Source organism: Zeus faber (assembly GCF_960531495.2).
Source record: "Zeus faber genome assembly, contig: SCAFFOLD_37, whole genome shotgun sequence".
NCBI classification, from domain to species: Eukaryota; Metazoa; Chordata; class Actinopteri; order Zeiformes; family Zeidae; genus Zeus; species Zeus faber.
In genome coordinates, this window is record NW_028293110.1 from 46957 (window position 1) to 119045 (window position 72089).

The 72089-nt window shown below is 42.5% G+C and overlaps 1 pseudogene across 1 annotated transcript; it reads left to right on the forward strand.

Annotated features, from left to right (window-relative positions):
- The first annotated feature begins 20834 nt into the window (after positions 1 to 20834).
- On the forward strand, positions 20835 to 52381 carry LOC307247647 (bcl-2-like protein 1; annotated as a pseudogene). Its single transcript has 2 exons — positions 20835 to 21238; positions 52259 to 52381. The product of its transcript is annotated as a bcl-2-like protein 1 (transcript).
- Positions 52382 to 72089: the final 19708 nt, after the last annotated feature.

Sequence of the window (72089 nt, forward strand, 5' to 3'; positions counted from 1 at the left end):
CCCGCCACCAACGGCCACCGTATCGCCAGACAAGAACTGACGTCAGGCACCGCAAAATACTTATCCGGAGACCTCCCTTGGTGGGGTGCAGTCAATAACGCCCACAACATCGACGCTCTTGACATGAGTTGAGAGAACCTCACTGCACTTGTCACTGACGGCTTCTCCACCCTCACTCCCTTTATGACAGCCACGCGTAATATGTTACAACAACACCAAGCCGCCCTCGACATCATCCTAGCTTTCAATGGCGGCCTCTGTAATGTTATCATGTTATCTCTGCCAAGGAGACATCATACTCGTGCTGCACCTACATTCTAGATGCAGCCGCAATATCTCCCATACGATTACACAGCTTAACTCCCTTCTCGCAGATATGAAGGCTGACGACGTCCCTCCCCCCTCGGGATGGGACTGGCGGTCCTGGCTCACAGACCTGTGGCTCCTTCGTGCCTGCGCCATCGTTGTGGTCGGCTTTGGCCTCCATTTGGCTTTATCATGGTGTATTGTTCCCCACGCTCATTCAGCCGCCACTAAACTCGTTTCTTCCGCTTTCGTCCGTTACTTTGCCATTCCCCAGATGGACGCCCCCTCCCTCGACGATCCCTTTTCCCTATCCCTCCCCGACTTCGACTCAGACGACGACTTTTCCACAGTTTGCTAGGGACCTCCGTCCCTCTTCCCTTTATGATGGGTTCTCTTAAACCTTGGGGTGTGAGTCCCTAGATGTACTCGGGTTTGCCGACGGAGGTTTTCTATATATCTGTCAATTATCTGCTTATTTTTTGAGTGTTAATACTTTGCTGTTTTCGCTTATTTTGAGTGCGTTCATATTTTGCTGTTTTTGAGATGATTTTATTTCGTACTGATGTTTTAAATATAAACAAAAGGAGGAATATGTACAGGCAAAATCCTCCTTTTCCCCTTCTACAATAACATGTTTGCCAAACACTATCTGATCAGCATGCACTCTAGGCAAGGGCACGTTATTCCTGCAACAAGGAAAACCTGCGACCCACTTCTAGACTAAAACAACACACTCAAACACATAGTCGAATAGAATCCATACGAGGACTTCAAGGTCATCACCAGACAGGGCAGTGCATCAACCCACCCCAACGGTCTCACACATCTCACCACATATAGACACACCTACTTCCTGTATCCGGCAGGACGGGTGAGCTCGACTACAGGCTGCGTCCTGCGATTCGCTCTCTCCCTCTCCTCTCATTGCAATGACTAACTCTTTTCCTCTAAAATAAATATACACGCAAAACATTTAATTTGTTCACGATCCTTTATTACAGAAATTACCACGACAACAGGTTTGTAATGTTCAAACAACAACAGTAACATTTCTCTTGTAAAATACAAGGATCGCCCAATATAACTATAATTGGGTTAAAGGAAATTAAGAGGAGAGACAGGCAGAACATAGGTTCAGTGTAGGAATAAAAATTAAGTGGAATTTGTATGAGACACAACCATTGTTGATCTTCAGAACTTGTAATTTCCAACCATGGCAGTGGAGGGATTTGAACCCACGCCCCCGAAGAGACTGGAGCCTTAATCGAGCGCCTTCGACCACTCGGCACCTCTACCACAACTTGTTTGTTTTGGATCACAGATGAGAGATGGGATTGGAGAGCAGCGTTCAATATATCATGCATAATTATATATCGTTCATTCCAATCTAAAAAGGCTTTAGCAAAATCTTTCTTGGCTCACAAGTACACATTTAAGGCTTCCACTGTTCGTTTGTCCAGCGGAATAATTCTTACTTTGGGTTCGAGAGGTCCCGGGTCCAAATCCGGATGAGCCCAAAGACTAAAATTGTGAAGCTTTTGAAGCTGTTATTTAAATTCCATGATACTTCTAATAACAGAGGAGACTTGTCATCATTGTTAGCTACACTTGCCTCTTAACAATCGCATGAATGATATTTGAGGCTTGTTGGTCTCTGCATGTGATTCACGCTTTGCGCTGGAACGGTCCCAGGTTCAAATCACAGATGAGCTCTCAGAGTAAATTTGTATCCTTCCTGGGCAGTGTTCATTGTCCAGATGGAAGTCACAGAATTTGTTCATGGCCATATACCATAACCTGATAGACACAAATGTAACACCAACTTTCTTGCGTTTATGGTAGGTTACAATGAACCTTGATTTAACCAAAGGCATCTTTGGTAGCATTCTGATCTTAACCGAGGCATCCGTAGAGACTGGAGCAAAAATACAGCGCCTTATGCCACTCTACCTACATTTAAAGACTTAATATGACAAATGTGAAGCTGGTGCTTGCCATGCATGGTTCTTCTAATAACAGAGGAGACAGACAAGGTGACAGGTCATGGTTTGTTACCTGCACTGGCTGGCTTGCTAATCAGCATTGTTAAAGTAGGGGTTTAGGGCTTTGTTGGGCTAGACATATAATTCTCATTTTGGGTGTGAGAGGGCCTGGTTCAAGCGCTGGATAGACCCACAAGCTTTGATCAGAGTTCTTCTGGACCGGTTTGTAATGTTTAAACAACAACAGTAACATTTCTCTTGTGAAATATATGGACTGCCAATATAGCTATAATTCTTCGAATGGAAATCAACACCACTTTATTGCTGTTTGAGTAAGATGTCTCCTTGGCAGAGATAACATGACAGAGGCCGCCACTGAAAGCTCGGATGATGTCGAGGGCAGCTTGGTGTTGTAACATATTACGCGTGGCTGTCATCAAGGGAGTGAGAGTGGAGAAGACGTTAGTGACAAGTACAGTGAGGTTCTCTCAACGCATGTCAAGAGCGTCGATGTTGTGGCCGTTATTGACTGCACCCCACCAAGGGAGGACTCCGGATAAGTATTTTGCGGTGCCTGACGTCAGTTCTCGTCTGGCGATACGGTGGCCGATGTCTCCTTGGCAGAGCACCAGTACAACTTAAGTGGAAATTGTATGAGAGACCATGACCACCACCGCCGCCGCTGCTGCTGATCTTCTGACATTGACAAACTCATATTCTAGGTTAGAAGCAGCAGTTGTATGTAAGCTTACAAACAGCATTATCAACCTTTGCAGTGGTGGGATTTGAACCCATACCCATGAAGAGGCTGGAGCTTAAATCTAGCGCCTTGGGCCACTCGGCCACACTACCACATTTTGCTGACCTTGAACGACAGATGAGGAGTTAAATAAGCAAGATGACAAGTCAAAATTTGTAAACTGTCACTGGAAAGCAGAGTTCAATATAACATGTATAATTATAGATCCTTCATAAAAATCAAATGAGTTGTTGCACTTAACTTTGACGTCACTCTCACCCTACTGGCTCCCTGGACTAACCGCCACATTGTACTTTAGCGTTAGACGTTTTTACATGTCACAAAGTTGAATGACTGTCATTGTTCGCTACAACTATAGTCCATTGTAACCTAGCATAGCTTGAATTAGACTGAGGAGTCAAGAAGAGCAATGTAGGCATACTTGAGAACCTGCAGATTATTTAAAGTGTTTAAGAAATCCATCAGCAAGGAGAAATTTTAGTCTTTGGGCTCATCCGGATTTGGACCTAGGACTTCTCGCACCCAAAGCAAAAATCATTCCGCTGGACGGACATGAAATATATATAGATATATGTATGTATATAACGATAACAATAAAGATATATTTACATCTTTATTGTTATTATAACGGTTTTCATAAGATGTTTGTTTCCCAGTCTAATTCTATTTGAGATATAATTCTTAGGAGATCTTTGTCCTACAAATTGTATTGCATTGAGGTAATTTTGTGATCCCTTTGCCTCAATTATATGATATATTTTTATTAGTGTATTTTTCTTTTGTATTGTTCCACTGGGAACAAAAGGAGGGTGTGGTAGAAAAATGCTCATGAATGATATTACTTCACAACCAATTGATGTCTAAATGCTGAGTCGCATGTGTTTTGTTTGGTGATTACCTCAGGTCTTTATTGGGAAATCTCACATCACACAACTGGCACAACTGTTTTAATCCTTATCTGTGTTTTTCTAGCTCATAAAAGGACCGTTTGTGTAAAAACTCAATTTTTTTTAACTCAATTTAACCACATGTGTTTCATGTTTCTGTGTTAAAACAGTCCTCAGGTGTAACTGAAGGCAACAGCAAATCAAATGGCTGGTCTCAAGATCAACTTTTTCTTTGCAAAAAAAGCTAGCTTCTTCAAATCTACAACTACGATATTCACTGTTTTTAAAGTGCATCTGAATCTTTCTCTTTATTCTGCGGAATAAATATCTTTTATACCCTCAGATATGGAGCTCAGATATATATATAGTCCCTTCTGCGCTCGTGCTGTGTGCTGGTTTGTCCATGGCAGTTGTCACGTGACCATGATTCATGAAAGTTTCGCCAAAACATTTTGAATGGTTGACGTTTTTTATTAGTTTATGGAGTTATTTTCAATAAACACTGATGATAAATTTACATGTTAAATATGTGTCATGGAGTAGAGAACAATATGCATTATAATATAATGTCATTTTAAAAATATATATATGAAGTGAAATATTATACTATCACATCAACTTAAATAGCTGAAATGAATAATTAAATGAATGAACATTTAATTTTTATTTTACAGTTTATAAATATATTTTATATAAAAACGTTTTTTTTATTTTATATATATATATATATATATATATAAGAATATAATTGATATTATTGTTATGTATTAGCAGTGGAATATGATTATTATGAATAATAACTGTCAAGTATTATTATATTATAATTATTTAGATGATTCTCTGTACCGGCTCCACGTCACTGTTGAGCCAACAATGAGTGTTATTTTCTTTTGAATATGGATTTATTATGATTATTGTTTCTAAAATGCCAATTTTTCCATCGATAGTTGTCGAAGAAGTGCTCTCTATGAGGGTGTGGGAGCCTCTACAAAAAGAGCCTTTGTGGGTTCAACGCAGGGGTGGGCAAACTTTTTGGCTCAGGGGCCACATTGACTTTTAAAATTTGACAGACGGGCCGGGTCAGCACAAGATGCAAACATATCAAACATAAACAGAAAAAAAGCATGACAGTGTTAATACACTTACCTTTTAATGGGAATGGTGTTGTTATTCACCCATTTTTGCCAGTGCATCCAAGTCTGGTGTTAATTTTGTTGTGGCAATTCTCAGAACAGATCTGAGGTGTTCATCACTCAACTGGGATCTGTGGGGTGCTTTGTTTGTGTTAATCACACTAAAAGTCTGTTCACGCACATACGTAGAGCCAAACAACACCAGCATCCTCTGTGCCATCTTCTGGATGTTTGGAAATTTGGCTGCGCTTAATGAAGCATAAAACTCATCCAGTTTAAGAGAGTTGAACTTCTCCTTTAAGACGGTGTCACATTGGAGATCAATCAGTTCCAACTGCAACTCCTGTGTCGCTGTTTCAGGGTCTTGTGAGAAGGGACATGACACCAGCTGAAGTGACTTGTCAATTTTTCCAAAATCAGAGAACCGACGGCAGAATTCTTCATGCAGGTCATCCAGTGATTTCCTGTATTTTTTCACATGTTGAGGGGCCTCTTTCAACGTAGCCAGTGTGGGGAAATGAGCCAATGACTTGTTTGACATTTGATTTTGAGAATAAAGCTTGCTTGGTTTTGAAGGCTCTGACATTTGTATGCATTTCATGCACAAACTGGTCTTTCCCTTGTAGCCTCACGTTCAGCTCATTCATGTGTGTCAGTATGTCCACAACAGTATGTCCAGCGGATATCAGAATGGTAAAGCAAGTCCCTGTGATCAGCGTCAGTTTCTTCAAGAAACGTAATAAACTGACGATGGGGAAGTGCCCTTGCTCGAATAAAGTTAACAAGTTTTACAACTGGCTTCACCACGTGGTCAAGCTGCAATACGGATTTACACAGTGCTTCCTGGTGAATTATGCAGTGTAGGAAAATGACCTCCTGCTCAGGGTTGTCCTCTTTCACCCTCTCCTGGATTCTTTTGAACAGTCCGACTTTTTTTCCCGTCAGATTTGGCGATCCATCTGTGGTAACGTTGGCGAGCGTACTCCAAGGTAGCTTGTGCCTCTTAATGACCGCCGACACAATGTCATACAAGTCCTCTCCCCGTGTTTTCCCTTTTAGGGATTCCATGGCCAAAAACTCCTCAGTTTTCTAGAAATTGTTATTAATCCCTCTGATAAAAATTAAAAGCTGAGCGGTATCCTTTATGTCTGTACTTTCGTCCAGTGCCAAAGAATATAATGTAAATTACTCCGCTTTTTTGTTTATCTTGCTAGCTAGGTCTTCGTCAATTAGTTCAACAGGGCGAGTCACTGTCCTGCGTGGTAAGCACATTTTTTCAAACTTGTTCTTGCTCCCAGGACACAAGATACCTGCTGTCTCTACCATGCACTCTTTGAGAAACTCCCTTTCAGAGAAAGGCTTGCTGGCTTTTGCCAATTTGAATGCCAGCAAATAACTTGCCTTCGTCCTTGGTTCTTGGATGGGAGTTTGTCGGATAAAGGTTTTTTGTTGAGCCTGCAAGCCAGCTGCCAACCTCTGAGCGGTAGCCGTCCGATATGCGTTGATCGGTTGTTAGCATTATTAGCATGCCTGGTAGAAAAGTGAGGGCTGATGTATTCCTTTAAAACCGCAATCGTTTCTTGGCAATTAAGACATGCAGCCTTTGACCAGACCTAGGTAAAAAAGTATTTAGTTGTCCATTACTTATTAAACACTCGGCACTCACTGTGGACTTTTCTTTTCTTTGGCCCACTCGTTGTTGCAGATGGGTTCAGAGTAGTAGCAGAGTAATAACAGAGAGTAGCTCGGGCTCCACAAAATCAAGTCACCGCGCCTAATGCGGCACCTGGTGAAACGCCAGGCATTACAGGTCAAGGTGAAATGAATGCAGTCATAATTATGAATTCTGTACCAATCTTTGGCGGGCCGCATAAAAAAGACCAACGGGCCGGATGTGGCCCGAGGGCCGTAGTTTTCCCACCCCTGGTCCAACGGGATGGAATTAATTTATTTCTTCTTTGGAGCTGTCTTCTTGGCTGCTTTGGGCTTTGGTCTTTGGACTTTGGTTTTTGGGCTTCGGGCTTTGGGCTGCTTTGGGCTTAGCGGCCTTAGCGGAACTTGGGATGGGATAAGGGGCCTGGCAGAGCAATTGGATAAAACTAGTTTGATGACGTGGCAAAATCGAATGGCATTGGATATTTTGCTGGCTAAAGATGGTGGTGTTTGTAAGATGTTTGGCGACGTATGTTGTACTTTCATCCCAAACAACACCGCTCCTGACGGCAGCGTGACTAAAGCGTTGGTTGGACTGACAGCATTGTTTGAGGAGATGATGGAAAATGCAGGGATAGATAATCCATTCACCAAATGTCTAGAGAGCATGTTTGGTTAATGGAGTGGCATGTTATAATCAATCCTTATATCATTAGCAGTAATTATTGCAATTATAGCTATGTGTGGTTGTTGTTGTATTCCATGCATTTGAGGGTTGTCATAAAGACTCATAGAGAACTCCATGACTAAAACTATGCTGTACACACAAGTTCCTAATGATGACAACAATGACAGTACAAATGCAAATAATGAATTTATGATCGAACCCAATCAGGAGGATTTTAATGATCTAACCCCTGTTCAGGATATGCTCAAGATTGTAGGTTCAGATGTCGATCTCAACTTTGCCAGAGTCTGATGGCCAAAAACGAAAGTTGACGCAAACCACACCAACGGAAATTATAACAATGACACAAAAGTTTAATTAGATAACAAGTTTTGATGATGACGATGGCGTCCTCCGCTCCATCTGACGACTGGACAGTTGAAATCGGATGCTAAAGGCAATGCACGTGCCGTGGTACGTCGTCAGCAGCTCTCCATTCCCATATTACCCACTCCGTTATTAATGTAAAGGGTAAAGATACAAGAGATTTTGTGTCAATCAGTTCGCCTTCCTGACGGCGAACTGCTGAAATAAGGTGCAATCCATCCAAAACAAAACAAGTCGGATGTCGCATTCTACAATACTCATTCTAATTAACTGGACGAATACAGAAGAGAAATTGAAATTCCCTCAGTGCTTGGCATTCTTTCAAATTTGTGTTTCTTCATTTCCAGCTCTTTCAGCGACTGCCAATACTTCCAGGACAGCCAAGATCCACAAAAGTAAATGTTTTCTTGTTCATGGCACCTTCTTGCATTCACTTTCAATTTGTGAATACTTCAACCAAAAGAGACATAATGTACAAAAGAGTGCTGCTTTGAGAAGTGGATCAGAAAATACCCAAAAAGAAATGGGTTACGGTTATGGTTAGGTTAGGGTTAGGGTGAGGGCTAGTAAAAGTTATCTCGATGACGTCCTCCGCTTCATCCGATGACTGGACAGTTGAAATCGGATGCTAAAGGCAATGCACGGGCCGGGGCATGTCTTCAGCAGCTGTCCATTCCCATATTACCCACTCAGTTATTCATGTAAAGGGTAGAGATACAATAGATTTTGTGTCCATCAGTTTCCGATGAATGGGGCATTGAAGTTCTGACTTGAAGGTTTTTGACCCCATTTTTGTCAACGTAGCTATCTGGATTTTAAGTCTGATTTGAAAGAGAGGCTGTATTTCTGTGGTTGGATTGTCTCTGATGATTTTACAAATTATTTTCACAGCTGGATGCGTCTGAATGATGTATCAGGACTGTATCCGAACCTTATTATCAGGGTTAGGGTTAGGTTAGGTTTAGGGTTAGGGCTAGTAAAAGTTATCTCGATGGTGCCTCCGCTTCGTCCGACAACTGGAAAAGAATGAAAATAGTAGTCCGCAATTTTTGAAACTACGCACCCCAACAGATTTCTAGTCTTAAGCAGTTGGCCACAGCAACATAGTTTGCGGTTTTAAAGCGCAAGAATATTCCAATGAAATGAGGAAGAAGCTTTACTATGTAATTGACAGCTGGAGATATTTTAAGGAGAAACGACTGTAACAAATTCAAACATCAAGAAAAGGTCATTTTTGCCAAAGGTGGTGGACAGGATCTGATTCCGCATGGGGACAATTGGATGGAAATCTAGCCCTGCCATGACCACTCAACAACAATCACATTGTTTGTGGGGTTAAAATGCAAGGACATTTTGACCAAATCAGGAAGAAGCTGCAACAAGACAAAGTATTGCGTTGTTGTTTTTTTTTGGGAGACAACAGCGCAATAAATTAAGAGATCATGGAAGCAAGGATATATTTGTGAATTGTAGTCGGCCCTGTAGTTGAACCTGTTGGGGGACACCCCAATGGGTTTAGAGTCCATCGCCTTATCAACTCGGATGTTAAATACATGGATAGTCAATTTAAAACGCCAGGAAATTCCGATCAAATGAGGAAGAGGCTCAAAAAATGTATTTGTCTTCTGGAGATATTTTCAGGAGACACTCAGCGCAATGAATTCAAACATAAATAATTGCAGCGGCTGCAAAAACATACTTAACTTTGAAATGTTTCCATCAGAATCTGGCACACAGAATTTCAAGACATTTAGAGTTAGAACAACCTCATGAATCGTAATCTGCAGGATTTGAACCCCCTAGGTGCTGCTGCTGCCAGTCGAAAGAGAGCTGGTGCTGGGGCCGCCTGTTAGACCAGTGGTGGCTCCAGGGCACCTTTGGGCAGCCCTTCCCTGTCCCTTCCCTGTGCCGGAGCCCTACATTGGGCACCACTGTCACAGTTTCACCACCACGCGCCACCCAAGTGACGTGTTCAGGGACCTATGGCACAGATTACGTTTGGTTGATAGCACCAGTTTATTGTAGAGCTGAGGCTAGGCGGAACTAGCCAAGAGCAGATGAAACATGTCATGACACAGGGCTCCTATTGTGACTGAGTGTGTGGACGGGGTTTTTAAACCGGATGCTCGTTAGCCCAACCAATGAGCATCAGGTGTGGCTACTTAAACCATCCCATCCACAGAGATATTTCCAGGAGACACTTGCGCAAAAATTCAAACATCATGAAAGCAGTGACATCCCTGATCATCGTAGTCAGCAGGATTTTAATTTGCGCTGGGAAACCCCAATGGAGTTGTCCACCGCCTTAACCACTTGGCCACGACTACATATCGTGGTTTGAAAATGCAAGGAAATTCATATCAAATGAGGAAGAAGCTGCAAAATGATACTTGACTTTTGGACATATTTTGAGAAAAAACTGGCACATAGAATAAAAATAGGTTCAGAGATAGGACAACAGCACAAATCGTAGTTGGAAGGATTTGAAATGACTCGGGGACACCCCATTGGATTTCTAGACCATCGCTTTAATCACTCACTTTAAAATAAAAGGAAATAGACACTTTGTGTTGTTCACTCGTATTCCTGTATCTGAATTACTGCATGGAGGTGTGGGGTAACGTGTACAAAAGCACATTACATTCATTCTGCATACAACAAAAAAGAGCTATAAGGATCGTTAACAATGTAGGCTATTGTGACCATACTAACACGCTGTATTTAAAAGTCACAGACTTTGAAGTTCATAGATCTGGTAGAATTTATTACTGCACAAATGAAGCGAGAAATAATTTACTTCTTGGTAACACCCAAAAATGCTCTTTGATAGAGAGGGGGAAACTCAACAAATATGTCGTAAGCATAGCGAAGGAAGTGAACCACGTCATGTCAGGCAAATATGATTCTGAAGAGGCCTTCAGTTGCATGTTCCTTGGGGTGTGTATATTTTGTCCTCAAAATGTAAGTACTGTTATACTTTCATAATATCCCCTTTTGTGACGAAATGATCTTGAAAAATCTAGATCAGAGATGTATTCTGCGCTCTGGTGGATCATCCGTGCACTGCAGAGACAGTAGAGGCTTTCAATCCTTAAACCAATATTTCTTGACTTTATTTAACGATTTGTTTTGCAAGGAAGGCTTTGCTAAAATGTTATCGCCACAATAACAATTATATTGTGACTTATATTTCAAGATAAATATCTTCTGGTTTGGGGCAACTTATAATTGATTAACATCCAATAGCTTATTATTTTTAAGACTGTGTTGTGAAAATGTGTGTATCAAATGTGAAACACCACATATATAAGATAATGTATCTGTAAAACCCTCAATGGCGATTGTATTGCATTTCATGGTGCAATGTGCATTATGCCTACCAAAATGCTAAATACATTGTTTTGATTAATTCACAAATTAAAGCTCTGCACAGGCAATCATTTCTCACATTTTTTCTGAGAAGAAAAAGTCTATATTACCCTAAACAATAACAGAAACTATGTTTTTGTCTCCCAAAATGAGGAATAAAAAAGGTTGCTGTTGAAAATAACCAAAGCATTTATTTTAAAATTTTGCCTGAGTAAAAAGGATCTAAAATTGCATGACAACATGCATGTGATCAATACATTACCAAAAATGACTGATATATCAAATATCTTCCATTCAGGCTAACTCTGCATTAACAGGGTTACGACATCATTTTCAGAATCACTTTTCGGACATGGATTCTGCCAGCCAAATGTGATCAATTTAAATTGAATCCAGCATGGTTGGATAGACACTTATAATAGTGGATGATGAAGGGATTAATGATATATATATATCTATATATATATATATAAAATTATTAATATTATATATATTTCTAATATGAAGATGAATATATATATATATATATATATATATATATATATATATATATATATATATAGTAGTGCTTAAAAGGTTCTTCAAAGGCCTCAAATTTAATTTTCATGTGCAAATATGTGTATTTTACAGTCATTGTACATCACCTAACAGAGACTAAATAATGTAAATTACACAAAAAAAAAATTGATTCATTCTCTGACTAATAATGGCGGCGGCGAGGTGTAGCAGATCCAGTTCGTATGGTGATGTCCCCCACCAAAGGTAAAAACCCACGCGCCGCTCAACGCCTGTACGGTGCACCAACATGCCTGGTGTAGTTTGGGCGTGAGAGTTGTTGACTATATAGGAAGGTGATCACAACAATTTAAAATAGAACACTAAATGCAACAACTTCCCTGACTGAAAGAAATTGAATAAATATATTTTTAAACAGAGATGTGATGTTCTGTCCAGTTTTCAATTGTATTCCTATTTTTGATTGATTGGGAATTATTGATAGAGATTAATGTGTAAGGTTTATTATATACTCCAAAATATATTTATTTTTGTTGATTTTTTCAGTAATTATAAATTGCCGTTTTTCCTATCACTATAGGACTGATCATAAGTGCCAATGGTGTAACATAGGTGACAGGCAAATCTGAATCGATGAATTCAAGTTCTTTTAACACTAGAACCGCCACACCCAGACTTTTCCTAAAATTGTGTTATGTAGCATCCCCTATTGCTAAAAACAGTAAGGATAAAACCAGATTTAAAATATGGGCAATGGGCATGGGCAGCAGGTAAAATTCACCCGCTATAGAATATAGCTATTTTCGAGCAGTTAATTTTGCATGTTTAAAGTCAATATGGTCAAAAGAAAGAGATTCATGGATGCTACACAAGAATCATTAGAAATGATTACTGCCATGAATGACAAAAAGTCTGACGGTGGGGAGGTGTCAGGACTGAGCGACGTGTCATGGGTTGACTCATCTGACGTGCCATCTGACAGCGATTAACCCCCGAGAAAAGTGAGGGTGAAAAAAGAGCATGTACTTATTGTCGATTACAGTATATGACATACAGCTATTGCAACCACAGTCCGAAGAAAAACAAACACAAACTTGTTTTTTGATTTTTAAGATCACAAGACGCCACCACATTGGGGAGGGTCAAACTGGCCCTCACGGTCACAGAGTACAGAGCACTTTAATATTTCATCGCTGTAAAAGTCTTTGCTCACTCAACTGTGCCTATTTTGTTCTTTCTTTTAAAGATGGTGTCTCCGTGGCTGTCGAGGCGGCCCCCTGCACCTGCAGGCACCCAGGTATTACTCAACGCTATAACTTAAACGTACAGTATATATACTGTTTGCCTTACTGTTTATAGACTTCTTAGACACACTTTATATTTTGAATTTCAGAGAAGACTAAAGCAGAACGAACGATGATGAGTTCATCCAGGATGTCGTGGAGGCCTGCAGGGAGGCTTTGCTTGTTAGTGGAAATGATACTGATGCTAATAATAATAATTACAATAATAATAACAATAATAATAATAATAATAATAATAATAATAAAAATAATAATAATAGCTGCAGGCAGCAATACACCGGGTCCAGTTTAGTCATTTTGGTACGTATTACAGTTTTCCAGTTTCTGTGAAACGCGGCACAAGTTACAAAAGTTACAAACACAGTGGACTTGCGTCTGTTGCTCTTTGGCGTTCAAGAATCAAGATTCAAGATTCAAGATTCAAGATTTTTTATTTGTCACATACATATACATACTTTCATACATATATGCAGTGAAATGTAATGCAACGCACCCGGTGATAGCACACAATATGTCCTAGGAAAAAAAAGAAATAAAAGTAAAGAATTCCTTTCTAGTAGACCGACTAACTGACTCCTAAAACGTAATACAGTAAGTTGAATACTTATAGAATAGGATAAATATATATAGAATAAAATGCAATAAAAATAAAATGAAATAAAATGGAATAGATAGAGGTATTATGCCTATGTATATACAGATATGTGCAATTAAAGTGGCATGTGAATTAAAGTGGCATGTGAATGTGAATAGAGTGAGGTAGTGTTTGGGATAATACAGCACAGTATACAACAGTACGCCGCAGCAATACGGCATCACGAACAACCCTGAACAGTGACACAGTATGCGGTACAGTATGCTACATACAGTACAATAGGTAGTGGAGCCTAGTGCATGGCTCAGTTAGGACCCCTGGTGAGGTCAGCGTTGACAGTTGTAATGGCTTGCGCGAAAAAACTCAGTCTCAGTCTCTCTGTTCTCGCTGTGTGACTGCGGAGGCGCTTGCCTGACCGCAGCAGCTGAAACAGTCCGTTGTTGGGGTGATGAGGATCCTTCATGATCCTACGGGCTCTGCTACTACACCTCCTGGTGTATAGCTCCTGCAAGCGGGGGAGGGTAGTTCCAGTGGTACGTTCAGCTGAACGCACCACCCTCTGCAGGGCCCGCCTGTCCTGGGCAGTACAGTTCCCAAACCAGGCAGTGATGTTGCATGTCAGGATGCTCTCCACTGCTCCAGAGTGGAAGGACTTGAGGATCCTCACGGGCCCCGAAATTTCCTCAGCTACCTGAGGTGGTAGAGACGCTGCCTCGCCTTTCTCACCAGAGTGTCTGTGTGTACAGTCCATGTTAAGTCCTCTGTGATGTGGACTCCCAGATATCTGAAGCTGCTCACCCTATCGACAGAAGTCCCATTAATCCACAAGGGCGCGTGCGTCCTCGATTGTGATCCACGCCTAAAGTCCACAATCAGCTCCTTGGTTTTGCTGACGTTCAGGTGTAGGCTGTTGTCCTGGCACCAGAGTGACAGGTCAGCCACCTCCTCGCGGTAGGCCTTCTCATCGCAGTCGGTGATCAGGCCCACGACCACGGTGTCGTCAGCAAACTTGATGATGGTTTTGGAGCTGGACCTGGCCACGCAGTCATGTGTGTACAGGGAGTACAGTAGGGGGCTGAGGACGCAGCCCTGGGGGGATCCTGTATTCAGGGTGAGGGAGCTTGACATGTACTTCCCCACCTTGACCACCTGGGGGCGGCGTGTGAGGAAGTCCAGGATCCAGGTGCACAGCGGAGCATTCAATCCTAGCTCCAACAACTTGACAGCCAGTCTGGTGGGGACTATGGTGTTTAAAGCTGAACTATAATCAATGAACAGCATTCTCACATAGGCCCCCTTCTGGCCATCCAGGTGCGTGAGCGTGGTGTGCAGTACCTGGGAGACCGCGTCATCTGTGGATCTGTTCTGCCGGTACGCGAACTGCAACGGGTCCAAGGTGCGGGGGAGGGAGGCGCAGATGTAATCCTTAATCAGCCTCTCGAAACACTTCATGACCACTGAGGTGAGGGCCACCGGACGGTAGTCATTCAGGCAGGTTGGAGAGGTGATCATCGGGACAGGAACGACGGTGGACCTCTTGAAACAGGACGGGACCACTGATTAAGCCAGGGAGATGTTGAATATTGTGGTGAACACCGGAGCTAGCTGGTTAGCACAGGTCATCAGTACTTGCCCAGATATGCCATCTGGGCCCGCAGCTTTCCTGGTGTTCACCCGCATCAAAGCCCTCCTGACCTCGTGCACGGACACTGAGAGTGCGCGCTCATCCCCAGCGGTGTAACTCCAATTAGCCGGCGAGCTAGCGGTGCTGCTGCCAGACTCGAACCGCGCATAAAAGGAGTTCAGTTGGTTGGCCAGGGAGGCGTCCACACTCGTGGCTGGGGAGGAGCTGCTCTTGTAGTTTGTTATTGTTCGCAGCCCCTCCCACAAGCGTCTTGTGTCCCCCCGCTCCATCTGCAGCTCCACGGTGTCTCTGTACGTCCGTTTAGCGTCCCTCACCGCCCTCCGCAGATTGTACGACGCCGCTTTGTAATTGTCCATGTTACCAGATACAAGACCGTCGTTGTAAGCGGCCGTGCGCGCATTCAGAGCGCAGCGGATGGATTTATCAACCCATGGTTTCTGGTTTGGAAATATCCGAACTTTCACCGTGGGAACGATTTCATCCGCCAGCGTAGCCACCAAACTTACTACAACCTCCGTAAACTCGCTGACGTCACTTGAGTTTGTTTGGAACATGTCCCAGTCTACGTCAGTCAGAGCGTCCTGAAGCGCAGCCTCTGATTGGTCCGTCCACCGCTTCACTTCCCTCGTCATCACCAGATCCCGCGCGATCAGAGGCCTGTAAACAGGAAGCAGCGAGATCGCGGCGTGATCTGATTTCCCGAACGAGGGAGCGAGACGGGCTTGTATCCGTTCTTGTAAGGAGTGTAACAATGGTCCAGAGTTCTGTCTCCCCTGGTGGCACACGTGATGTGTTGGTGGAAATTCGGCAGAACTTTTTTCAGGTTGGCCCTGTTAAAGTCCCCAGTCACCACCACAGCCGCGTCGGGATGTCTGTTCTGAAATCCGCACAACATATCGTACAGAACCGACAGAGCTGCGTCGGTGTCCGCTTGCGGTGGGATATAAACGGCTGTAATGATGACCGTGCTGAATTCCCGGGGGAGATAAAATGGACGGCATAGTATGGTCAGCTGTTCCAGGTTCGGCGAGCAGGAGTGGGAGAGTAATTTGGTGTTGTCGGCGTTACACCAGCGGTTGTTTACCATTAGGCAGACGCCTCCACCTTTGGATTTCCCCGACTCTCGCGTTCTGTCGCCGTGGAACACGGAGAAGGCCTCGGCTGGACGTATGGCTTCATCCGGCACCAGTGGGGTCAGCCATGTTTCCGTCAGGCAGAGGACGCAACAGTTCCTTGTGTCTCGCTGGAATTGAATCCTCGCTCGAAGTTCATCCATCTTGTTCTCCAGGGACTGGACATTAGCAAGAAGGATGCTTGGCAGAGGTGGACGGTAAGGTTGCGTCCTCATTCTGACCCGAATGCCGCCTCGTTTACCTCGGTGCTTCCTCCGTGGGCCGGCTCGTGGAACAGCGACTCCATTTTTGTTGTTGTAGTTGTTGTTGCGAGTGTTCCCGCGTAGGAAATTTTTATTTATTTATTTATTTTTTTTTTTTTTGTTTTGTTTTATCTTTTTACTTATTTTTATTTTTGTTTTCATTATTTTTCAGCGCTTTCATTTATATTTTGTTAATTCAGGACCTGGGGGATGAGTTTAATACGTCCTTCCAAACGACGTCTTTCCGTGTCCCTGACTCCGGAGATTACCCTTTATATACTTGGTTCCCAGAACCAGACTCTTTACCCTTAATACTTGGTTCCCAGAACCGAGCCGCTCACCCTTTAACCTTTAAACCTCCGAGTTTTATTACCTTACTTTTCCTTTGGGAGGTAAGCACAGAGAAAAAGTATTGTATCTTCTTGACGCTGCGAGTCAGCAGTGATATCAAGGAGATGGTTAACCTACATATTCCCAATTTTGGAAGTCAAGGAGAAACTAATCCTGGAGTCAGTAGACGCACGCTTGTATCCTGATATTCCCTGTCTGTGTGAATCCTTGCTTTTCCTTTAGGTAATTCGTGGACTTTAGCTTCAGACGTTTTCCTACCCGTCTCTTTTCCTCCGTAGTCCTGTCTCCGTCACTGCTCCACTCTCCAGGGGAACCTGACCTCTAACCTTTAACGGTCCGCAGCTGAGGACTTTCTTTAGGAGTCCCAGACTCCCCCTTGCAAGGTTTCAGGTCCGATGCTCTGGAGAGAAGACGAAGATATTGGAGCCCCACGTTGGGCGCCAAATTAATGTAAAAGTTAAATTGTTATAAACTTTGTTCGTGGACGGACTGTTACAGTGGAAATCAGAGACATATGCTCTATGTTAATAAAGTATTTAATCTTGTACAAGAGTAGCAGTTTCAGTGTAGCAGCACAACAGAGTGCTAAAGAGGAAGTACTCAATTCTTACTGGAGATCTGAGTTTTTTATACAGTTTCCTAGGAGTGGCAAAACTGACGAGTCGTTGAGATGTCAGTCAGCAGACGTCGCGACCCCTCCGCATGGGTCCTGCTGATGAGACAGTTTCGCTGATGGGGCAATTTCGTTGAGACAGATCATCTGTTGAGGTTCCCTTATCTGATGGTCGAGACATGTTGCCTTTCTCCTTTTCACATTAAGGTACATAAAGTGACTAGTTCATGTATTTTTTAAGACATGAACTCTATTTACCCTTTATAAGAAAAGCAAAGTACACATACCTTGTACAAAAGTTAAAAAGTAAAAAGTACATCAAAACATAGACGTGTAAAATTTTTATAACACTAGTCCAGCTCACTCTGTTAAACATCATGTCCCCAGCAGGTGTAAGACCTCATCACTGATTACTACAACAACTTCCGGATGATGGTCTCTTCAGGAGCAACTACATCTAGTTGGCACAAGGAGATTGGCATCATCACAGGGTCCACTATCTCTGTGACACTGTTCTCCTTAGCCATGAATATGCTCACCAAGTCAGCTGAGCCAGAGTGCAGAGGGCCCCGGACAAATTCCGGACAATGACAGCCACCCATCAGGGTATTTATGGATGACCTTAGAGTCACGACAGAATCAGTCCCAAGCTGCCGATTGATTCTGAAAGGACTCGAAAAGCTGGCCGGATGCGTTCCAAACCTGCCAAATCAAGATCTATGGTGCTGAGGAAAGGAAAGGTGGAGGACAAGTTCCGGTCAACCTGTACTGAGTTGGCTGGCTGGCTGAAATCCGTGGATAAGTCCGGCCTACCTGGAAAATTCAAAGCCTGGGTCTATCAACATGGCATTCTTCCCAGGATCCTGTTGCCCCTCCTCGTCTATGCCGTCCCAATCTCTACAGTCGACACCTTAGAAAGGAAGGTGATCAACCACCTCCGGAGATGGCTTGGACTACCACGAGCCTGAGCTGCATTGCACTCTATGGGTTCAACAATAAGCTGCAGCTGCCATTCAAATCCTTGGAGGAGAAATGCAAGGTGATGAGAGCCAGAGAGGTGGTGCAGTAGAGGGACTGAAGTGATCTGAAGGTGGCCAAAGCTGGAATCCAAGTGAGAACTGGCAGGAAGTAGAGGATGCTGTGTCACAGGAGGAGACAAGATGAAACATGGGAGCATGTTGGGATGGGAGAACACAGTTGAGAGGAAGGTGACCTGGACTAAGATCTGGAGAGCCAAGCCTCACCGCACAGATTCCTCATCCAGGCAGTTTATGATGTGCTCCCAAGCCTGTCTAACATGCACACATAGGGCATAGCAGAGACACCAGAATGCTCATTGTTTTCCAAGCAAGGAACCCTTGAGCACATCCTCAGCTGCTGCATTACGGTACCAGTGGAGGCATGATAAACGTTTACATTTAGCAGACACTTTTATCCAAAGTGACTTACAGCTATTCAAACACAGACGGACGCGGCCATCAGGAGCAATTAGGGTTTGAGTGTCTTGCTCAAGGACACTACAGCATGCTAGCAGGAGGAGCCTGGGATTGAACCAGCAACCTTTAGATTCCTAGTGTGAAGGAAATTCTTCCGCAATGATCGGTGAGGTTAATCTGCCCGCTACAAGAAGACAAAACTGAGAATATCCAAGATTATATATTCTGCAGAATAAAGAGAAAGATTCAGTACTGCTCCAAAGCAGCGCTCGGATCAATCTGATATCACAGAGAAAGAGAGGAGGCTTTATACAGAAGAAACAGGGTGTGGTTTGGGTTAGAGGTCTCCGAGTCTGCCTCCCCCCCTTAACTGTATTCCTGGGTGCTTCCTCCCCTAACTGTCTTCCTGGGTGCCCCCTCTTCCTAGAATGTAAATAACAGGTACTTGCAACCTTGACCTGGCAGAATGGGGGTTGCATAACAATGTGGTTCCCCAGGAGTGTCCCTCATCTCCATAGAAGGTAAACAGGCCAAGTGTGATCGGATATTGGAATTGACATTGTAGGAGCAAAACATTTCTCTTTACATAAAAAATCTCTTTAAAACCCCCTTTTGGAGGTAGAAGCCTTTGTCCTCATTCAAAATAGTTGATCGTAATAATTTTTCCCTCACACTAGACAACCAGCTCTACCTCCTGAGCTACCACCCCCTGAAGGAAAAAGTCCTTAAGACCATCGCTGAAGCCGTCAGCACTGGACTTGAGTGGGCAAAGCAGTTCCGACACTCCAAGAAAACCATCGCCTTTGTCAGAGCTGGGGATCAGGCAACCCCTGCCAGAAGAACACCTGCAGGCATCCAGACCTACGCAAGAGGCAGGCAGCCGGCCACCTCATCCAGGTGGACGGCTGGGTCACCTGGATGAGGGTGTATTATTTTGAAAGGCCCGAAACACCCAATGATTCCAGGAACATCACTGATGATGTGTCCAGAGGCATCAGCAGATGTATTTACACAGCGATAGATATATATAAAGAAATGTATGATTAAGGCAATTATCATCATCTAACATGAAAGTATGTTAAATGTGACATCAAGGTTTCCACTTATTGTGCACAACATGGAATTTTGACGGTGGTAAGCTGAGCATTTCCCTCTCCAAATCCGGGTCATCCTCCATCACTGTAAGACAACATATTATAGATTTTTAATAATGGTCCATGGTGAAAATAATGTAATTCAAAGAGTAATGCACAACTTAATGAATATTATGAGAAAATGTCACAAATTACTTTGAATGACTAATGTAAGGGGTCAGCAGAGGTCAGACACTGGTGTAGAGAGAGACCTGTTTTCTCTCAACAGATACTCCTGCAGACGCTGCATCTTTGTACCTGAAGCACACCTTTTCCCCATGATGAATGCTGCATACCCATCAGCCCTCCTGTCCCACACTTCCTTCCTGGTGTCCTTCGCTCTGACACCAAAGCCAAAAAGGTTGTTTTCTTCTGACACAGGTGGTGGAGCACTGGACCTCTCATAAATCCAGACCTCATGCCCAGCAAAAAAGAGAAGTCATTCAGCTTTGTGACATGTAACAACGTCAGATGCGGTAGTTAGTACAGGGAGCCAAATGTCATGATGCCAAATGATGAATAATCCCCCATATAGCCCCTGCACCCCTAGGCCAGCAGCCCCATGGGATTTCTATGTGATGTCAAAGCTCTCCTCCAATGGGGATTCAGTGTTTGAACAATGCCATCAGTTTCCAACTGGCAAATTATTGCGCTACCCCACTGACTTACCAAAAATAACAGCAGAAAGAGGTCTACGCCCGAGCAGCTTGGCAGTTTTCAGCATGGAGCACAGCAACAGAGAGATTGTGGTCTCTTTCATCAGCTACAAATTGTCTCAGCAGAACTATCCAATACTGCAGCTGGGGCCAGAGAGCACCAGTGAAAAGGCACTTTGGGAGTTGGCGGACGAGTTTGAGCTGCGCTATATGAAAGCCTTCAGCGACACTTTGTCCCAGCTCCACATCACTCCCGCCACGGCCTACAACAGCTTTGAGAACGTGATGGACGAGGTGTTTCGGGACGGGATCAACTGGGGACGCATCGTGGGCCTGTTTGCCTTTGGAGGTGCCCTCTGCGTGATTGCGTGCAGAAGGAGATGAACAACATGATGCCCCGCATAGTAGACTGGATGACCATATACATGGGCCACCACCTTGATCCATGGATCCAGAGTCAGGGAGGATGGGTGAGTACCTCGGCTTAAACAAAGTAACCTTGTTGCCTTAACATTTTGAGTAGAGACTTTGTTATTTCAACTAATGCATTTAAATTGGGTTAGGCAAACAAAAAGAAAAAAGAAACCGACCTGGTGTCAGTTGGCCTGGTTTCAGTTGGGCCGGTACAGGCCCAACTGAAACCAGGCCAACTGACAAGCAGTCCACCAGGGGAATGCCTGGTACTCCCGGTGGCCAGTCTGCCCCTCCTTCTGACGCAAGTGGATGGATAAATGGTTATTTGTCAAAAATTGTTCCCAATGTAGCCGAAATTCAAACAACATTTGATTTCGTCATATAGACTAAAAGCTAATTTCCCGAATAAAATAGTGTGGTAGAAAGGCTGAGAACCAAACTCAACCCTAACAGCCTGTCAGTGGTGATGTGTGCAGACCAATAAACTATGAATTTATAATCACAAATAAAAAAATCATTTGTTATATTAGAAAGTTTCTTTGTTCTGTCCTTCTTGTCACTGTCCAAATTAAATAGACAAACACCCAAACAGGCAAACTAATGTTGTGCACGAGTTGAACCAAGATGTTTAGCAGGCGCAAGTAGCCTTGTTCTCTTTGACTCTTTGAGCGAAACATTTTGAGTTCCAAATTGAGTGCCAACGTTCCTTGACATTCAAAGTTGTTCAAGCGTTTTTGCTGAAGTTAGTTTAACCGACTCAACAACAACAACACATGAATAAATTGCTGTATGACACTCAAGACACAACCACTGTGGCGACTGCTGCTGGCTATGTAAAACTTTATTTCATTCTAATCTTCTTTTTTCTGTCCGTCTCGTGATCATCATGACAGCACCACTTTGCGGAGGTATTCAGCGAAGATGCTGTTGCCAGAGTCAGGAGGTCGAAGGAGTGTTTAAGGTGATGGATGCTGGTCGGGATCGTGCTACTCACAGGAGCGCTGTTCTACGTGGTCATTGTGAAGAATCGGCTTTAGAGCAGAGGACAATGGTTATTTGATTCTATTTTTCATATACAGTAGTTTGGAAAAAATATTAATTCATCATCATCATTATTTATTTTTCTATTTTGGAAAGGCTTGTTCTTTTTTTCTGTTGTACAGTTATTTCCATGCTTCAAACAAATGCATTTTAGAAATGTCATTTTTGATATCTATGATCTGTGATACTATTTTTAGAAGAGGAAGAACACAAGTACAGAAGGTTTTCATTTTGTGGTTAAGTGACATCTCTGAACTACCACAATTCAAGTTCAAGAGATTATTATACGGTCATACATATGTGCAGTGAAATGTCCCTTTGGGACTCTGCAATTTCTCTAGTTGTTAATGTGCCTTATTACTTAATGAAAGAATTTTTTTTTTTTCCTTAAAATTAACTTAACCACACCATTGCTCTGTTTAATTATTCTATTATATAATTATAGATCCAGAATTACGATTGGGGCGCTGCCCCTTGCAGCTACCTGCGCGAGCACCTTGTATCGATCGCGCACATTTTAGTATTTTTAGTATTTTTAGAGCTCATAGAGCTTATTGTGCATAGTAAATTCTGCAAAAGTGCAATAAATGTGTCAAGTGGAAATTTAAACACACAGTTCCAGTTCAGGTTTTATTTGTGTTGAGTTAATGCTGAAGTCTTCCCACCTGCCTAATTTTGAACATTGGGATGCTTTGAGCAATAATGGCCACATGAAGATGATTTCACACCATCTCTTACTGAAGAAGGTTAAAGGAGGTTTAATGCAATTAAGTAGTGTAAAGCAATAAATGCTTACACTCTATCAACAATATATCTCAATACAAATATAATTTTAAGGGCAGCGCCACTCACACACTTGGGCACCCACACATACAGTACGTACACAATTCACACTATGTACTGTAGAAGAAGTTCTCCTGCATTTTCTGTGAGGTTAATCTGCCGCTACAAGAAAACAAAACTGAGAATATTAAAGATATTTATTCTCCAGAATAAAGAGAAAGATTCAGTACTGCTCCAAAGCAGTCTCCTGACCAGTCTGCTCCTGCTTCGGACGAAGAAGGCTTTATACCGATGAGAGGTTGTGTACCTTTAGTCAGGTGTCATTTACAAGACAATGCCCCCCTCAATCATCCATTGATCAAATCAATTCAAGAGAGCTCATACAATGGGTTAACAGCCAAACTCAGGTCACAGGTATGCTCTGACATCATACACACAATGCTCTGTCAAGTTACCCTTATCTCCACACAAGGTTGAGTGAGGATGAAATGTGATCTCGTCTTTATACTACTTTGTCTTTTTTACTTTTTTTAACCTGTGCTGTCAGCATGCAATGGCATACAACACAGAGTATTTGTATTGCATTCAGGACAGAGTTAGTCTGCAAGTGGAGTTCAAGTTCTCAACCTGCAATGCGACTCTTTATTAATTCTTAAATCATCAAGAACTGCTGCAATAACTCTTTCCTGTGGATGACCTGTAGAATGACAAGAGCACAATTTTTGGCTATGGAGAGCCACCACCAACCCCCCTCTTTGGAGAACTATTTATCATCTTTGGGTATGTAAACAACTGATCGCTACTCCAAGAGTGGGAGAATCATCACGGTGAGACAAATAACCATGGAAACAAACAACATTTACACAAAAACATGAACATTGGACGACAACATGTATTGAAAAACTGAATTAGGTCCAGGAAAACTGGAACTACAACTGGTCACGTGGCCTCTTCCTGTCATAGTTATGGAAGCAAATGAGGGAGGAAAGGAGAGGAATGCAACCAGGAGGGTGCTGGGGTGCACTCCAAGCAGGCGTGCGTGCGTGCGTTCGTGCATGCGTGCGTGCGTGTGTGTGTAAGATGTCCACCGGTAAGTGTACATGACTTATCCCCATTGGTACTGGTGCAGAAGGTCGGTAATATGTTGCGGCACCTCCAAGCAGCGCAAGGGGCCATGAAGCCCCCCGAACCCCTCAGCCCTGAGGACAACCCTCGGCTATAGGAGATCCCCGGGTACCCTGCCCTGCAGCCACGGAAGACCCCCAGGCCCCCAGAGAAGTCAGAGGGCTGTGGCGCCTCCAACGCCCAGCCCCGAGGAGCATGACCCAGTCCCAGGGAGTACGAGGAGACCCCACACCCCAGGGGCGCACACATACAACCAACCCCCGGGCGCAGGCACAAGATGCAGCCGCCGGCACAGAACCCGGGCCACGGGCGCAGGGCACGGACCGCAGGCCCAGATCACGGTCCCACGGTGACAGACCGACACTCCTCGAGCCACCCGCCCCACGGGCGGGCCGGCAGGACCCCCACACCCACCCACGCCCCGCACAAGGGGGGAGGCCCGCCCCACTGCAGTTGACCAGACGCCCACACACCGCAGCTAAGCGCCCACACACGCAGCGAGCGCCCAGCGTGGGGCACCTCGATGCCACACCCCCCTCCCCCCCGGCAACGCCTGCAGGCCACCCGGCACACAGGCCCAACGCCACCCCCAGCACCCGGGGCCCTGCAGCAGAGAAGCCGCGCCGCAGAAGCAAAAGGCCAACAGCCGCCCCCTACACCCCAACCCACACCCACAATGACAAGCAGTCCCCCCAGGGGCCCCGGAAGGGCCCGGCGGCGCTCTCCGCAGCCCCACCAGGTCGCAGCACATCCCAAGCCACCAGGCGCAAGGCCAGCGACCAGCCACCCCTGAGAAAAAAACCCCCCAGTGCAGTTAAAATTGCGGGGTTGGGGGTGCGAGTCCATCAGGCATAAGTGTTCATCGGATCACTCGCACCCCTTTTGTCCCGCAGGCCCTGGTCTGATGGAGTGTTGTTTGGAGTAGGATTGGTGTGCCAGTGTATGTGTTCTAAGCTAATGTGAGTGGGATTAAAATTTTGAGACGGACGAGAAGCTGCTTGGGCAGGAGTGTGACAGGCAAGATGGTAGCTGCCCGCCGCATCCCCAACCACATAGCCTGCACCCCGCCCATCTCGCAAGCCCTCGGCCTATTGTGTGGTGTATGTGCTGAGTATGAGTTTTGGCACTGAGAGAGATAGGGGAGTCTCGACCCGATCGATCCAGGGGCACAGCAGGCCGGGGAGCAACCACGCAGACCCCCTCCCCCCGGACCCGACCGCACCCCAGTCTGCCCACCTCCCATACCTGGTGGCAGCCAACCCACAGCGATCAGCCAAGGGCGCAGAGCGTCCACCATGCACCTCCGCCATGTCAGGCAGCTCCGCGTCCCCATCAGGGCCCTGGTCAGCCCCCAGCCGCCGAGCATGCAGACTACAGAATAGAGGGCGGCAGATGGCACCCCCACCCACAGCCCGACCCCCCAGTGACCAGCATCCCGCGCGTCGAGAGCGTCAGAGGGCAGGTACCTCGGCAGCCCTTTGTGATGACAGGAGACCGCCACCCATGATGGAGGCCACATGGTGAGTCCCGCGCCTAGCACAGCCAGTCAGGTGCAGGATTCAGATTGACAGGACCAGACGGAACGCCTAACCAGCCCATGCATGGCGGGCCACCACCCCCCAAGGGAGGCAGAGGGACACACAGGCCCAGCCACCCCACCCACAGGGCCGGTAACCCCAGCGGCGCGCCGACCCGCCAACCATGGGGCTCAAGACCCGAACCAGCCACCCACACCCCCCGCCCCCAACCCGAGCCCCAGAACCCACAACCACGCCCGGAACCCACACACAGACGCCAGCCGCAGGTACTCCCTGGTAGCACGTCCCGCCCCCCCCCGCCCCGCCACCCCTGGAGACAGGCCAGCTCAACTCAGGAAAAGGAGCGGGCGCCACCACCCAGACCACCCACCTCCCCCATGGGGCCCCGGGATCCCCTAAGAACACTGGCCCATGCACCACGGATGTCCCCAGAGCCGCCTGGGCAGCCACCCAACCGCGGAGTCCCGGCAGACCAGGAGGACCCCCACATGCCGCGAAGCGCAACAACATTGCGCCAACTTAGGAAGACTCAAGTATTAAATAATGGAGTTATGTCAGTGATAAAAGTAGCCCATATTTCATTCAATGAATTAACATGGTTTTGAGATATTGCCAATAGTTTTTCCATTGAGATGTAATCTATTAATAACCGCAACCATTGGAATGTGGTGAGATTATCTCTCTTTTCCAATTGAGTAATGTTGTTTTCTTGGCGATTGTTAAGGCGATCAAAATGGGTTGGATGTGTTTCAGTGGTGGGTCGACTAAGGAGAGGTCACCGAGAAGACATATAGACGGGGAGAAGGGAATGCTGAGACCCAGAAGAGTTGATAGCTTCTTGGTGATGTTAGTCCAGAATGCTAGGTTAGGTGGGCAGAGCCAGAAGGCATGAAAGTAGTCATCTCTGGTATCAAGGGAACAGTGGGAGCAAATGTCTTCATCCACAAAACCCATTTTGAACATTTTGTGTTCCGTGATATGGGCTCTGTTCAAAATTTTATATTGGATGAGTTGAATTTTGGAGTTGCGGGTCATAGAACAGGTGTTGTTGCAAATAAGTTTCCCCAGGTTTATATTGGTGGGACCAGCAAGGTCTCAAGCAATGTAAAGATAAGGTGTCGTCTATTTTTAATAAAAGTTTGTATATTCTGGAAAAGGGATTTTTGAAGTGACCGATATGAGTGAGATGTTCAATCATTTCAGGTGGTTGTAGGATGTTGTGGGTCAATTTGATTTAAACTTTTAGAGACTGCTGTAATTGAAGGAATTGAAGGAAGCCGTGGCCACCGATATTATACCTTTGGGTTAAGGTTGGGAAGGATATTAGCAAATTGTTTTCAAAAATGTGTTCCAGATGAGTAATTCCTTGTCTTTTCCAAGACTTAACGATTATTGGTCTGTTTTTAACCAGGAAATCTGGGTTGTGCCAGAGTGGGGTGAGTTTGTTTGGAGGTAGAGTGTGACCACTTAGTTTGAGGAATTTCCACCAGGCTGACAGAGTTGTTGTGATAAGTGGGTTTTTAAAGCAATTATGTTTCCTTAAAGATTCCGTAAGAAATGGGAGATCGGATTATGATAACTCCTGACATTCAGATTGTTCAATGTCTCGCCATCCATGGGCCAATTGTTGCTCTGGTTGTAACCATTTAATTATAAATTGAAGATGGTTTACTAGATAGAAGTATCTAAAGTTTGGGGCTGCTAGGCCTCCACAGTCTTTGTTTTTCTGTAGTGTTGCTAGTTTGATTCTCGGTTTCTTGTATATCCAATAAAATATGTTGACCATTGAGTCTACAGTATTAAACCAATGTACTGGTGGTTGCACTGGGGTCATTGAAAATATATAGTTTATTTTGGAAGTATATTCATTTTCACTGCTGCTATCCTACCAATTAGTGAGATGAGTAGGTTGTTCCATCGAATGAGGTCTTATTCAATGGATTTGAGCAATGGGGCGAAGTTAAGGGGTAAACAAACCTGATAGATTGGGGGAGATATCAATACCAAGGTATCTAATATTGCCCGTTGTGATGGTTAAGTGAAGTTTCTGGATTGCAGCATTACAGTCCCCCCCAATGAGTGGTAAGACTGTGGTTTTAGTCCAATTTATTAAATAGTCTGAGAATTTAGATATAAGATTGAACACCTCCGGTAGGGATGATATTGGGTTCCGTATGTACAACAGAATATCGTCTGCATACAAACTGATTTTGTGAACAGAGTTTCCTGTTTGTATGCCAACAATATAACTGTTTTGAAGTTACCCGCCGCGAGGGATTCGATAAAGATGACGAATAGTAAAGGGGAGAACGGACATCCTTGTCCTTGAATCTTCGATGGCTGTAAAAAGTGATTTTTCTCTATCCCGTTTCAATTGATTGGCAAGAAATTTACCTGATTTGTAATTGAAATCAAAATAATTTGCTCTTGTTCACGTCATAAGGAATTGTGTCTTTTGATGGATGATAGCTTCAGGTTGAGATGTATTTGTCCTGATCTCATTTCGGATTTGCTCAGAAGATGAGTGGGCTTGTTGGGAATGTAACTCCTGTAGTCGCTGTTGGAGTTTATTTTGGCATTCTTGTCCTTTCTTTTTCTTGTGAGTGGAGAATGAAATAATATTACCTCTTAGAACTGCCTTTGCTGTTTCCCAAAGCAAGGATGGTGATATTTCTGGGGAGTCATTCAGTTCAATGAAGGAAGTCCATTCTCTTGGAAATACCTTACTTTCCGGACTATAGAGCGCACCTGTATATAAGCCGCATCCGCTCTATTTAAAAAAAAAGAGATATACAAGCCGCACCGGGCTATAAGCCGCAGATATCTATGGTGAAAAATTAGATATTTACTGCATGTACAGAACGATTTTGAACTGTAAACGTACATGTATGTACCTGAACAGATTATTTCCGAACAGTGCCTTTTAACACGGCAGCAACTTTGCTGATTAAAACGGAACAGAACCAAGAGAAAAAAAACGGCATTTATTTACCTTTATTTCTCCTGTGTTTGAAACCACAAGTCACTTTAATCATCTTCGCTGAAACCCATGAAGTCGTCTTCTTCAGTGTCGGAGTTGAACAGCCTCAGAAGCGCTTCGTCACATCTGTCTCCATCAGTCTCGCTCTCCGTGTCACTGTCATCCACCGGTGAAGTTGACTCTGAAGGTGCGCCGCTCTCTTCGCGTAGCAGTCCAGCCTTTCGGAACCCGTTGGTGATGGTGGATTTTATAAATAATTACCAGTTGGTAATTTATCGTCCGCGTTCTATCTGCTAAAGAAAAAGTAACGTATTCTTCTTTGCAGTGATTTTTCGTCTATCTTATTTTTGATTCTAATTCCGGTTAGAGCGCCCCAAGCGGTGGAAGAAAAATCCACAGAATAGCCGTACCTTTGTATAAGCCGCATGGTTCAAAACCTAGGAAAAAAGTAGCGGCTAATAGTCCGGAAAGTACGGTAAATGGTTAAATTCTTTATCTGTTAAAAGTGAGGTGTTAAACTGCCACCTGCCGGGAGGGTTCCAGATTGTTTAATTTATCAGGTTGAAACTAATTGACCCGTGATTGGAAATTACAATAGGGTGGATTTCTGGATTAGTGATTTTGGACAGTGGAGTTACTTGTCAAGAAAAGGTAGATTTGAGAGAAACTTTGGTGATGTGGTGAATAGTATATGTATTCCTTAGAATGTGGGTTATTTGATCGCCAACAGTCCCCAAGAGCAAGATCACTCATATATTGTTTTATAGTGTCCGACGAACGCCAGGATTTGGGAATATTTCTGGTTTGAGAACGGTCTAAATTTGGATCCAGTACTGTGTTGAAGTCTCCTCCCAGTATGATAATTTATTCAAAAAATTCTAAAAGTTTTGAAAATATATTGTCAAAGAAATTTGGGTCATCCTCATTGGGGCTATAAATATTAGCTAAGGTTCATTGATGTTACCTAAAATCCCATTCATCATTATGAAACGCCCTTCTGGGTCTGATATTGTGGTTTTATTTTGATATGGGATACTTTTATTGTTCAATATACATAGATACACCTCTTTTTTTTTGAGTTGTATGATGCGGAAAACATCTGATTAACCCATTTAGCTTTGAGTTTGAGGTGCTCAGATGCAGTGAGTTGGGTTTCTTGCAGTAGACAGAAGCTGGGGTTCATCTTGGTGAGGTGAGTTAGGATTTTGCTACGTTTAGCAGGTGAGCCCAAGCCTCTCACATTCCAACCAACAAACTTAATGGGTGTCATTGAAGCTAGTTAGGGGGTGATGGCACAATGCATCTAAGGCAATAGCTATACTACCGTTCCCATGCTTTTCCATAGATAAGTCTGGGGTTTCCTCCTTTATATTCCTTTTCATTGCCATCATATTGTAGGAAGTTTGTAGGGATACATAACTACACAAACAAATGACGAGTAGACAAAGATAAACACAGAAAATTGCCGGATTAGACATACATAAAGTGAAAGACATTATAGAGTGAGAGTGATAGGAGAAGTAAGGAGAGAGGTATTAGGGAGGTGAGATGATGAGAGAAGTATGGAGGGGGAATAAGGATGGTGAGATGAGAGTGAGCGATATTTTAAATCCTGACATAGATAGCATGCCTACTACTGCATCTTTAAGTATATAATAACTGGAATTACAAGAATACATACATTATGATTAGAATAACCAGGGTGTGGTGGAGGAGTCTCCGTATAACAGACCGTCTATATAAAATTTGCCAACAACCATCGATCTGCATTTACCCTTCTGCCGATTCTCCTTCAGGACAAGATACAGCACCTTCCTTCGGTTGTTGATCTCCTGGGGGAATTGATCGTCCATACGCAGCGTGGTTCCTTTCAGCTCCCGTCCTTTACTTTTAACCAGCTCCTTGTGCTTGAAGTGTTCAAACTTAGCAATGATGGAGTAAGGACGGTTCCCCACGCGACGTCCCAGTCCATGAACTCGGTGAAAGGTGATCTGCTACACTGGGTCTGTCGGGAGTTTCAGGGCATTGCGGAGAAAGTCTTTCACCATATAATTTGGGGACTCGGTGTTGTTCTCCGGGATCCCAGAAAAGATGAAAAATCCAGGATGGTCTCTTTCATTATTTTATTTTATTTTTTTACAACTTCCATCTCCGCTGTGAGACGCTTCGCGGAGGTTTTGGGGAGGATCCACGTTGTCTTTTTGCATCTCCCCGACCGTGTGATGTAGGAAATCAAGGCTGGCTTGGATCTCGGTAATGTCTCGGAGAAGTGGACCTAGCATGTCCAGCTTCGTGTTAATCTCATCCAAGACACTTACCTCTACTGCGCCCGGTATGAGATCATCAGTGTCCATTGCCGATTCGGTCTTCTTCCATTTTTTTTTGATTATTGGGGTCCTGGTCCTCTTCCATCACGTATGCGTTATAAAAAAAACCTATATAATCCTCAAGGTCCTCCACTTTGGTTTTGCGCGGTGTTCCCTTTTTATATATATATATATATATATATATATATATATATATATATAAATATTATTTGCAATTTGCTTTGTTATTTTGTCTGAGGTGGGGCTAGTGTAGCAGGGAGCCACCATGTTGGGTCTCCACTCACTACTCACTTCCACTTCCGTCTTCTCGCGAGATCACAGCATGCTCCCCCCCGAGATCTCGTCTTTATACTCCAATACACATTGTGAGAAAGAGCAGTCTCCTCATGTAAAACTGTAAGAGACTCATTTCAAAACCCAGAGGCAATGTATTTTAAAGGCTAGGTAACATACACAAAAGGCAATTGTCCTAGGTAGACATCTTTCAAATTGTTGATCATATGCATTTTTCACTCACACTAAATTTTTCTCCTACTGGAACAACACCTCAAGGGAAAATGCAATAATGTTAAAATTTCATAAACTTTCGGCAAAGAGATCAGAATATAACTATAATGTAAATTGGATACAATACAATTATACTGCAGAGGTATCCTTCAATTCTATCTTATTGGAATCTACTGGGAAAATAAACATCTTATACTAAATGTAACTATATAAACTCATAACCAAATATAACAGATATTCTTCAAGGATATCTTCACCTCAAGTTGGGCAAACCTCTCTTCTCACATTTGGCTAGAGAAGAGTAAAAGACCAGTAAGGGTTATCTACACTATACAATGACAACGCACAAGACAAAAACCCCGTAGTTGTGCAGGAAAATCCTGTGTGAAGCCATCTTCTAAATTCTTACTAAAAATTTAAAATCATGAATCACATTGTGAAATAAACAAGACAAACACAGAGATTCCACGATTACATAATACTATGTAGAACTATTAATCAATGGTTAACACTTAATAATGACATCAGCAAAATTCATTGTGCACGTAATGACTAACACATCCTATAAGTAGGGAAAAACATAATTATACAAACATCTTCACATTTCAACATCTCAGTATCCCGACATCTCCGTGATCATCATGAGGTGGTTTCCAATCATCTAGTGGTGTGGAGACAAACTGTCCCGCCGTCATATTAGTAGTCATCTTACGAAGGATAGGTACTACACATTTTAGACAGCAACATAGCATTAAACACATTATCACTACAGGTATCAATATTTTTATGAACGTTCATTGCTCACTTGGGGCTCTTCTTCTGTATCTGATGTGAGTGAGAGTGGGTCGGAGCAGCGGCTATTTTTTAAGTCTCGCTGTGGAACTGTGTTCCAGGGTTGGATGATTATCAGGGCGATGGCAATGGCAAGAAGGATTATCATACAGACGTGACCAATTTTTTCCTGTTGACGGGGTGTCATCTTTTTCAAGTACAAGTACTCTAGTGGCATATCCTCTTCGTGGAGATGGAGGTTACTCGCACATATCCCACTAGGATCGTGATCTCAGTTCACATCCGATGATTTACCGTTGTAGTCGTTTATCTGGTCCTCTGGAAGGTTGCAGACTTTCTTGAAATGAGATGCGTGTGCCCACGTAGGTCATTTTACCACCTTAACTGCTGCTGCGGTGGTGAGGAGGATCTGGAACGGTCCAAGGAATCTGGCAGAGTTCCAGCGTTCCCTCCGGAAGTTGTAGATCACCACCCAGTCACCTGGTCGGAGGTCGTGTAGTGGTCCTTCAAGTGGGATGGCAAGGGCTGCTTTGACCTGGGCACATACATTTAAACACTTGGGTGAGAGACTTACATTATGACAACATTGTTTGCTCTAGGTCCAAGAATGTAAAATAGGGTATGGGGAATAGTTCTGTGTTTTTCCAAACAGTTATGTTGAATAGACAACTATAGTCTCAGTACAAAATAAATATATGCAGTCACCCTAGCGGAACAACAGAATAATATTATCACATTGTCTAATATGTAGGAGATAATGTTAATAGAATATAGATTAGGCTACAAAATAACCGACAATGTGTAAATCATGCAAGGTTTTTTAAATTGTCCTAAAATGCATTTCTCGAATGTTGCCTGAACATAATCCCATCTACACAATCCATTAATAAACGCAAGTCTAAAATGATAAATCCTAAAACTGGACAATCTGATCACTACTGATTTACATGATGTAATTCATATGTGGCTTTTGTCGACAGAAGATAGACCTAAGCGGTCTCCCGGTCAGCACTTCATGCTGCGACAGTGCTCTCGCACCATGTGATCGCCCTCACATTCCCATCATCACTAATGGCAGGAATGAAACTCAGTCAAGCTGACCTTCATTGGGATTCCATTAAGAAAACCATGTCAAGCTCCCCAAACAATATTTTAACCATGACAAAGCGTCATGGTAAGCGTCTGTATGTCTCATCAATCAGCTGCTCGTCACATCACACTTGCCTGTACATATCATGCAACCAAATAAAACAAAAGACAGTTTACAGCAAATAGATACACAAACACAACCAGTTGTACCAAGAAAGACAAACACTGTTTTCAACAAAAAAAACAGATGATGAACAGACAAATCAAACGAAAACCCTCCTTTTTGTTGTACTCATGAGTTTAAATTATTGTGGTTGAACTTTTCAAGAACTTCAGTAGCAAGATCTGGGCGGGGCGAAGCCACAATGGCAACGCTGTCAAGTAATCATGTGAATCACCAAAAGACGGAAGAAGAGAAGTTGGAGTAAGCAAAGTGATTGTTGCACATGTTGATGATGGAGAGGTGCTGCCTGAGAGAAATGAGCCGGTTTGCTTCGTAGCAAGATAAAGGCTACAGAATGTAATCAACCCAATAACCAGACGCAATTCCTCTCCATAAGATTACAACAACACAGCTAACATAAAACCATCTCCCTCATCCACAGTTAAAGAAATCCAGCAAACCCAACATGGAGCTGGTGTGAAAAGATTTATTTGAAGAGCAACAAAAGGTTCTCCTGTCTAATTGCTTGGCAAGCATTGCCTCATTCCACGATCCAAAAACAACAATTACCACAACAGCCAAGAAAGGCCATGCCAGGGTGTGACCCTAAGGAGACAAAATTTAAATATAAATGTCATGACTCAAATAATGACTTATTTAGTGCTGGCTGGAGTTATAGAGGAGAAGAAAAGAAAAAACATCAAACTAAGAATTTTAGGAAGTCCTGTGTATCCATGACACAAGCAGATGAGTAAAACATCAATATTGCAAAGTGTGCTGCCATTGATAATTTCAAAATCAGTCAAAATAAATTTCCGTAATGTGGCAGGACAAACACATTACCGACCCGAACCCTAACCCTAAACCTAACCCTAACCCTAACGAGTTAAGCAACTAAAGAGGGTAAGGAAAAATGTGATCAACATACTAAAACATTTTAATATTTAGCCTTCATTACTATTTTTTCTATTTTAAAATTAAAAAACATTGAAACGGTCGACGTATTTCACATTTATTTTAGTGTTTCAATTTTTAGAAAGTGAATGTACACAATCCATTACCTCTCTTGTGTACAAAACAAAACAATTATTCCTCTTTGTTAAACTACTTGTTAAGTTTTATTGTGTATAAGAACATCTATCTTGTTCAATCTAAAATTGCGATAAAAATAATAATAATAATAATAATAATGTTGTTTGATTATACTTAAACAATCACCAGCCTTACTGAGAAAAACAAAGTAACCGGTAAGGATATGAAACATACAAACACAGTTGTATATCACATCAAAACTAACGATTCACTCATTCAAGATCATGATTTCATTAATAGTGTTTAATCAATACTATTTAGTTATTTATCAAATCCTTTCATTTAGAATTACAAATTTACTAATGCTTTGTGCCATTGTGCCAATTTGTTACTGTTTTAACACTGCAGACAACCCACTGTGGGAAAGATAAAGGATTATCTTATCTCAAACATCACTTTGACAAAAGAACACAAAAGGGAAAAATAAAGTATCTAAAAAGAATAACTCTTTATAACCCAAAAAGTAATTCATTTCTGCTGCTACTATGCATCATATCTGTGCTCCGCAATGTCTTAAAACATATTTTGGAAGCAGCAATTATTTTTTTTTTAATATTGATATATTTCTTTTTAGCAATTTAGAACGCATTGTGATGGGCGCAGCGGAAGCATGCTGGCCCCATAACCCAGAGATTGATGGATCAAAGCCCTCTTCTGTGAAGGCTTCGCATTCGGTACCACTTGATGTGGACTCGTGCTAATTTCATGTTACAAACAAAAAAGCTTCTTACCAACTGTCCACATATTGAACAGGTGGTCATGCATTACAGTCCATGCATGACAGCTTTTAAGCACTCATGAACGACCAGTTATGACAATTTCCCCCTCCGAAAGAATGGATTGTGGGCCGGAGTCCCACCTCATGTGCTTATAAGTAGAGTTGCCAGCAAAGGCATGCTGGCCCCGTAACCCAGAGATTGATTGATCAAAACCGTTCTCTGTTCATGCCTCATTTTTACTATCGGACCAAATGCATTTGGACCTGACCACTAGCTAACTATATGTTGAAGAGGAAACTGCTTCTTACCTATAAATCATCTATTTACCATGTGTTGATGCTGATTGCAAAACATCTTCCAACCATTCAGGAAAATTTCCCTCCACTCTTGATGATTTCACCTCCTAAAAAGGGATTGTGTGCTCAAGTACCACATGTGGTTCTCAAAAGCAGAGTGGCGCAGCGGAAGCGTGCTGGGCCCATAACCCAGAGGTCGATGGATCGAAACCATCCTCTGCTAAGGCCCTGCATTTGGTTCCATAGGATGTGGACTTGTGCTAATTTCAAGTTATATTCTCTCCATGTGTTGAGCAGGTCGTCATGACAGCTTTTAAACACTCGCGAGCAACGAGTCTTGATAGTTATCCCCTCCTTCAGCATGGATTGTGCGTCCGAGTCCCACCTGATGTGCTTATGAGCAGAGCTCACTGCTGAGGCTTCCCGCCCCTAAAATCCGGAGATTAATTGATCAAAACCATTTTCTGATAAGGCCTTTCCGTTACAATTGGACCAAATGCATTTGGACCTGAACTCCCGCTACCAGTATGTTGAGGAGGGAGATGCTTCTTAACTTATAATCATCTATCTACCAGGTGTTGATGCTGATTGCAGAACATCTTCCAACCATTCAGGAAAATGTCCCTCCACTTTTGACGATTTCACCTCCTAAACAAGTGATTGTTTGCTCAAGTACCACATGCGGTTCTCAACAGCAGAGTGGCGCAGCGGAAGCGAGCTGGGCCCATAACCCAGAGGTCGATGGATCAAAACCATCCTCTGCTAAGGCCTGGCACTTGGTACCATAGGAAGTGGACTTGTGCTAATTTCAAATCACAAACTAAAATGCTTCTTAGCAAATCTCCACGTGTTGAGCAGGTGGTCATGACAGCTTTTAAGCACTCGTGAGCAACGAGTCTTGATAATTATCCCCTCCTTAAGCATGGATTGTGCGTCCGAGTCCCACCTGATGTGCTTATGAGCAGAGCTCACCGCTGAGGCTGCCTGCCCCTCAAATCCAGAGATCTCTTGATCAAAACCTTCCGCTGATAAGGCCTTACCGTTACAACTGGACCAAATGCATTTGGACCTGAACTCCCGCTAACGGTATGTTGAGGAGGAAAATTCTCTCACCTATTATTCATCTATCTACCAGTTTTTGATGCGGAACGGAAAACATTTTCCAGCCATTCATGACAATTTCCCTCCACTCTCGATGATTTCACCTCCTAAACAAGGGATTGTGGGCTCAAGTCCTACCCGGGGCTCTCAAAAGCAGAGTGGTGCAGTGAGAGCGTACTGGCCCCAGAACCATGATGTTGATGGATCCAAACCATCCTCTTTTAAGACCTCCCGTTTGCTAGAGGTATTGATGCTGATCACACAAACATTCTTGACAGTTTCACCTCGCAAACCAGGATGTGGACTTGGGCTAAGGTCATCTTGCAACCAAAGAAGCTTTTTACCAACTCTGGAAATTTTGAGCAGGTGGTCATGCTGTCCACAAAACAATGACTGTCCAGTCATGGCAACTTCCAAACACTGATGAAGATTTCAAGACCAGTCATGACAATTTTCCCCTCCTTAACCAGGGATTGTGGGTACGAGTCCCACCTGATGTGCTTATAAGTAGAGTTGCCAGCAGAGGCATGCTGGCCCCAAAACCCAGAGATTGATTGATGAAAGCATTCTCTGTTAAGGCCTTACCTTTACTATCAAACTAAATGCGTGTGGACATGAACTCTAGCTAACTATATGTTGAGGAAAAAACTGTTTCTTACCTATAAATCATCTATTTACCATGTGTTGATGCTGATTGCAAAACATCTTCCAACCATTCAGGAAAATTTCCCTCCACTCTTGATGATTTCACCTCCTAAAAAAGGGATTGTGTGCTCAAGTACCACATGTGGTTCTCAAAAGCAGAGTGGCGCAGCGGAAGAGTGCTGGGCCCATAACCCAGAGGTCGATGGATCGAAGCCATCCTCTGCTAAGGCCTCGCATTTGGTACCAAAAGATGTGGACTTGTGCTAATTTTAAGTTATATACTCTCCATGTGTTGAGCAGGTGGTCATGACAGCTTTTAAACACTCGTGAGCAACGAGTCTTGATAGTTATCCCCTCCTTCAGCATGGATTGTGCGTCCGAGTCCCACCTGATGTGCTTATGAGCAGAGCTCACTGCTGAGGCTTCCCGCCCCTAACATCCGGAGATTAATTGATCAAAACCATTTTCTGATAAGGCCTTTCCGTTACAATTGGACCAAATGCATTTGGACCTGAACTCCCGCTACCAGTATGTTGAGGAGGGAGATGCTTCTTTCCTATTAATCATCTATCTACCAGGTGCTGATCGGAAAACATTTTCCAGCCATTCATGACAATTTCCCTCCACTCTCGATGATTTCACCTCCTAAACAAGGGATTGTGGGCTCAAGTCCTACCTGGGGCTCTCAAAAGCAGAGGGGTGCAGTGAGAGCATACCGGCCCCAGAACCATGATGTTGATGGATCCAAACGATCCTCTTTTAAGACCTCCCGTTTGCTAGAGGTATTGATGCTCATCACACAAACATTCTTGACATTTTCATCTCCCAAACCAGGATGTGGACTCGTGCAAAGGTCATCTTGCAAACAAAAAAGCTTTTTACCAACTCTCGACGTGTTGAGCAGGTGGTCATGCTGTCCACAAAACAATTACTGTCCAGTGATGACAACTTCCAAACACTGATGAAGATTTCAAGACCAGTCATGACAATTTTCCCCTCCTTAACCAGGGATTGTGGGTCCGAGTCCCACCTGATGTGCTTATAAGTAGAGTTGCCAGTGTAGTGGAAAAAACTGCATCTAACAATTAAACTGAAGAAGAGAAGTTCGAGAGAGTCGAGGTCTGAAGATATAAGACTTTTTTATCACTTGCAAGAAGTGACAACAGAATCTGAGTTGGTTTGGCAAAGAACTGCCGAGCCGCTCATGGACTCCTCCTTTTAACCTCTTTCTGTTGGTAGAGAAAGTAAATCTGTTTACTCAATTAGGATCCCTTCCTTCCTCCTATACGGTCAATAGTGCAAAGAAGCCATTTGTCTGCATTCTTTGACATCAGTTACAACAACAAACCTCCCGACACTCGTCCAGGCCACATTTTATGAGGGGATGGTTGCATTCACACACCTTCCCATGTCACATGGCCCACAGTCAACAAAGCACTTATTCATGTCTTTGCTGACCCCTGTCTCACACACACTTACTTCATTCATATAGCATATGGGCAAGATAACGAATGTTCTTTCTTATTTAATGGTACAATATAATGAACATATTTCTTTTAAATGTACTAGTAAATTTCTCCCATATATCCCCCCTTTGGGACTTATTATGTCCCAATGTCAATTACCATTATCTTTAATAACCCCAATTTACAGATGACTACTTGCCGGACTGCTAGATAAACGAACAGTATTCACATTTGATTACCTGGAAAAAACGTCTTGCTTTCTTATCATCACAGGAATTTCAAGCTGTTTCAGGGTTTTCAACCTGAACCTTCTACTTAAGCAAGTTAAAAAAGGTTACCAAATGTGCGATACCCTATAAGTGTTTCAATCCTCTGAGTTGGTACCCATAATGAAATATATAATCGAATATAAAAACATGCAATACAAAAATTAAAAGTTAACATAAAAACCTTTAGCATACCTATATCAAATTGCATTATATTGCAAAACATCTTAACATGAGTACAAGTTAACTTAGTATATCACATAGCATAGTGAGTTCAGTTATAAATGTCATGTAAGCGGCAGCCTGTTATTTAAGTAGAGTCTTGCATGTGTTGTTTCCTCTATAAATCGTGAAAAACATCTAAATCATTATCTCTCCACAACCCATAACCTAGATAAACATCATATAAGTACTTCAATGAATGCATAACACAAAATTAAACAAACTTTCAACATGCATTGTCGTGGATGATCAGGTGATCTTCATGTATTGGTGTGCTGTATGTTTGTGGGGGGTTTTGGGCATTATTGTAGTCGTTGCTTCAGCTTTCATCAGCCTCTTCATGTCCGGTTATTTGATGAGTTCAGTGTTCATCCTGCTTAACAAGGGTGTGACCCACATGGAGAGGTTACTAGCACAATCACATGTGAGCCTCCTCAAGGCCAGGTCAAACCTTGAATTTCTCCCATTCCATGTCGTCATCATCCCCATATTCACTCTGGCTTTTATTCCCAACATATTCCCATTCTAATCCTTTCTCCTCACCTATGCCTTTGGACATAAGGAACATTTGCTTGTTTAGCCTAGATTCTATCATGGACCTTAGTATTGGAATACAACAACAAAAAATCAATCCAATCATTGTGAATACAATCAAAAGAACTAATCCTATTGGAGCCAATATTGTTCCCCATTTTCCCATTTGTACCAGCTATTTCCTATTGCTTGATCATACAACCGGTCTACAGTTATTACTTACATTTTTCCGTTTGAAGTGATCAGATGTATCTTGTTTAACAGATATATCCTGTTTTATGGCTCTTGTTGTTTTATTTGATCTTTTTTCAGGATGGACATCCTCTATTGCTGTCGCCTCTGCTTAAGACATTTGCTCTTGGAGCTATTGTGGTGATTGTCCCTTTCATCTGAAAAATGGATACGGCATCATCTGTTGTTATCACACTACCCTTTACGGTGACGCTTGTTATATTAGTATTATGTCTATTATGTATATTAATTATGTCCGAATCCATAATTAATATATTAATATTTTATTTGCCTTGGTCATATCATTATTCTCTTGTATTTTACAAGAGGCATTTCGTCTTAATAAGGAAAATATTTTTGTATCTTCACGTATATTTGGAATCTGCAGTTTCGTAATTTCTAATCTGTAGTGGTTTATCTCATAGTTCCATTGATTTGTAGGTTCGACTGTAAAACACCAGTATGCATGAGTCTTTGAAATACTTATTTTGCATTGTTCTTGTCCCCAGATAATTGGTTTGAAATTCTTGAGCATCATTACCGCACATTGAAGTTCTCCATCTGCCATAACACTTAAGATAATTTGTTCATTGTCAAATTTTAATTCTTGTGGGGGTGTTTCAATATGTAAGGCTTCTCTCTCTGACCTCTTTTTCCTTACACTATTTACTATTCCTGAATACCTCGGGGCTAGCCTTTCCTGCAACACTGTCATGTTTTCTCTGTTGTTACCATCTGATTCCTGGTTGTTCCAGGTCTGCTCTGTTAGTGTGATTTCATCCTTCCTCTGAATCCGTCCTTGGGCCACTGGGGTCTGCCCAAGGCCGTAGAGGATCAGGAACAGCTTCATCAGCTTCAACATCATCATCATCCTGGCTGGGCTAGGTCTGGTCTTGGGGTGGTGGGTCAGTATCGGGTGCGTCTGCATCCGACTCCTCCCCACTCTCTTCCCTCGTCCTGGGTTGCGCAGCTTTCGTGCAGTGGTTGAGGTGGTACCAGGTGGAACTCCCTTCCACCTGGATGGCAGTTGGGGTTGCATTGGTGACCTTGTATGGTCCTTCTCTCCTGGGCTCATTCCAATTTCTCCGGAACACCCTTAGGTACACCTGGTCGCCTGGTTCCACCCCCTTGGTGGGTCGTCTTCTGGTTCTGGTACTCGGTTCTTCTCCTGTTGGAATATATGCTTATGTATGCCAGTTAGTTGCTTGATATATTCTCTAATTTCTAATTGCAATTGTTCCAGTGGAGGACCCTTATGGGGTCCTCTGAGGTTAGGTGCAGGCATGGGTCGACCCGTGAGCATTTCGTGCGGAGTTAAATGTGTCATTCTGTTAGTTTGCATGCGATAACTCATTAGTGCTAATGGGAGTGCATCTACCCAGTTCAATTTAGCACTTGCACAAATTTTGTTAATTTTTGTCTTGATTGTTCCATTCACTCTTTCCACCATTCCTTGTGATTGAGGGTGATACACACAACCCAATCTTTGTTTGACATGTAATTGCTGTATTACTTGTTTAACAGTTTTTTGGATAAACTCAGAGCCGTTGTCTGAGCTTATTTCTGTTGGAATTCCAAACCTTGGCATGACCTCTCTGGTCAAAAATTTGATTACTGTAACCGCACTCTGATCTTTTGATGGGACTGCCTCCACCCACCTGCTAAATCTGTCAATGACTACAAGCATGTATCTTTTCCCATTTACTTTTTTGATCATGTCCACATAGTCTAAGACAAGATGTCTGAATGGTCCCTCTGGTGTTGGAATGTGTCCCAATGGGGTGATTGTTTTTCTTACATTATTTTTCGCACATACTTCACATTCATTGAGCTGATTTTCAACCATTGTTTGCAAGTATGGTGACCAAAAACCTTGTTTTCTGATTCTCCTTACTACTTCCCCCCTTGTGCAATGGTCAAAACCATGCGCATTAGTGATAAGCAATCCTAACAACGCGGTCGGTGCCACTAACATCCCATCATGAGTTCTCCATAACCCAGTCGGAGTGCGCACCGCACCCCTCTTCAGCCACATGTTTTGCTCATAGACACCAGCCTTCTCTTGCATGCGGACAACATCATCTTCAGTAGGTGACGCCACAGGCATAGTCAACACTGCCTGAATCAAAACACAACTGTTAGAGGCTCTCTTGGCCGCCTCATCTGCAGCACTGTTACCTTTTGTGATATACTCATTTCCTTTCTTGTGTGCCTGACATTTGATTATCGCCACTTGCTTAGGTAGCAACAATGCCAACATCAGTTCCACAATCTGATCACAATGCATTATGGGGGACCCATCAGTCTTTTTAAAACCCCTCATTTTCCATACTGCTCCGAACAGATGACACACACCATGTGCATATGCAGAATCAGTATATATGTTCACAATTTTACCTGCCCCTTCCCGGCAGGCAGCTGTAAGAGCTTTCAATTCAGCCACCTGTGCTGAACATGGTTGTTTACAATAAGAACTTTGAATGACAGCGAAAGTTCTATCCGGGTTTTGTCGTACTACTGCAAATCCTGCATGGTTACCCAAATGATCTCTGTAGCACGAACCATCTACAAACAACTCCTCCTCAGCCCCAATTAGTGGCGTTGACAACAAATCAGGCCTTAACTTGGTAAACGTCAGAGAATCAGTCACACAGTCGTGTGACGTCCCTTCAAAATCATGCGGAATTTTGTCTGCTGGGTTCACCGTTGAACACCTTCTAATGGTAACATCGGGGAACGTAAGCAAGGTCAAATATTCCAACAACCTCGAGTTTGTCAACACAAATTTCCCCTGTTCAATCAGTTCAGTAACTTTATGATTTGTAAAAATAGTTACCGGATATCCCATCGTGATGGACGAAGCGTTGTCATAAGCATACTGTACCGCAGCTAATCCCTGATAACAGGGTGGGTAGCCTTGTGCTACTGTATCCAATTTTGAGCTATAATATGCTATGGGTTGATTTCGCTTGCATTAGTATTGCTGATGCGTACCCCTGACTCCTATTTGCTACATACAATAGGAATGGTTTTGTATAGTCTGGAGTTGCCAATGCACTTGCTCCCTGGGTATGGGTCCCCCATAATGCATTGTGATCAGATTGTGGAACTGATGTTGGCATTGTTGCTACCTAAGCAAGTGGCGATAATCAAATGTCAGGCACACAAGAAAGGAAATGACTTTGTCACAAAAGGTAACAGTGCTGCAGATGAGGCGGCCAAGAGAGCCTCTAACAGTTGTGTTTTGATTCAGGCAGTGTTGACTATGCCTGTGGCTTCACCTACTGTAGATGATGTTGTCCGCATCCAAGAGAAGGCTGGTGTCTATGAGCAAAACATGTGGCTGAAGAGGGGTGCGGTGCGCACGTTAGTGGCACCGACCGCGTTGTTTGGATTGCTTATCACTAATGCGCATGGTTTTGACCATTGCACAAGGGGGGAAGTAGTAAGGAGAATCAGAAAACAAGGTTTTTGGTCACCATACTTGCAAACAATGGTTGAAAATCAGCTCAATGAATGTGAAGTATGTGCGAAAAATAATGTAAGAAAAACAATCACCACCCCATTGGGACACATTCCAACACTAGAGGGACCATTCAGACATCTAGTCTGAATGGGTGGGTAGGAGGGTGGGAGGCAGTCCCATCAAAAGATCAGAGTGCGGTTACAGTAATCAAATTTTTGACCAGAGAGGTCATGCCAAGGTTTGGAATTCCAACAGAAATAAGCTCAGACAACGGCTCTGAGTTTATCCAAAAAACTGTTAAACAAGTAATACAGCAATTACATGTCAAACAAAGATTGGGTTGTGTGTATCACCCTCAATCACAAGGAATGGTGGAAAGAGTGAATGGAACAATCAAGACAAAAATTAACAAAATTTGTGCAAGTGCTAAATTGAACTGGGTAGATGCACTCCCATTAGCACTAATGAGTTATCGCATGCAAACTAACAGAATGACACATTTAACCCCACATAAAATGCTCACGGGTCGACCCATGCCTGCACCTAACCTCAGAGGACCCCATAATGGTCCTCCACTGGAACAATTGCAATTAGAAATTAGAGAATATATCAAGCAACTAACTGGCATACATAAGCATATATTCCAACAGGAGAAGGACCGAGTTCCAGAACCAGAAGACGACCCACCAAGGGGGTGGAACCAGGCGACCAGGTGTACCTAAGGGTGTTCCGGAGAAAGTGGAACGAGCCCAGGAGAGAAGGACCATACAAAGTCACCATTGCAACCCCAACTGCCATCCAGGTGGAAGGGAGATCCACCTGGTACCACCTCAACCACTGCACGAAAGCTGCGCAGCCCAGGACGAGGCAAGAGAGTGGGGAGGTGTTGGATGCAGACGCACCCGATACTGACCCACCACCCCAAGACCAGACCCAGCCCAGCCAGGATGATGATGACGACATGGAAGGGGAGAAGTCCAAGGTTTGACCTGGCCTTGAGGAGGCTCACATGTGATCGTGCTAGTAACCTCTCCATGTGGGTCACACCCTTGGTAAGCAGGATGAGCACTGAACTCATAAAATTACCGGACATGAAGATGCTGATGAAAGCTGAAGCAACGACTACAATAATGCCCAAAACCCCCCACAAACATACAGCACACCAATACATGAAGATCACCTGATCATCCACGACAATGCATGTTGAAAGAATTTGAGTTTTATTTCTTATTCTGTGTCATATACTTCCTGTAAGGATGACTTTCAATGCATGCTGAAAGATTGTTAAATTTTGTGTTATGCATTCGTTGAAGTACTTCTATGATGTTTGTCTCGGTCATGGTTTGTGGAGAGATAATGATTTAGATGTTTTTCACGATTTATAGAGGAAACAACACATGCAAGGCTCTACTTAAATAACAGGCTGCCGCTTACATGACATTTATAACTGAACTCAGAGGATTGAAACACTTATAGGGTATCGCACATTTGGTAACCTTTTTTAACTTGCTTAAGTAAAAGGTTCAGGTTGAAAACCCTGGAACAGGTTGAAATTCCTGTGATGATAAGAAAGCAAGATGTTTTTTCCAGGTAATCAAATGTGAATACTATTAGTTTATCTAGCAGTCTGGCAAGTAGTCATCTGTAAATTTGGGTTATTAAAGATAATGGTAATTGACATTGGGACTTAATAAGTCCCAAAGAGGGGATATATGGGAGAAATTTACCAGTGCATTTAAAATAAATATGTTCATTATATTCTACCATTAAATAAGAAAGAACATTCATTATCTTGCCCATATGCTATATGAATGAAGTAATTGTGCGTGAAACAGGGGTCAGCAAAGACATGGTGTTTCAGTCTAAACAAAAGTAGCAGACAGGAATAAGTGCTTTGTTAGCCGTGAGCCATATGACATGGGAAGGTTTGTTAATGCAAACATCCCCTCTAAAATATGGCCTGGATTGGCGTCGGAAGGTTTGTTAGTGTAACTGACGTCAAAGACTGCAGACAACTGGGTTCTTTGCACTACTGACAGTGTAGGAGTAAGGAAGGGATTCTTATTGAGAAAAACAGATGTACATTCTGGACCAACAGAAAGAGGTTAAAAGAAGGAGTCCGTGAGCGGCTCGGCAGTTCTTTGCCAAACCAACTCAGATTCTGTTTTCACTTCTTGCAAGTGATAATAAAGTCTTATATCTTCAGACCTCGACACTCTCAAACCTCTCTTCTTCAGTTTAAGTGTTAGATGTGTTTTTTTCCACTACAACTACAACCAGAAGAGGCGTAATGTACAAAAAGAGTGCTGCTTTAAAGACTGTGCCCATTGAAAGCATGGTGTCAATCAACTTTGTGGCATGTAACAACATCTAACGCTATAGTCATTGTGGGGGTTAGCCCAGGGAGCCCATAAGGTGAGTGACGTCGAAGTTAAGAGCTTGTTGAGAATGCCACTGTCATGCAAAGCATGACATTCAGGAGGACATATACTTAAAGGGCTTGTCAGAAGTGGGATTTGAACCCACGCCTCCATCGGAGACTGCGACCTGAACGCAGCGCCTTAGACCGCTCGGCCATCCTGACGGCACATTGGTGAATAGGGTGCAATCCAAACAAAAGTCTGAAGTCGCATTCTACAAAACTCATTCTAATTGACTGGATGAATACCTAGGAGAAAGGGAAATCCCCTCAGTGTTTGGCCTCCTTTCAAATTTGTGTTTCTGATTTCCAGCTCTTTCAGCGACTGCCAATACTTCCAGGACAGCCAAGATCCACAAAAGTAAATGTGTTCGGTTCGCACGACGACTGGACAATTAAAATCGGATGCTTAAGGCAATGCACGTGCCGGGGCATGTCATCAGCAGCTCTCCATTCCCATATTACCCACTCCGTTATTCATGTTAAGGGTAGAGATAAATTACATTTTGTGTCCATCAGTTTCCGATGAATAGGGCATTGATGTTCTGACTTGAAGGTTTTTGACCACATTTTTGTGAATGTAGCTATCCGGATTTTAAGTCTGATTTGAAAGAGAGGCTGTATTTCCGTAGTTGGATTGTCTCCAACTACGGAAGTGGACCACGTCATGTGTCAAATATGATTCTGAAGAGGCCTTCAATTGCATGTTCCTTGGGGTGTGTATATTTTGTCCGCAGAAATGTAAGTACTGTTTCTTATGTAAGTACTGTACTTTCATAATATCCCATTTGTGATGCAACGATCTTGAAAAATCCAGATCAGAGACATGTCTTCTGTGCTCTAATGGATCATCCGTGCAATACAGAGACAGTAGAGGGGCTTTCAATTCTGAAACCAATATTTCTTGACTTTATTTAACGATTTGTTTTGCAAGGAAGGCTTTGCTATTTTCGAAAATGTTATCGCCACAATAAAAATTATATTGTGACTTATATTTCAAGATGAATATCTTCTGGTTTGGGGCAACTTATAATTGATTAACATCCCATAGCTTATTATTTTTAAGACTGTGTTGTGAAAATGTGTGTATCAAATGTGAAACACCACTTATATAGGATAATGTATCTGTAAATCCCTCAAAGGCAGTTGTATTGCATTTCATGGTGCAATGTGCATTATGCCTACCAAAGTGCTAAATACATTATTTTGATTAATTCACAAATTAAAGCTCTGCACAGGCAATCATTTCTCACTAGTCTATATTACCCTAAATAATGACAGAAACTATGTTTTTGCCTCCAAAAATGCAGAATAAAAAAGGTTGCTGTTGAAATTAACCAAAGCATTTATTTTAAAACTTTGTCTAAGTAAAAAGATCTAAAATTGCATGACAGCATGCATGTGATCAAAACATTTCCAAAAATTACTGATATATCAAATATCTTCCATTAAGGCTAACTCTGCATTAAAATTACGACATAATTTTCAGAATCATTTTTCGGACATGGATTCTGCCAGCGAAATGTAATCAATTTAAATTGAATCCAGCATGGTTGGAAATAGACACTTATAATAGTAGATGATGAAGGGATTAATGATATATATATATATCTATATATATAGATATATATATATAGTCGTGCTTAAACGGTTCTTCAAAGGCCTCAAATTTCAATGCAAATATGAGTATCCAGTTTGTACGGTGACGTTCCCCCACAAAGGTAAAAACTCACGCTCCACACAACGCCTGTACGGTGCACCAACGTGCCTGGTGTAGTTTGGGCGTGAGAGTTGTTGACTATATGGGAAGGTGATCACAACAATTTAAAATAGAACACTAAATGCAACAACTTCCCTGACTGAAATAAATTGAATAAATATATTTTTAAACAGAGATCTGTGATGTCCTATTTTTGATTGATCGGGAATTATTGATAGAGGTTAATGTGTAAGGTTTTATTATATACTCCAAAATATATTTATTTTTATTGTTTTTTTGAGTAATTATAAATTGCCATTTTTCTTATCACTATACGACTGTTACTCTATCATTAGTGCCAATGGTGTTACATAGGTGACAGGCAAATCTGAATCGATGAATTCAAGTTCTTTTAAAACTAGAACCGCCACAACCAGACTTTTCCTAAAATTGTGTTTTGTAGCATCCCCTATTGCTAAAAACAGTAAGGATAAAAACAGATTTAAAATATGGGCATTATAGAACATAGCTATTTTCGAGAAGTTAATTTTTCACTGATCTGAAACATTCCCATACCGTCGCTGACGATGGACTCCCGTTTACTTGGTTTGTGGATCAAAAGGGTGAATATATGCTATCGGTGCTGTGTCATCCTCATGGGGGAAGATTCCGCCCGGTGGCATATTTCTCTTATAAATTAGAACCGATCCTACAAACTGATAAACCAACACAAATGACACCACAAAGATTTTTGCGTTATCATGTGCGTCTGCTTGACATGCCAAACATAAAAATCCAATGCTGTTCCCCACTCAATCAAGCCACACTTCTCGCCCCCACTGACATCACAGAAAATACAAATTTGAACACATCACACCTGTTCTTTATCTCTACACCTGTTAAAACCAGGATAGATTAAAAAAATGCTGCTACTTGTAAATAAAGCAATAAATGGCCGTGCACCTCAGTTTATAAAATAACTGCTAATTCTACACAAACCAGCAAGAACTCTCAGGTCCACAGTCAGTGGTCTTTTAACTATGCCCTCATTGTGCCAAAAGAGTCAAATAAGTTTGAGTTTGGTAGCATGTATCCAGGTCAGAGGAACACAAGACGATATCATAGCTCTCTAGCTATAGTGATACAATTCTTAGAATATAGTGAGTACAGGCCATGGTTTATTCTTTGTTCTTTTATTAATTTTTTATTTAGCGCAAAACAATTCCGTAATCAGTATCGTCTAATCTATATTTCTCCTTCCAAACAAGAGTGCAGAGCCAACTGTTGCTCACTGGCCCCATTCACAGGGTTTGTTTAATCAACAGTCTCCCAGCAGTGGAACTGTCACAGAACCAAAAGCCCCCGGCTTTTCAGTACCAGCCAAACATACAGAAAAAATGCAGATACAGTGGCAATATTCCTGTGCAGAGAACAGAATCTGTGTGTTAAAAGTCACGGATGGAGGTAGGAGGAAGTGAGCTGCTAGAGGGTTGGAGCATACTGAGGGAAATTTCTGGAAGAGATTCCAACTGCATGCGCTTTGCTGATGACATGTTAATGTGTGTGTGTGGCTAACCCCACCCAGGATCCACTGCTTTGTCACGACACAGCGACATCATAATTAAATCGTAGTAGTTCCACCCATTCCAAGCTACACACATTTAGCATAAGATAATAGCGCTGATTATTAACTAATACCCACATATAACCATGACAAACTTCCAACTGACTGAACCTGACTGAACCCACCTGACCCCAACTAAACCACCAGAACCGTCTCGCCCGCTACCCGACATCCCTTGAAAAGGAGAAAGAAGCTCAACATCCGCCTGAGTACAAACCCCTTCATCAGTTCCAACTTGGGGACTGGGTCCTCGTAAAGAACCTACGACCGTCATCTGGGCACAATCCCTGTGTCCTGCGACTGTTCCAAGTCCTGTTTGTCACCAACACCGCCCTCAAGGTCAAAGGCCGTGCCTCCTGGGTTCACGCCTCCCACAGTAAGGAAGGTCCTCTTCCCCTCGAGCTACTTGTTGAGAAGACAACGTGAGCGTACACCGAACGCTGCTCACCCTGCAACTGCAATGGAACCACATCAACCACAACTGGGGCCATGGCACTCTTTTCACCTTACAGGGTTTTGTTGCCTACGCAGCACTGTTTGTTTCCTACTCACCATTGCTATAATTGTTGTTTTCCCCATATACATTGTCCATGATCATACTTTACTTCACATACTTTACCGTCCTGAGAATATAACTGCCCCAATCACAGTTAATAAAATATATGTTCCCGGCAGTACGACACATAGCACTGACTCAGCTCCCGGCCTTAATGGCACTCGTCTACTAAACTGTGTTTCTGGTTATGTGGCCATAGTGCATACACCCATCTCCCAGTTGGCTGGAATCACACCTTTATCGTCCCAGTTTTCCACAACAGTGCTGACGTCCACATCACTCGCACTAAACACGCGCTACCCACCTTCAGCCCCATGACCCCGTTTGGGCCTCCGACGTCCCAGAGGATCACAAATTATGGATTGTGGGCCAAAAGGTCCTACTCTCGCTCTTCCCTTCAACCAGGGTTGGTGAAACTATGCTATACTATGCTAACTTTACTTTATCAATTTCCCGCCTTTATGAACGAATCTCTCCACATAACCAAGACCACGACACAAAAACTTTGCGTGCTCCGCCTATTGTCCCTACAAAACCGTATAGTGCTGGACCAGCTCACAGCAGCACAAGGTGGGGTCTGCGTCCTGGTTGGAACGGCTTGTTGTACTTTTGTCCCCGACAACGACGCGGACGGCCATGTCATAGACAAAGCTTTACATAAGCTTATCCAATTGTGCGACGTCACTCTTAAGGAGGAGGTCAACGACACTCAGAGTGGGTTTGGGTGGTTTCTCATGAATTGGCGCCACTGGCTCACTCTTAGTGCCACCGCTTTAGTCGCCGTCCTTGTTTTTCTATGGACTTGTTTGGTTTGTATAATACCATTACTACACCGCTTGACCACCCAAATCGTTAAGACCTTTCTTGCCATCCCTTTTGACGACCCTGAGCCCCCTCTGGAATCTTGGTCTCCCGCTTATGCAGGCCTTGATGACAATTAAGACACCACCTCCTCACATGACACCCGAGTTTAAAACCACACATGACGGACTCCATTGAATCTTCGTGAATTTGTTGTGTTAATGTTTTTTTTTTTCTGGTTTGCTCAGAAATATATATATATATATCTACTCAGAGAGCTGCTCCTTAGCACCTCTTTGATCCGACCCTTGTACAATTAAAACCAACGTCTGAAGACCTTCAGATGACCTTCAGAGTTTGAAGAAACCAATATCGCAAGGAAAAGATTTTAAGTATATCATCTTTTATTCTTTCAAGACAGAAGTATAGGACATGCTTTTTGATAAAGCATTTTGAACGTCCACTATCTTTCAGCGGTAAAAGTCTGAACTGTGTGTGCCTGTGTGTGTGTGTGTGTCTGTGTGGGTGGGTTAGGTTTCTTTTTGATCATTGGGTGGGACACATTAAGTGGGGTGCAGAAACACTGTGTGGAAAAGCGCCACCAAAAAGCAAAAAGACAGAGTGGATGACTGATCAGTGGCATCTTGGAAGCTCCTATATAGACAGCCTTTCGACAGAGGCTGAGGCGAAGTTCCACGAACAAATTATTAATTTTATCCATTCATTCCCACCATCCTCAGCCCATTTTGCGTTTCCTTTTCAAGAACGATTGCTTTTCTAAAATAAATATTGTGATATTCTTGCAAGTTTCAAATTGGCCCTAAATTGAATTACATTCAACTATTCATTATTTCGTTATAAGATAGGCGCTACCAAGAGGGAGAGAGCTCAGTGGGCCACACAGAATTTTGCGACAAGATAATCTTGTTTCAAATTGTGAATATCAACTCACAACTGTGGTGCAGAAAATAATTAAAATCAAAAAAGAAACCTAAAAGATTTTAATGAAATATATAATGTGATTCATAATTAGCATCTTTTAAACCAGTTTGTACACCTAGAACACCAAGCTGTGTATTTATAAATACTATCATCAATGAATAAAAAAAGCACAATGTGGATATAAATAATTTAATTTCTGAGACAAAATACATAAAAAAATCACTAGCTTACGGACACAAACTACTGCTTTGGATTTGCAGTGTGGCGGAACTGAAACTTGATTCTGATTTGACGAAAAACTCGGGTCAACGCTGACCAATCAGATCGTTCCTGCAAGGCTTTATTCCAGCGCTGTAGAACGATCCGATCACCTTCTACTCGTTAGAAGCCATTGTGATCATGTCTGGAAGAAGCAAACAGGGCAGCAAAGCCAGAGCAAAGGCAAAGACTCGCTCTTCCCGTGCCGGTCTCCAGTTCCCCATCAGCCGCGTTCACAGGCTTCTGCGCAAAGGCAACTATGCCCGGCGCGTCGGTGCCGGCGCTCTGTCTACCTGGCAGCCATGCTAGACTACCCGACCGCTGAGATATTGGAGTTGGCTGGAAACGCTGCCCGTGGCAACAAGAAGATCGCATCATCCCCCGTCACCTGCAGCTGGCCGACGAGGAGCCCAACAAGCTGCTGGGTGGAGTGACCATCTTTCAGGGCGCCGTCCTGCCCAACATCCAGGCTGTTCTGCTCCCAAAGAAGACCGAGAAGGCTGCCAAGTCAAAGTAAACCTGCTCGATCACTTCCAAAATACAACCCAAATGTTATTTTAAGAGCCACCCACATCTTTGTAGAGAGTAAATCTTGTGAACCTACTTAACTTTCCTATAAATCAAGTTACGGTTATTGTCATACACCACATCAACATCACATAATCTAGCTCGCTTGTAAACTCAATATTAAAATTCCCTGACACCAATTACAGCCATTCTGTTGAATAGTATTGTAATATTGACGTAATTCATATATTAAGTGTCTGTTTAAGCAGAGTTACAAAATAATTAAGATTCAATGCCATTGTTTTATTGTCCGTTACTTTTGGCGGCATGTTCGAATAACAGCAGCTGCCCGGCGCTGGACCAATCAAGTCACAGCGCGGTGCGTCATTACTGAGAATTTGGAGATTTTATCTTTGCAATGTTGTGTAACTTTGCAAAAAGCTTCCAAAATATCGCATTCATAAGTTGAATATTTACATTGCAATGCACCTATTTCACTGGTTGTTTTTGTAAACATTAAGGTGTCTGAATGAGGGCCCTGGGTTCTCAAGAATCAGAGCCCATTGTATAGTGATTGTATGGTATAATTACTAACGTATGTTACTTTTAATTTATTGCATCCATGTCATACGGAGAACAAAAATAACAACGTGTCTTTTCAGAGGCCCTATGGGAGAGGAAATGTGTTGATGCCTCCAGCCTGGCCAGAGGAGGAAATGTGTAGATTTACGTCGGACCAGTGCTGAACTGTGACTTATGCATTGTGAGCAGATGGGCTACATGATCCCCGTACTAGTGTAAAGGACAAGTCTTTTACTTCTTCCCCGAGAGAATACTTCCGGCTTTGTTCTCTCCTGGACGTCCTAGGCAAGTCTGGTTTGTTGCTGTGTAATAAAACTATTATTTTAATCAACTCAGCATCAGTGGTCACTCCTTCTTCATCAACACATCAAAATCATCCAGAAACTACAAAGTGGCGTCAAGAACCAGGATGTGTTGGGCCTCATCTGCCACTGCCGCCCCGCTTCAGAAGATACCACTTAATGCCTCAACGGGGAGTTTTTACTTACGATACGAGCTGTTACAGTATGTGGTCTGAAGCGGTTTTGTGTGCGTTTTGTGCAGATAGGAGCACTAAGAGCAGAGCAGATTGTGCAGAGATGAGTGATGATGTGTTGATGTGCAAAGTGAGTTTCCATCTAAATTGGGTTTATTAAGTTGTAAAAGATGTAAATAAGGGGGATAAGAGAATAATAAATCAAGAAAAAGAGAATTAAGTTGAAATAGAGAATTGAGACGAGAGAAATAAAGATGAAGTTAAAGGTAAACATTAAAGGGTTAAAAGATGTGGAGAAAGTTGAAGTAAAAAGTAAAAGTTCTTTAAATAACCATGCAAGATTAACGAAGACGGCCTTAAACAGAAAGACATGTGTACATTAAATGCTGCGTGAAAGTTGCCCGAATGAAAATATAATATAGTCAATTCTAGGTGGGAAAAACAAAGAGGAAATAACCCTGACCAGGGGAATTGACTAAATATAATATTATATGAATGAAGATGAAAAAGATGAAAGTAAAGTGAAAAAGAGATAACAGTTAAAAGCCTAAAGTGAAATGAAAAAGATGAAAAGTGAAGTAAAAAGAATTACAAGTTAAAGGCTTAAAAGATGAAAAATAAAGTTTGAGAAAAGTGGGGAAAAACAGGGCTGAACCTGCCTGAAAATTTTGATGAAATTAGAAAAGTATAAATGAGTCGACGTCAAAAAATAAAGCTAAGCGCTGTTGAAGTCTTTGGAGGATCAGATGTGTTGTTGGACAGACATATCTTTTTATTTTATTCTTTTTGTGTGTGTGAGTGTGAAAGTGCCACAGCTACAGATGTGTGAAGAGCTTTGTGTAAAGTTTTGTGTATGTGTAAGTGATATATATATAATATATGTGTTATTAAATAGGCATACATATGTGGTGAGCAGTTGAATAATACATAAAGAGAAACATTTCTTGCCCCTCAAGTGATAAACATATATGAGCCTGTTTACGGACTTTGTAAAGTTGCAAAGGCTTCCAGTATGAACTGGAAGACTAGAGCCACAGTCTGCCTACACATGCATGTACACATCCAGAAAAGAAAAGAAAATCTCCTGCTCTGAATTGGAAGTAGGATTTGTGAATTGTTTGATTAGTGTGTGGGTTTTTTCTTTTTCGTTTTATGCTTGGGGTGTGTGTGGCGGTGATTTCTGTGAGTCCTGTCGGCTTAAAAGAGCACATAGCCTTGTTGGGGTGAAGGGAGACGCTGGTTGTTGATGCAAGAAGAGAGGTTTCGTGTTTCGGCTTCTGGGTGAGAAAAACAGCTATGATTTATGATGGAGTGAGCTGGGCTGTTCCTACCGGAGCCAAAACAGGACGTTCACTCGCTGACGACCAGTTCATACTGGAAGCCTTTGCTAAATTTAAGAGGCGGAGCAAGGTGTGGTGCTTCATACAGAATGGAACTTAGTTAACTCCTCTTGACAAGAGGGGCTGTGTTTAGCCCCCACCCCCTACTCCTTTCTCTTAGTAGTTAGAAGAAAAAATAATAAGATAACATAAAATTAAATAGATAAATAGAATAAAAATAACGAATTAAAGGTGATATCAGATTGACTAATATACTCTTTGGACTTTAAATACATTGCATGATTAAAGGTAACCATTGTTTTATTTCAAGTGCACGCAAAATAATAAAGTTGATAATGTATGTCACACTGAATTGTATTACAGTGTGTATAAGAATATAGAGTGAGCCTAAGACACTGAATTCTTCTGTTGTTCTTTATCTTTTTTCATTCTTCCTCTCTTTTACTATGCTGAGTGAAAGGTGGGGGAAAGACCGAGAAGATGGAATGAGTCCGAAGTGAATCAGCCAAAGGGCAGATGACAAGACATCTGGCAGATCTTCACAGACACTGAGGCTTGCGGATGACAACGTTTTAGAATCCTGAATCCAGTTGAACCAGTTAAAGGCCTGTACGGTTTTATCCACAAACTCTTTCAACAGACCTCACCTGCATTTACCTATATGTCTATACATTTAGTTATAATATACGTGTTTAGCTTGTTTTCACCTATAGGTTTGTAGTAGTTATTTTTCATACATGGCATTTGCAATTATTAAGTGAGAGACTTGGCAACGGACTGACTAATTAAGGCATTTGCCTAATTAATGGAGTATTATTGATTGATTGATCACATGTGGAAAAGCTGATTGATTTAAATACTGTCGAGTGCTGTAAATATTGGTTTCATTATCTGAGTATGGTTTATCTTGGCTGTTTTAGGAGTGAACATTGATATAATTTTGATAATTTAACATAAATGAGTGTGATCAGATGCATCAGATGGTGAACAAGTGAATTGGCTTTCACAAGTGGGAAGCGATTTAGTCTCCTTTGTGGTTGGCAAATTCAGCTGTTTTTGGTTGAGTGTGATTACACGGTGCTTTATAAACAAATTTTAAAATAAGTCAATTCGATTTACAATAAAAGAAAAGTAAGAGGGTCATTAGGATGTCAAAAATGGATACTAAAATTACACAAGTAATCACTCCTATTGATGTAGAGCGAATGAATATTCCCCTTATTAAAGATATTCCAAAATATCAGGTAAATGGAGCAAGCGTTGGGCGGACATTGAACAACCATGGCCAGTTGAAGGAACTCTTAACCCGGATGTGATTAAAACAATGCAGGTGCTTGTGTCCACATATAAAGTAAATCAAAAGAAGGGCAAGAAAGGAAAGAGACGCACAGAACTTTGCATTCTGCAGCTGTTCGTATTGGAGGGACAGACATGGTTCAAAGCTGCACACACACTTTGATGGTGGCCGGTGAAATGGATTCTCTGCTTTTGACCCATCCTGGGTTGTCCTTCCTCCGGGGGCACAGCCAGGAGCAGTGGGCAGCATACATGGTTGGGGACCAGGTGATAAATGTCCATCGCTGGTCAGACGATGATGGGTGCATGTTTTTAGTGGGGGTCCTTACTGACGTGAGGTGGAGGAAACCCCATGTGAGCACGGGGAGAACATGCAAACTCCACACAGAAAGGCTCCTATTTGGGAGATAACCCACCGGAGCACGGTGCCAACAGCCAACAGCGCCCCAGGCGGATATCGAACCCAGGACCTTCTTGCTGTGAGGCAGCTGTGCAATGCACTGCGCCACCGTGCCACCAGCCAGAGAACAAAGTAGACAAGAAATAAAGAAAAATGAAAAGGAAACAGAAAAATTGATGGAGAAGATTCCACACCCTTCTCACATACAGCATCTGTACAGAAGCCCCCGCCTTATGAGTAGGAGGTGAAGTGCACTGATGTTTATCCCAAGCTCCCAGTGATTACACAGGAGGGCAGCTTTCTCTTCAAAGATGAGGATGAACAAATAATAGAGATGGGCAAGGCTTAACAACCATAAAGATGTACCTGAGTTCCCACAGTACAAAGAAGAGGAACAGGACCAGGAGACTCTCAGAAATCTCCACCAAATACAGTTGGTGGATAATAATAAGAAGAAAAAGAAACAAGCTGTGGTTATGCAGAGCCAGTCACAACAAAATCAATTACCACCTCAACCACAGCAAGGACAGATTCAGGTTCTACCACCTGTGGTCCTCACTTTCTCCTTTCTACAGCCAGTTTTTGACCAACCACATACATGGAGAGGTAGAGGTAAAGAGTACGACATTGAGAAAAGTGTGCCACATGTGACTTTAATGGTGGCTGAAGGATTTGAGCAGAAGCATATTGGAGAAACCATGGCAGAAGCTGAGGAAGCCATTTTTTCACCAAAAAAGTAGAATCTTGCTATCTGGATAAGTGAAGATCAGAAGTTCATGAAAATCATGATTTCAGCTCAAGGACAAGGACAACCACAAGTGATACAGATGACACATGAGTCAATGTTCAGCGCTAAATTGGACTCAGACAGTGTGATAAAGGAGATGCTGCAGCAAATTCCAGAATGTTTGTGGTCACATAGTACTGACATCGAACTAGTGAAGTCAGCCCAACCGGTGAGAGTTGAACTGAGACCAGGAACCAAACCTCCTTGGATGAACCAATACCCACTAAAGGAGGAGATAATCAAAGGGATTGAACCAAAAATTGAAGGACTGTTAAAAGCAGGTGTAGTGGAAATATTTTTGGATCCTCAGAGCAATACGCCTATATTGCCTTGAAAGAATCCAGATGAGTCCTATCGCTTGGTACATGATTTAAGAGCGATAAATGAAGTGGTGCAGGATTTTCCAGCAGATGTATCAAATCCACATGCCTTGCTAGCCCAAATTCCTCCAGAGGCTACATACTCACATACATAAAAGTCAAGGGTTGTTTGGATTCACATACAAAGGACAAACCTTCAAGTACAAGAGGCTCCCCCAAGGATTAGAACATAGCCCGCACATTTTCAATAAAGTGTTGCTGGATGACTTGGCTGGGATTGATGAGATCTTGAAAAGTACTGTCAGTATGTGGACGACATCGTCATCTGTTCACCAGATATGGAAACGTGCCATGAGGACTCAATCAAACTGTTACAGCTATTTGCAGACAAAGGACACAAGGCTTCTCAGAAGAAGCTACAGTATTATCAAGAAAAAGTAATTTATTTCGGTCAAACAATAACCCATGGACACAGACGAATCTCTGACAGTCATTTGGAAGCTATTCGAAAGACACCAAAGCCTAGAACAGTCAGAGAGATGATGATGTTTCTTGGTATTGCAGGATATTCTTCAGCTTGGGTAGAAGAATATGCCTGCCTAACAAGGCCTTTCAGAGCCATGATAAAAGAGACTGGGAATGCTCAACTCCATTGCCACCTCACCTGGACGCAGGAAGGTCTTATGGCATTTGAAACGATCAGATAGAGGCTACAAGAAGCTCTAGCGTTAGCGCTGCCAGACTACTCTCAAAACTTTTTGCTGTATGTGGCTACGTCCACTGGAGGCAAATATGCATGTGCAGTTCTTTGTCAGCCCACAGGTACAGGAAAAAGCCCTCAACCTGTTTCATATTATTCTACTGCCTATTCAGAAGTATAATTGGGGGTACCACAGTGCTACAGAGCAATGGTGGGAGTTTATCTACTCTATGATAAAGCATCATCAGTAACTATGGGTTACCCAGTGACAATTCTTCCCCATCAAAGTCTCTGAAATCTTTTGAACTTCGGTAAATGTACATTGACTATGTCTAGGCTAAGAGACTATCATAGGCTCTTCGAGCAGGAAGATGTCACCTTAGTATGGTGTGTCATGGTAAATCCAGATGAGAATTTACCAACACCAGAGGATGGAGAGCCACATGACTGTGTTCAGGAAGTAGAGAGATATGCAAAGCTCAGATCAGACTTGCAAGCTTTCCCACTGCATGTGTCAGATGTGGAGTATTGGACTGATGGGTCCTGCTATCGTATAGGAGAAACATTTAGTGCTGGTTACGCAGCAGTCAAAGCCCAGGGAACTGAATTTGTTGTTGAGAAAGCAGAAGTAATACCACAACCTGCTTCTGCAAAGCTTGCTGAGCTTGTGGGCCTGACTGTAGCTTGTCTATTGGCCGAAGGCAAGCGAGTGACAATATATACAGATTCTGCATATGCACATAATGTGTGTCATTTATTTGGATCAGTGTGGAAAAATCAAGGATTTAAGAAAACTGATGGTTCTCCGATACATCATCATGCCCAGATTAGGAAAATGTTGCATGCAATGATGAAACCAAAGGAAATAGCTGTAGCTAAGTGTGCCGCACACAAAATGGACACGTCAAGGGTCACACAAGATAACAAAGCGGCTGATGAGTCTGCAAAAGCAGTTACAGGGGCAAACAAAGCAGGCAAGGTTCTTCTGGTCACCCATGAAGCGGACCTGGAAGATAAAATCACGCTCAGAGAAGTTATTGCGATGCAAGAAGAGGCGTCAGCCATAGACAAACAATTATGGTTGGACCGAGGGGCCACACAAGATTCTGCTGGTCTGTTTGAGAAATCATAAAGGACTGATGGCAGCACCCCCTGACCTACTAGGTCTGATGATTCAGGAAGAGTTATGGATGGGTTATCCCATGTTGCTCCTTACCTTCCATGAGGTAAGGAGAAAAAACACGAAAGAGAATGGTTTTTGGTCACCGTAATTGCTTGAGCAAATTGATTATGTCAAAGGCAGATGTACAATCTGCCTTCAAAACAATGTTCGGAGGGGTGTGATGAGTCCACCTGGTCACATTCCAACTCAGGTCCTATGCGTGAGTTGGTTGTGGATTTTGTTGACATGATAAGATCAATAGGAGGTAAAAGATACATGTTAGTCATCATGGATAGATTTTCACGGAGGCCTGATGCATGTCCAACCAAGCGTAAAGATGCTCAGTCAGTTGCCAAGCCAAGTTCTTATGTCGTAAGGTCATAAGCAGGTGGGGACTGCCAGATCGCAAATCCTCAGATAATGGGAAAGAGTTTGTGGATAGAACTTTAAAATTAATTTCGAAAAAAAATTGGGAATTAAACAACATTTAGGAGCTGTTTATCATCCACAAAGCCAAGTTGTTTGTGAAAAAATGAATGGTGTGCTGAAAAAATCGCATTGTTAAAATTTGTCAACACACAGATCTGAATTGGTTAATCATATATTGGAATAATGTTAAAGTATAATGCAAAAGGGAAATTATTATACTGTATTTGATGTTTGTGCAAGATACTGGCTGGTGATTCTTTCTTTCAAGACCAGTCAGAGGATGGCTGTGTCCAGAGATCCTAACAACCTGATGGACTTGAACACTCAAACATGGACACTCCAAAATGGAGGAGGAAAATGAATGGCGGACCCTGAATGAGGACATCATGATCAGGGGTGTTGAGTGAAATATCATTAAAAGTTGAGTTTTTAAAAGTTGAATGTTTTTAATATTGGAGTTTGTTTATTACAATGTAACCTGTATTATTGATGAATATCCTGTACTCTCCATTAGATATTTTTAGCAAGACATATTTCTTTGATTTTTTATTGTTTTCTTTGAGTTGTCTGTAATAGGATGAATTGAATACATTGGGACCTCAGGTATTTCCTTTTTTGCTTTTTTTTTTTAGGGACATTGGTGTTAAGCAGGGAAAGGTCCACTGGAAGGTCCAATGGGTCGACCAGCCTGACTTTGGACAAATTTTAGATTTTTTTCTGAGGTTCTAAATGTACGCACAATATGTAACATCCTATACAGTTTTCTAAACCCTTCGGCTTTTCTCTCAATTGATTTGGAGTACCTTAGGTGGTTGCCTGGGCCGAGGGACCGTGAGAGAATTTTCCTGTCTTGATTGTTTGCTGGATGCACTAAGAAAGGAAGCTGCCAGATGGTGTTTTCGCTCTCACACTCCACAAGTTTACTGTAATGCTACAACTAAGCATGGTCAGAAGGGTATTTTATAATCAATTTAGTTTGTTATTAAGTGATTTATATTAAGCCAATTAACATCAAAGGTTCAATTACTCTTCTATCTGTCGAGACGTTGTATTGTCTCGAAGGGGGGATTATGAGGTGCATGAATGAGGGCCCTGGGTTCTCAACAGAGCCCATTGTATAGTGATTGTATGGTATAATTACTAACGTATGTTACTTTTAATTTATTGCTTCCATGTCATATCGACAACGAAAATGACGTGTCTATTCAGAGGCCCTATGGGAGAGGAAATGTGTTGATGCCTCCAGCCTGGCCAGAGGAGGAAATGTGTAGATTTACGTCGGACAAACGCTGAACTGTGATCTATGCATTGTGACCAGGTGAGCGACATGATCCCCGTACTGGTATAAATGACAAGTTATTTTGTATTTAAGTAGTATTACATGAAAAAAAAAATGAACTTTTATAATTTCCCATCTTACCTCTTGAATCCTAAATCTAGTTTCTCATTCTCTTTTTCAATCAAAAAGGAGCATGTTATTCAAATTGCTCTCATATTATAACCAGTCACTGCATTACGCACAATATAAGTCTTTTTAATAATCAGATAAAAGTAAATTTACGGATTCTTATTTTCAAACCTCAGTCTCTGTGTTCTAGTCCTCGAAAGCAACTGGAGCATGCCCAGTGTCACTTGCAGATTCTACCGAATCAATTTGAGGGAGTCACAGAGCCTCATTTGCATCACGAATCGATAAATTAATTAAATTAATTCATGAATATGAATTATAAACTATTAAATTTAATTTGTTATGAAACATTTAGTGTCGTCAAACCAAAGCACCCTGAGGAAAAAAAAGGGGAAAAAGGGGAAAAAAAGATTTAACCTGCGACCACCGTCTGTGTGCACCATGTCACTACAAAGGTAAAGCTGCCGCATTAGTATAATTTAAAAAAGACAATATTGATGAAAGCAGCAGCTGAGGAATATTGTGTCAATCGATGGGTTATGTTAAAACAACATGTAATCCTATAAATCTCTGCATATGTTCATTGGGTTGGCCCACACTGTCCAGCAAAGGCTTTTCTATTACACAATGGTCACGTGATGATGATTTACTTGGTCATATATTCAATAGAAATGTTATATTTTGGTTTTGGTTCTGCTATACATTACTGATGTATAGTTACACACTAGTTTGTCTTGGTCAGAATCATTTATTGCATATTTATGTATAATTGGAAGTATTACAGGTATTAACGAATACATAATTATGATTTATTTTTTTACAATTTATTCATATTTATCACATTAAATGCCATCAAACCAGAGAACTGGGAGGAAAACCATGTATAGATGTGGAAAACCTCCTAAATACTCTAAACCCAACGGGTGAATTAACCTCTTGAATGTATTCCTACAAATCTCTGAAGGCTCCTTGGCTTTTCGATTCATAGAAAACAAAGCATAAATATAAAGCTGCAGAAAGTCATCTACATCCATTTATGACATTAAATAATAGAATACTAAATCAATTCACATAAATATAATAAATATACAATGTGGTATGTGGACATGTAATACACAATTAAAATGTGTATTACATCTATTCTATTGTGAAGTGTACATAAATCACTCAACACATGCAAACAAATCTCAAGAAACTCTGGATACTTTGATCATATTTGTATTCTGACAATAGCATAATATACAATATATGAACAAATGGAACTGGAACTGGAAATGGAACTGCAAAATGGTAGGAGGGTGAGGAGGATGAATTTATAAAATAATGCATTTGTGTGTGGAGTATTTAATTTAAAATGGACCAGGGCCTATTTGAGTGAAGTTCTGGTTTGTGTCGTTCTGCAGAAGGCCCAGATCCACTTGAAACGGTGCACTACTGCTTCTAGGAGTAGAACAAACAATTTATTGTTGTTAGTAAACGTTTGCGAATCCAAGTTCATAATATTACAAAATAATATATTTTATAAATAGATACGATGCATTTGCCACAGACCCCTTTTGATCAGATTTAGTCTTTGAGATCCAGAGGAATCATTTTAACTAGTCATCATTTTGATGGGGACCGCTGGGACCTCTTGTGGCAAAATATTTCTTGGAGCTCCTGTGTCTCCATGTAGCTTGTGTTTTATGGAGAAACTCAACCAGATTTCACCAAAGTTTCATGAGAAGAGCACAAGGTTCAGCTCCGTGTAAAAAGATCTCAATTATGGTTTTGAATCCAAATTTGCCACATCCAGCCCAAATTCTTGTTGTTCCAGAGTCTTCCTCGAGTGGTGTGAAGTAGAGGAGCAGAGTGTCAGCCTGCAGATGGTGATGTCATCTTTAATCATAGCCTCATGTCAAGACAAACCAGTGAAGATGATGTCAGAGCAGCTGGAACCAGGAGGAGGCTGTGGTGTGACAGGTTCAGACGCTGCCGTCACAGGTTCCAGTCCAAGTTTTCCATCCAAGTCACTGCAGGGTTTCATTTGATCGAAGGAGACGTCGTGTTGTTAAGACTCAGTTGCTTGAAGAGGTGAGTCTCTGGGTGAGCGTCTCTGGTTTGTACATTTGAAGGTTTGATTCCCAAATGAGCTTTTGAATGCTGCCAGTTAAAGGCACCTGGAGACCTTCTGACATATATGAACCACCTTCTTTACACTGAGTCATCATACAGCTGTTTTTTCATAACAGTCTGTATCACTCACATGAAAGGTAAACTACAATATTATTAGTTTAATTAATAAACAGTGACTAATTCAAAATGTTATTCAATCAAAAAATTAGAAACATAAGCAAGTTTTAATATAAATATTGAGAATGAACATTTGGGTTCGGTTGGAAACATTTCAACCAGTTTTTGGCTGATTTTGAACACACTTCAAGCTATTTTGCCCCTCGCTTTCCTGTGGGCGATCGACATAGACAAAGACATAGAGAGAGAGAGAAAAAGAGACACTTCTGACAAGAAGACTCTACTATGTGCAAAAACCAGAATAATTCCTCCAAAAATGTTGTTTCTGGTTCATTGTCAGAAGTGTCTAATTTTCTCTCTCTTTCTATGTCTGTCTATGTCCATCACCCACAGGAAAGCAAGGGGCAAAAAAGTGTTTTTAGTGAATTAAAAGTAAATAAAACGTTTTCTTCCTCATCAAATGACCTCAAATCATTTATTTTCACTATTTATATTGAAAATAGTTGTTTTTATTTTTTTGAGAATTTTAAATAGTTTATGGTTTATATTAATGCTTGATTGGCAATATATTATGGGGTGCCATAAAAATAAAGTACAATTTGGTTAAATTTTTCTAGGATCTATTTTTTGAATTTTTAGGTCACTTTCACAAAATAAGTATTGTTTTTCTCAGAATTACCAGTTTCTCCAGCCATTTTCCAACCATTGTCTGTATAATGGGCCATGAGGCAGCAGGAGGAGAGGCAGATGCCCCCTGCTGGTACCAATACGCTTTCCAGCGTGTCTTTAGGCCTAAGTTCAGACTATGTTTTTCTGGCCTAATTTTCCACTCGCTGAAAGGTTTTTCGAGATCGCCAAGCAAAGCTACAGATTGGAGTAAAATCCTAGCATTCTGCTGTGAGTGACAGGCGTGTGGTATGGACTGCTCACAGTACGATCTGACTGCTCGCCCAGCGTTGGCCGATTGCTCGCAGACGCCGGCAAGATATCAAGCAGTTTTAATATCAGGTCGTGTTGGAATTGAGTGGGTAGTGATCCAATGAGAACAGACATGGAGTGAGGCGGATAGAGGAGTCGAGAAGGAGAGACTGAGAAATTGGAGTTCAGCGGAGCTGCTGCCACAAACACAACATAGCCATTTCACTTTTCTTCTCTAGGTTTTCAATATATTTTGTATTTAAATTCTGCTTTTATTCATTTTTTTACGGGAATCAAGAATATAATAAAAAATAAATAAACCAGTCCAGCGCAAGGTATCGCGTCATTTCCGGTGTCACTTCTTGTGTGTGTTTCGTGACAAAACGTAGTTTGGAGACCTGACAGGGATTCCTCCTAGCGAAAGATCTTGTAATGTGTGACCCCCTGTTGCCAAACAGTCAAGTTTGCGAACCACAAGAGTGCAAGATTACTGAATACATACAGTAAGTTGTGAAGTGTAAACACTACAGCCATCTGACAACTTCAAAAGTCATGTAGTTTGCCCATGACATTAGTTGTTTCCAGTAGCGATTGCTGTGTCAAAACGTTAGGAAATATAAAGTATCTCCATTTCTGCGACTCTACGGTCAGAGATAAGTTTGAGACATCCACGCTGCCTGATTTATACACCTCTTTGAGTGAGGCAAAGTATCCAAACACAAGACAACTGGCCCAAAGTAGGTTGGTCCCGTGTGGATCCACCTACATCTACTAGGAAAACATATGCGTGTTATGCTGAGGATTTCTATGGCAAAAATTATACCAGACTAAAATGAGCTGACAAAGCAGGGAGAACAGCTCCTTAACCATCTGTCTGGAGTTCTTTTTTCCTTGCAACATAAGCCCTTTTCAACTCTGCTCTGCAAAGGAACTGCTTGTGCATACTCGTTAGTATAGTGGCCAGTATCCATGTTTGTCACGCTGGAGACCAGTGTTCAATTTCCGGACAGGCAGGCAAAACAGTACCTTCTTTTACTCATGCTGGAATAACATTCTCATAAATGGAGGCCCTAAATCCATGGCCATGAATCCAGCCCATCAGCAATAACACTTGGCCACAAGTAAATTGTTTGTTGTTGTAAAATGCAAGGACATTTTGACCAAACAAGGAAGAAGCTGCAACGAGATAATTGAGTCTTCTTCTTTTTCCTTCGGCTTCTCCCGTTAGGGGTAGCCACAGCGTATCATCTTCCTGCCTTACACCAACCGCCTGCATGTCCTCCCTCACCACATCAATAAACCTTATCTTTGGCCTTCCTCTTTTCCTCTTGCCTGGCAGCTCCATCCTCACCATCCATCTCCCAATGTAACTCTCATCTCTCCTCCACACGTGGCCAAACCATCTTTATCTGGAATCTCTCACTTTTCCACCAAACTGTCCAACCTGCGCTGTCCCTCTAATGTACTTATTCTTAATCCTGTCCATCCTTGTCACTACCAATAAAAATCTCAACATCCTCAACTCTGCCACCTCCAGTTCAGCCACCTGCCTTTTTGTCACCGCCACCACCTCTAAACCATACAACATAGCTGGTCTCACTACTGCCCTGTAGACCTTCCCCTTCTCTCTTGCTGGAACCCTTTTGTGACAGATCACTTCAGACACTCTTCTCCACCCACTCCACCCTGTACTCTCTTCCTCACCTCTCTCCCGACTCTCCGCTGCCTTGAATGGTCCACCCCAAGTATTGAACTCATCCGCCTTCTCCACCTCCACTCCTCTATTCTCAGCTTTTCACGGCCCTCCCTCTCTTTCAGACACATGTATTCTGTCTTAGTCCTGCTGACTTCCAGGCTATCCTCAACCTGCTCCCTACTCTCACTACAGATCACAATATCATCCGCGAACATCATATTCCACGGAGACTCCTGCCTGATTTCATCTGTTAACCTGCCCATCACCACTGCAAACAAGAAAGAGCTCAGAGCTGATCCTTGAAGCAATCCCACCTCCACTTTGAATGCCTTCGTCACGCCTACTGCACACCTTACTACTGTCTGACTGCCCTCATACATATCCTGTACCACTCTTACGTACTTCTCTGTCACCCTGACTTCCTCATGCAATGCCACACTGTCTCTCTCGGCACCCTATCATATGCTTTCAATGAATCCACGAAGACGTAGTGCAACTCCCTCTGGCCTTCCCTGTACTTTTCCATCAGCATTCTTAAAGCAAACATTGCATCTGTAGTCCTCTTTCCTGGCATGAAAGCATACTGATGCTCGCTGATCCACACCTCTCCTCTTAACCTAGCCTCCACTACCCTTTCCCATAGGTTCATGCTGTGGCTGATTAACTTTATTCCCCTGTAGTTACGACAGCTCTGTACGTCTCCCTTATTCTTAGAGATGGGTACCAGTACACTTCTTCTCCACTCCTCCGGCATCCTCTCCCTTTCCCGGATGGTGTTAAACAGCCTCGTTAGGAATGCCACTGCCATCTCACCTAAACATTTCCATGCTTCCCCAGGTATGTAATCTGGGCCAATTTCCGTTCCACTCTTCATCTTCATTAATGCTGTTCTCACATCATCCTTGCTCATTTGCTGCACTTCATGATCCACTATCCCCACATCATCCACTCTTCTCTCCCTCTCATTTTCTTCATTCATCAACTCCTCAAAGTACTCCTTCCACCTTCTCAACACACTCTCCTCACTAGTCAGCACATTCCCATCATTATCCTTCATCACCCTAACCTGCTGCACATACTTCCCAGCTTGGTCCCTTTGTCTTGCCAATCGGTACAAGTCCGTTTCTCCTTCCTTACTCTCCAACCTATCATACAACATGTCATATGCCTTTTCCGTTGCCTTAGACACTTCTCTCTTCGCCTTGCACCGCATCAGCTTGTACTCCTGTCTACTCATCTTTCTGACTATCCCATTTCTTCTGTACCAACCTCTTCTGCTCTATGCTCTCCTGTACATACTCATTCCATCACCAAGAGGCCTTGTCTTCCTTCCTCTTCCTGCATGATACACCAAGTACACCCAAGTGCCATCTCCCTCACCACTTCTGCAGTTGTTTCCCAGTCATCTGGTAACCGTTCATTCCCACCTATTGCCTGCCTTACCTCTTTCCTAAAATGCATGCAGCACTCCTCCTTTTTCAACATCCACCATTTTATCTTTGGCTCTTCCTTCACTCTCTTCTTCCTCTTGGCCTCCAGAGTAATCCTCCGGACCACCATCCGATGCTGCCTAGCAACACACTCACCTACCACCACTTTGCAGTTGCTAATCTTTCAGCACCTCATGCACAAGATGTAGTCCACCGTGTGCACCTTCTTCCAGTCTTGTATGTCACGCTGTGTTCCTCCCTCTTCTTGAAATACATATTCACAACAGCCAATTCAATCCTTTTGGCGAATTCCATCACCATCTGTCCTTCCACATTCCTCTCTTTGACACCATCTCGAACCATCACCTTCTTGTCATCTATGTCTCTGATCCCATGCCAACATGCCCATTGAGATGTGCTCCAACGACCACTCTCTCTCCCATGGGACGCTCTCCACCACTACATCCAACTCACTAAAGAATTCTTCTTTCTCTTCCATCTCACACCCAACTTGGGGAGTATATGCACTGACCACATTCATTATCACACCATCAATTTCCAGCTTTATGCTCATCACTCTGTCCGACACTCTCTTTACCTCCAAAACATTCTTGACATATTTTTCCTTCAAGACTATCCCTAACCCATTTCTCCTGCCCTCCACTCAATGGTAGAACAGTTTGTACCTGGCTGTGATACTCCTGTTCTTACTCCCCTTCCACCTGGTCTCTTGTACACATAGTACATCTACCTTCCTTCTCTCCATCATGTCAGCCAGCTCTTTCTCTTTACTCTTTATATTGCCAACGTTCAAAGTTCCTACTCTCAACCCTACTCTCCTACCCTTCTTCCTCCCCTGCTCTCTCCGGACACACTTCCCCCTCGTCTTCTTCTTTGGCCGACAGTAGCACAATTTCCACTGGCACCCTGTTGGCTGACGGCACCAGTGTGGGTCGTTGTTAACCCAGACCACGACCTATCCGGTATGGAAATCAGATTTGATGTCTTCATGTTTGATTTGGCATGGTTTTTACGCCGGATGCCCTAATAATAGCGTACAGCTTGTGCCAAAGGCATTTTTATGGGCAAGTTTTCTTTAATTGCTTATCGATTTCAAATTCTTTCATCAAGAAGGGATTTCTTGCATTCAAATAAGAGCCCAGTTTCTGTAATACACAGTAAATTTGTTGATGATACTTAGAATGTGTGATCCGAATTCATAGACACGTGTCAGAAGACTTTCAGAGTGCAAAGGGAAGAACTAAACTGAAGCAGGGTCCACCAAGATTTGAACAAGGATTTTAGACAAATGAACATTAATATCAAACACATAGCTTGAACTTGCCTCTTGGGCTCGTCCGGGAGTTGAACCCGGGACCTCTCGCACCCAAAGCGAGAATCATGCCACTAGAACAACGAGCCAAGCATGGCTGAAGTCGCCTCAAAATCCTAAACGGCAAACTTAATTTGGTTGGTTGTAGGCAAAATCTCATGAGGGTTAGCTGTCAGTGGTTCATTACCTTGATCCATGCTAGTAGAGGTTTTTTTCCCATGAGATGGCGTTGATTCAATCAAGTATTTTGTGACAGGCTCACTGTTACTGTAAAATGAACAATTCCGTCCTGTTTCACAATGACCTTCTTCAGATGCAGAATCCATCCACAAAAGTAACAGGGGGAATTCACATTCAACACTTCACATTCTCATTGTCTGGACAAAGAACTAAGAAAATGTAAAAATCTTTCAAATTTGTCTTTCTTGATTTTTTGCCCTTGCTGCAACGGCCAATATTTCCAGGAGAGCCAAGATCCCAAAAGGCAAACGTCTCTTGTTCATGATGTCTTCTTGCATTCACTTTTGACACTGAGGTAAGATGGGGTAGTTGCTTCATGGAGCTAGTGAGGTCCAAGTCAACTGTCTGGATGCTTGGGTTATTATGCTGCTGTTGCATAAATGCTCGAGCAAAGTAGGCATTTAGGATAACATCTACAGAAAGAGCTTGTCAGAAGCTGGATTTTTACCCACGCCTCCATCTGGGTCTGCCATCTGAACACAGACCCGTAAAAAAAAAGGGTTTGGCCTTCTTTCAATTTTGTCTTTCTTGATTTTTTGCCCATGCTGTGACTGCCAATACTTCCAGGACAGCCAAGATCCAAAAAAGTAAATGTCTACTTGTTCATGACGTCTTCTTGAAATTCACTTTTGATTTGTGCATACTACAACCAAAATAGGCATAATGAACAAAAAGAGTGCAGCTTTGATAAGTGGATCAGACAAAATCCCAAAAGCACTGGGTTCGGGTTATGGTGAGGTTAAGGTTAGTAAAATTTATCTCGATCATGTCCTCCGCTTTCTCTGACGACTGGACAGTTGAAATAGGATGCCAAAGGCGATGCACGGGCCGGCGCACGTCTTCAGTAGCTCTTCATTGCCATATTACCTACTCGGTTATTCATGTGGAGGGTAGAGATAAAACAGATTTTCTGTCCATTATTTGACCAAGAAAAAGGCTCTGAAGTTCTGACTTTAAGGTTTTTGACACCATTTTTGTGAATGTAACCATCGAGATTTTCAGTCTGATTTGAAAGAGAGGCTGTATTTCCAGAGTTGGATTGTCTCTGATTTTTAAACAAATAATTGTCGCAGCTCGATTGCATCTGAAAGCTTCAGTTCAATTTTTCAGAAATGTATTCGGGTATCAGGACTGTATCCGAACTTTTTCATCAGGGTTATGGTTAGGGTTAGCCATTAACTGCAGCTTTGGGGGGCAAAAATCAGTCACACATGAGCGGGTTTGATTCCCGGCCAATGCAGTGGTCTGTTGGAGACTGTGCCGAGCAAAAACTGAGGTCTTGTGACAGCTGACACTGAGGTAAGATGGGGGAGTTGTTACCTGGAGCTAGTGAGGTCAAATGTCTGGATGCTTGGGGGATTATGCTGCTGTTGCATAAATGCTCGAGCATTTGGCCTTCTTTCTTGATTTTTTGCCCTTGCTACAACGGCCAATACTTCCAGGACAGCCAAGACAATACCCAAAAAGAACTGGGTTATGGTTATGGTTAGGTTAGGGTTAGGGCTAGTAAAAGTTATTCCACAGCTTGGGAGGCCAAAAACTCCCGCCTGCCCTGCCAGAGTCTGGGGTTCTATTCAAGGCCAATCTAGTGGTGTTCTAAATACTGTGCACCACGATAAAGCAGAGTCATTCAACTTCGTGACATGTAATGACATCTAATGCGAAAGTAAGACAGATACTGGAGTGATACCTGATGGAAATCCCCTGTTTTTGTGTTTCTTCATTTCCAGCTATAGTTACTACAGTTACAACAGGGAGCCAGCAAGGTCAAATTTAACTGCATCACTGCTTGGTTAAAAAAGCCACTATCGTAAAAATGCTGGTGAAAAGCATTTGGGAAAACATCTACTTAAACAGATTGTCAGAAGTGGAACTTAACCCACCCATTCATTGGAGATTGTGACCTGAACGCAGCGCCTTAGACCGCTCGGCCATCCTGACAGCGAAGCATTCAATTAAGGGGCAATCCATCCACAACAAAAAAAGGGGAAGTCGCTGCTGCTGCTATTTCTGTTGCTGTAGTTGTTTCTGTTGTTATATTTCAGTGAGAGGACAATTGGAAGGGTGTGTTTTCGGAGAGAGAGAGTCAAAAGGATCTCCCTCCCGATGTCTGATTGAAAAATGGACCCGTAACTTAGGGACGCTAATTAAAGGACCGTGACTGGATTAAAATGAGATGGTGGACACAGCTGAAATTTCAGTTTCCGGTGAGGGCAACCATTTACGATTCTGGTGACGTCTTTGCTGTGCTTTACTTCATTGAGATGAGGTACACATTGTTGACTCAAAACAGATGAGAAGATTTCTGGTTCCGGTGGGAGCTACCACTTCAGGTCCCCGTGACGTCTTCGCTTGTTGCTGCTACTGTTGCTGCTGATTTTGTTGTCTGCTGCTGGTATTGTCACTGCTGGTGTTGTCATTGCTGCTGGTGCTGTTGTTGGTGCTGCTAACATTATACCTTAACTGCTGTTGTCTTTGCTGCTGCCGTTGCCATCTCTAACCTGAGTAACATTTCTGGTTCAGGTGAGAGTTACAACTTCCGGTTCCGGTGACGTCTTTGCATGTGCGTTGCTGCTGTTGTTTTTAATGTTGTTTTGCTGTTGTTGCTGCTGGTGTCGATTGTGCTGCTGCCGTTGTTGCTGCTGTTGTTGTTTTCTTTGTTGTTGCTGTTGTTTCAGGGGCATTCTGTTGTAAAGACCGGCTGACAACTACGTTCTCTCTTTCTTTTTTGTATTTCTTTGTAAAGCGCATTGTGTTTCCCTGGTATGAAATGCACTCTATAAAAAAATGTGATTTGACTTAACTCCTCTGTTATTGGAAGCACCAGGCAGGGGAAGCACCAGCTTCACATTTGTCACAAAGTCTTTAAATGTACTGTAGGTAGAGGGGCATGAGGCGCTGTATTTTTGCTCCAGTCTTTACGGATGCCTCGGTAAAGATCCAAATACTGCCAAACATGGCTTTGGTTAA